The 71,092-nt window shown below is 41.8% G+C and overlaps 2 protein-coding genes across 8 annotated transcripts; one reads left to right on the top strand and one right to left on the bottom strand.

Annotated features, from left to right (window-relative positions):
- The first annotated feature begins 1,145 nt into the window (after positions 1-1,145).
- On the top strand, positions 1,146-53,454 carry POGZ (pogo transposable element derived with ZNF domain). 7 transcript variants are annotated; one of them, XM_060622731.3, is made up of 21 exons: positions 1,146-1,496; positions 2,353-2,518; positions 21,621-21,745; positions 22,734-22,892; positions 30,679-30,854; positions 31,758-31,866; positions 33,097-33,387; positions 33,468-33,686; positions 35,843-35,949; positions 36,634-36,971; positions 37,343-37,497; positions 43,889-43,989; positions 44,526-44,672; positions 47,550-47,684; positions 47,799-47,971; positions 48,128-48,268; positions 48,964-49,020; positions 49,209-49,321; positions 49,540-49,564; positions 49,697-51,376; positions 52,849-53,454. In XM_060622731.3, the coding sequence occupies exons 2-20, from the start codon at positions 2,379-2,381 to the stop codon at positions 51,366-51,368; spliced, it is 4,383 nt and encodes a 1,460-aa protein (XP_060478714.1). In that variant the 5' UTR covers positions 1,146-1,496; positions 2,353-2,378; the 3' UTR covers positions 51,369-51,376; positions 52,849-53,454. The 7 variants fall into 7 exon arrangements, with proteins under 7 accessions (XP_060478714.1, XP_060478719.1, XP_078307561.1 ...); XM_078451435.1 differs by lacking the exon at positions 2,353-2,518 and adding an exon at positions 5,403-7,164 and having other exon boundaries at positions 1,479-1,496; XM_078451436.1 differs by lacking the exon at positions 2,353-2,518 and adding an exon at positions 5,403-7,164 and having other exon boundaries at positions 1,479-1,496; positions 33,495-33,686.
- Positions 53,455-55,085: 1,631 nt separating this feature from the next.
- Positions 55,086-57,530, bottom strand: PSMB4 (proteasome 20S subunit beta 4). Its single transcript, XM_060622728.2, has 7 exons — positions 57,361-57,530; positions 56,904-57,110; positions 56,481-56,627; positions 56,222-56,303; positions 55,718-55,834; positions 55,422-55,510; positions 55,086-55,211 (listed from the first exon to the last, which is right to left on the bottom strand). The coding sequence occupies exons 1-7, from the start codon at positions 57,498-57,500 to the stop codon at positions 55,199-55,201; spliced, it is 795 nt and encodes a 264-aa protein (XP_060478711.1). The 5' UTR covers positions 57,501-57,530; the 3' UTR covers positions 55,086-55,198.
- Between the last annotated feature and the right edge of the window lie 13,562 nt (positions 57,531-71,092).

Consider the following 71,092-nt stretch of genomic DNA (forward strand, 5'->3'; position numbering starts at 1 on the left):
CAGATCAGGTCTGGAAAGGCTTCAGAAGTACTTTCAGAAGGATTATTGATTTCTTTAATCCAAATAATAAAGTTCTTGCTAAAAATGACAAGTTCAAATTATTCACATGTTCTTGTTATGATGTGGGATGAAGTGGCATGAAAATGGGTGGCATCGCATGCACACACATGCATTGGTGTACAATTTGGAATGCCTACTTCCATTGCCTATTTTCAGTCTGATGGTTTGGAGTATACATATATTTTTAAAAAATGAATAAATATGATTTTGAATCTCCCCAGTCTCTCACATAGTACTTTGATTTACATTTGGTCTGGAGCAAATATGTGTGCATTGCTTAGAGAGCAACAACATCCTCACATACCCAAAGAAAATATTAAAATATTATCTCAGTAAGTGAAAAAGGACGAAATTTCTTAGCTACCTGGAAAAGAAGTTACTTTTTGTTTGGGGAAAAATTACAGGTGGATGGTCTTGAATGGACTAATCAATTTCTTTGGGCCAATCCATCTCAGCCTTGATTGGAGCAAAAAGCACCGATATCGAATCTATGGATTTTTTTAGAATCGAGGATCTCTGCTGAGTCTTTTCACAATGACTTCAAAGCAGTTTCCATACATGAATTACTTGGATAGACAATCATGTGATATTTCTTTACAGACTCCAGAAGGGTTAGGGTAAAATTAGCTTTTAAAAGTTCTTAAGGCTACTGCCATAAGGCTCCTTGGCTGAATGTCTCTTGAGGAAGAGTGTGTGCCATTTTGCTGCCTTTGTTCCAATGACAGTTTTGGTGCCACTGGGCCTCACCATCTGGCCTGAGGTATGAGGGTCCCCTCTAGGTTAGGTACAAGTTTTGAGTGGAAAGTGGGGAGATTCCCAGAATTTCCTTGGAAAGTCCAAGCAAATGAATTGGGAACATTCTCTCTGGAAATCCCATTTTTCTCACCAAAATTTAGATGTTGCTTCTGAAGCTAATTATTCCTTATTTCATTAAAAAATAATAATAATGATCTTATTTATTTATTTATTTGCAGGCCCAGACAAACTTGACTAGAAAAGAAGCCCGGGCAAGGGTTAGGATGAGCTCATGACGTTCCAGGCACTCCAACCAATTGAAAGGCCACGAGAGGGGGAGGGCGGAAGTGACGAGACGTATCCCTCCGCGGGGCGAGAGGGTCGGTGGGGGGAGTCGGCGTCTCTCTCCCCCGCGCCAGCTCCCGTACACGGAGCCGCATTCCTTGGCCCCCCCACCCCCCTCCCTCGGGGCCCCCCCGCCCCCCTCGGGAAAAAAATCCACCCCAAATCACTCGAACCCGAGGGAGGTTTCCTTTCACCCTCGGGGAGACGCGCTCTCCACGGTTCCCTCTCAGCCGTCTCCCCCAAGCCCCCGTCCCCTCCCCTGCTCCCACCCCCTTCTCCCGGCGCCGGGTGCAAGGTCCCTTTAAGGCGACGGCGCCTTCCTCGGGTCAGACTACCGGCGGCGACGACCACGGGAGGTGAGTGAGCGAGCGGGCGAGCCTTCTCTCTCCCCACCCCCTTCTCTCGGGGGTTCCGTTATCTTTTCGCTCGGCGAGGCGCTCCGAGGCGAGACAATGAGAGGGGGATGGGGCGGGTGCGCGAGGGGTAGGGGTGGGGGCGGGGGCCCGGTGGCGCGCGCCCCCGCCCCCCGCGAGTGGCGGCGCGGCCCGCGGCGGCGGGCGTGGGGTGCGGCGCGCGAGCGCGAGAGTGAGTGCGTGCGCTCCGGAACCGCGGGAATCGCGCGGCGGGCCGGGCCGGGCGGCCCCTGCCTGCCTGCCGGCCGCCCCCGCCCCCCGGCGTCCTCCGCGGCGCGCGCGCGCGCACTCGCGCCCCACGGCCCCGCACACATCCGACGTCCACACGCACGCCCGGCGCGAGGCGTCTCGGAGGAGTGGGCGGGCGCGGGCGCGGGCGGCGGCCCGCGGGGAAGGGGGCGGGGGCGCGGGCGGCTGCGAGACGCCGGGGCGCGGCGGGAGGGGCGGGCGAGGGGTCGAGGCGGCACCGAGGTGACGTCCCGGGGGGTTGGGTAGCGCTCGGTTCTCCCGCCGCGTCCCCGCCGGCGAAGGAGTGGGGCGCTCTTTTTGAGCGCGAGCTAGTAAATGAGTGATCGCTGTGCCGCTCCCTTGTGTTATGTAATCTCTGCTCGGTCCAATAGTACATCCTAGGCTTTAGTGCACTGCAGTTAGTTTACAAAGTCTCCTCCCTCGGACCTAAAATATTTTTGCGATGGCGCCGTGATTTATAAAATGGGATGGGGCGGAATAGCTTTATTTCTGGTGTTTATATCCTGCCGCGGTGGGCGCCATGTTTATCCCAGGGACTATTTTTTTCTAGATTCTCATCACCTACTGGAAAGAGTGATGTCGTTGATCCACCTGCTTTCCCTTCTTTCTGCGAGTTACCCAGATTTCCTCCCGTCAGACGCGGGATTTCCCCAAACTGTTAATAACACTGGACGTATTTCTTCTCACTTATTTGGACATTCTCAGCTCAGAAAAAGGTGGGGCTGAGAAGAGTCTTGGAAGTCATTTAGCCCAATCTCGTTTTCGAGATGGAAATTGGGAGACCGTTGTACTATCTCAGAACAACCGCCTTCTTGGTGCAGATTGTAGCCTAGCCTTCTACACTCTTGGACACTATCCACCGCAGTTCAAAACCCCACAGAAACGGAGTTTTACTTCCTAAGGATTCCCATCTAGCTAGAGGGGAAGCGGGGGGGGGGGGGGGGGGGCTGCTTGTTGATAAACCGATGTCCAGACCCGTGGGTTGCTCTTGGCCCTGGGAATTGGACTCTGAATTCCAACTGGTTCGCACACTTGTTAGGGATGCATAAAAAGTACCTTGGAGATTGCTGAAAGTGCTGGGGTTTTTTTTGGGGGGGGGGGCTCATCCCTAAGTCTCTTTGGGCGGGATGGGGGGGGGTGCCATCTTCTCTACATTTTTAACCCACAGTCCTTTAGCTGAGGCTAATTAAGGCAACTACCACATTGAGAATTTTGGTTTAGCATAAAGCCTTTCAGGGGAGCTGAGAGGTCATAACTATTTTCAAAATAGGTGATACTAAGATGTTACTCATTTCTTTTCAGTGACATTTGCACTGATGGTCCAAAAGCAAAGCTGGGTAAAACTGCTGGTGGTACCTTAGCACAAAGCAAGGCAGTTGCATGACATTCCATGTGAGAATATCCTTGATGAAGCAGTAAAAATGATTTATTAATTGGGGCACCTGGTTGGTTCAGTCGTTAAGTGCCGGGGTCTTGATTTCTTCTCAGGTCATGATCCCACCCTTCCTGTGATGGAGCCCTGCATGGGACTCTGCCTGGACAGCAGGGATGTCGCCCTCTCTGTTTGCCCCTGTCCTGCAGGTGCTTTTAAAATAAATTTAAAAATCTCAACCCTTGAGTGGATGTCTTTTTAGTTTTTTAAGAAAAGACACTTGTGGCCTAAGGAGGTATGATCCTTCGCATAAGAAAAAGCACTTGTGAGATTGAGTTATGAGCTGCATTTTTACTTGAAAGAACGACTGACTAGTTATTTTCACACTTTAATGTTTGGTAGATTTTTTTTTTTTTTTTAAGAGACTGAGCATGAGTGGGGCAGAGGGAGAAAGAATCTTAAGCAGGTTCCATGCTCAGCACAGAGCCTGATGTGGGGCCCCATCCCACGACCCTGGGATTATGACCTGAGCGGAAATCAAGAGTCCGACCAACTGAGCCACCCAGGCGCCCCTGGCAGATATTTTCTGAAAATGAAGTGAGCTTGTCACTTCAAGGAAAACCGTTGACTAAGTATTTGTTACCAATGATAAAAATTTGAGCGTGAAAATAAGAATTTGTTCAAAGTTGACATCTCGCGCGTGTACCCTATCTTTCTCTGTCTCAAAATAAACTTTTAAAAAAGTTGACCTCTCAGGTTTGACAGCTTCCCAGTACATTAAAGACTTTTCTTGTAGCATCAGTGTTAATGACTGTGATTTTTAAGTATTTTTTAAATTGTATTTATAATTCTAGTGAAATGTGTCAACATTTGGAACCTGGACATTTCAGTAAATTTGTATTTTCCAAGTGACCCATGTGTGATGTTTCAAAATATCATGGGTAAATGATCCTTTCAAAATGCAAGGTACATCAGTGGATTTTAATGTAAGAAAATACAAAAAGTGGGTTGATAGGGATTCAGATTCCAAGATGTAACTTATTTGAGAAACTACCATTTTTTGAGTTTTAGTATTGTGTCAATATACACAGCTATCTGAAAAGGTTTTCAGAAGACTTCTCTTTTTTTCTGCTGTGTGAGGCTAGATAGTCGTATACTTAACGAAAACAACATACAGCAAACAGACTGAATGCATACGCAGCTATGAGAATCCAACTGCCTTCTATTAAGCTATACCTAAACAATTGGCAAAAATGTAAAACAATATTACTTTTCTAATTATTTTGGGGAAAAAGATAACTTCTAATTGAAAATGTTCTTTATATTAACTTGTGATGGTTTGTTATTGTTAATTGTGTTGATAAGTGTTGATAAGTAATTAACTTTTGTTTTAAGGCCTTACATGGTAAATATCAAAAGATAGAATCCACATAAATAAAAACTTTTTGAGGTCCTCAATAATTTTAAGAATGTAAAGCGGTCCTGAAACCAAAACATTTGAGAATCACTGGGTGTTGTTCTATGCTTCTGCTTCTGAGATCATCCAAATCTGCCTCAATGTAGGAACTTCTGGAGAATTTACAGGTGTGTGTTGGAGTTAGTAATGGAAGAGGCAGTGGCTTGGGGGAGAATTTTAGAGAAAAACTTTGATTTGAGTCTTGGTGTGTTATCTACTAACTTTAACCTTGGGCAAGTTACTGAATCTCTCTAAACCTCCTTTTAAACCTCATCTGTAAAATGTAGTACTTAGGACATATAATTGTGAGAATTCATTGAGGTGATGAGTGTAAACTACAAAATAACGCCTGGTATTGTACTAAAGTATATTCCAGGTAACTTTTCAGTCTTTATTCTACATACAAGTAAAACCTTGGATTGCGAGTAACTTGTTCTGCGAGTGTTCTGCAAGACGAGCAAACATTTCCAATAAATTTTAACTTGATAAACTAGCGATGTCTTGCAATACAAGTAGTATGTGACACTGAATGTCACATGATTACAGCTGAGCCAGTGGTTCTTCTTTCTCTACGGGCTTGTGGGTGATGGTCTCCCATGCCCAGATGCTCGGTCTCAGGCCACAGCATCTGGCAGAAATCAGTGATCTTTCAGAACGTTGGAAGGTGCCCACAGCTGGCACTAGTGTATGTTTTGTCACTTCAAAGCACCTATGGACAGTCCTTTGCTTTTCCATACAAGAGTAAGCTTAGGAATGCTTTGCTTCATTCTAGGTCAGGCTGCCTGCAGATATAGACCCTTTCCTCTGCTGCCTTATTGCCAATTACATTAAATACGGTAACAAGAGTTTATTAATACTGTACTGTAGTCAACATCCGTGCAAGCGTATACAATGGCCCCCAGGCGGAAAAATGTTGAAAAGAAAGGTGGTAAGAAGAAGGAGATGATTACAGTGGAAGTTAAGAAGGAAATCATCAAGAAGTATGAACGAGGTATGCGAGTGGCTGAAATTGCAAGATTTTATAAGAAGTCTACATCGACCATTTGTACAATATTAAAGAAGAAAGAAGAAATAAGGGGGCTAGATGCAGCAAAAGGAGTCACGAGAATATCAAAGCAACGGCCACGTGTCCTGGAAGATGTAGAGAAGTTGCTTCTGGTTTGGATAAACGAGAAGCAACTAGCAGGTGATACTGTGACTGAGAATTTTATCTGTGAGAAGGCAAAGGCCTTGTACACTGACCTTGTAAGTAAACTGCCAGGTACGTCAACAGAAAAAGAAGAAGGCTTCAAGGCAAGCAGGGGATGGTTTGATAACTTTAAGAGGAGAAGTGGCATCCGTAGTGTTGCAAAGCACGGAGAAGCTGCAAGTTTGGACGCTAAGGCAGCTGAGGCATTCGCTACTGAGTTCCAGAAGCTCATGGTTTCCGAGTGTTATCTGCCAGAACAAGTTTTTAACTGCGATGAGACGAGGCTTTTTTGGAAAAAGATGCCAAAGAGGACCTACATTACAGAAGAAGAGAATGCAATGCCTGGTCACAAGCCCATGAAAGACCATCTCACCCTCTTGTTTTGTGCTAATGCAAGCGGGGATTTTAAAGTCAAGCCCCTGCTTGTGTATCATTCTGAGAATCCACGAGCCTTCAAGAAATGCAAGGTTCAGAAGAGCCAGTTAAACGTTATGTGGAGGTCCAACAGCAAGGCCTGGGTCACTCGTATGTTGTTCATTGAGTGGATCAACGAGGTCTTTGGTCCTGCAGTGAAGAAATACCTTTTAGAAAAGAATCTGCCACTCAAAGCCTTGCTGGTCATGGATAATGCTCCTGCTCATCCTCCAGGCTTTGAGGACGACTTACTGGAGGAATTCGAGTTCATTAAGGGCAAGTTCCTTCCTCCCAACACCACTCCAATCCTCCAGCCCATGGATCAGCAGGTCATTTCAAACTTTAAAAAGCTTTACATCAAAGCACTATTTCAGCAATGCTTTGAGGTGACCGAAGGAACAAACCTTACTCTACGAGAATTTTGGAAAAATCATTTCCACATCGTGAACTGCCTTAAGATCATTGATAAAGCCTGGGATGGGGTCACCAAGAGAACCCTCTGTTCTGCTTGGAGAAAACTGTGGCCTGATTGTGTTCTTGGACATGACATAGAGGGGCTTGCTCATGAACAGGAGGCGCCAGTTGTCGATGAAATTGTGTCCTTGGGGAAGACCATGGGCCTAGAGGTGAACGAGGATGACATCCAGGAGCTGGTGGAGGAACATGGTCAGGAGCTGACCACCGATGAACTGATGGATCTGCATCACGAGCAACAGCAAAAGGTTATGGAGGAGATCTCGTCTGCAGAGGAGAAGAAGGCAGAGGAATCCCTCACTTCAGATGAGATTAGGGAGATGTGTAAAATGTGGGAAACAGTGCAAAATTTTGTAGAAAAGCACCACCTGAATAAGGCTGTAGCAGTGCAAGCGATGAATCTGTTTAACGACAATGCAATGTCACATTTCCGCGAAATCCTCAAAAGGAGGCAAAAGTAAGTGTCATTGGATAGGTTCCTTGTTAAAGTTGCACGAAAAGAGAAAGATTGCATTGAGCCAGTACATAGCAGTGATTCCATTAGTGATAGTGAAAGTCGTCCTACACAATAACCCTCCTCTCTCTTGTCTCCCTCACACCAGCCACGAAGGTTTTCAAAGGTAAGTGCAGGTTAATTTATTTACTTTTCTTTATATTTTGTATTTTCTTTATTATTTTATATTGCAATATTGTAATCATTTTTACATGAGTATTTTTGGGTGTGGAATGGATCATCTGAGTTTCTGTTATTTCTTATGGGGAAATTTCGCTTTGATATACGAGTGCTTTGGATTACAAGCATGTTTCCAGAACAAATTATGCTCGCAAGCCAAGGTTTTACTGTATGTCTTTCTGTTGAGGGTGGAGATTTCTTTTTTTTCATTTTATTATCATTTTTTTAAGTTTATTTATTTTTGAGAGGGGGAGGGAGAGCACAGCAGGGGAGGGGCAGAGAGAGAGAGAGGGAGACACAGACTCTGAAGCAGGCTCCAGGCTCTGAGCTGTCAGCACAGAGCCTGACGTGGGGCTCGAACTCACAACCTATGAAATCATGACCTGAGCCAAAGTTGGATGCTTAACCGACTGAGCCATCCAGCTACCCCCGACGCTTTTTTTTTTAAAGTTTATTTATGTATTTTGAGAGGCAGGGAATCAATCCCCAAGCAAGCTCCAGGCTGATGGCCTGGGATCCTGAACCAACAAACCATGAGATTGTGGCCATAGCGGAAATCAAGAGTCGGACTTAACCGGACTTAACCGACTTAACCGACTTAACCGACTGAACCACCCAGGCACCCTGAAGGTGGTGATTTCTGATTTAAATTACAAACCCTAGAGCTGTTTGGTGCCTTTATCATATCAATGTAATAAGACTTTGATAGATTCTTGGCATTCGGGTTTGTGATAATAAAGTCATATCCACAAAAAACATTTTTACGTATAACTCAGGAGGAGAAAAGGGAAATAGACTAACATATTACTAGTATTTAGAAGAGTTAAATGAAATCAAGGGAGTAGAAATGGAATATAGGTCACACAACTGTCAGCCAAGAAAAGCTTCTTGGGAAAGGGACCCCTGAATATTGAACCCTTTAAAAATAGAGAACTTACTGTTTACTTTAGTTGTTGTTTTAGTAAAGAGCACAGAGCTCTTATCTGGGTGCTTCTTGATAGATTTGCTGCCTGGTAAATTGAAAGTATTTTGTGTTTGGGAGTGTTAGATTATTAACACTGTTTAGGAACACATTGTGAATATTATATGTGAAGTTCTACAACTGTTAGATTCTGTAAGGGACGAAATCGGTCATGCAAAAGACAATAAAAGCTTCTTACAGGTTTAACGGTAATTTTATAGCCATATTAAGTAGTCAGCTCTATAGGTTTTCTAGAATTAATCTAGACAAAAATTGAGATAACTTGAGAACAGATGCCAGTTGTTTTGAGGATTATTATTTCTTACCCAAGAGTAAGAAGGTATGTTCTTAAAATTTTTGTTTTTGTAACGTTTGTTTATTTTTGAGAGAGAGCGTGTGTGTGTGTGTGTGTGTGTGTGTGTGTGTGTGTGTGTGTGTGTACGTGTGTACACAAGTAGAGGAGGGGGCAGAGAGAGAGGGAGACACAGAATCTGAGGCAGGCTCCAAGCTCTGAGCTGTCAGCACAGAGCCCAACTGCTGGCTCAAATCACGAAGGAACCGTGAGATAATGACCTGAGCCGAAGTCAGACGCTCAAGTAACTGAGCCAGCCAGTTGTTTTTTTTTTTAATGTTTATTCATTTTGTGTGAGAGAGAGAGAATGAATGGGAAGGAGGAAGGGGCAGAGAGGATCCCAAGCAGCCTCAGCTGGAGCCCAACGTGGGGCTTGATCCCACAAACCAAGCCCCCAGGAACTGTGAGATCATGACCTGAGTGGAAATAAGGAGTCGGATGCTTAACCATTTGAGCCACCCTTGTCACTTTTAAATAACAGGTTGTTTGTAAAGATTCTCTTTGTATCTTTTCAATTATGTAGACTTTTACTGATTAGCTAGGATCTGAGTATAGATTACCATATTTGCCAGTGCTTAAGGTGTAGTTCACTTTTCCCTAGAAAGGTATGTCTGGTATACCCATATTATGGGTGGAAAGATGAATGACAAAGACTTAAAAGACTGTGGGAATTGCTAATAGTCCTGTGTGAGCCACATTATTGAGTAAAGTCTACTAAGTATACAAAAATTAGGTTGTCACTACAATTACTGCTGTAAAATACAGAGACCAAATAGGTTACTAAGATGTCAAATAATGGGTTGGCTTAATGGAAGATGGCAGAGTCTGTCTCCTCTTACAGTACCTCCTTGGTAGCCAACATAATCCACCTTAAATTCATTTTTTCTTATATTGATTATGTACGTTTTAAGAAATGTGTGTATGTGAATCTATGTGAAAATTGCACCTAGAAATAAGAACAAGTTAAACAGAAAATTCAATCAACAAGGCTACCAGTTTGATTTAGTAAATGGCAAAAGGATAGTGGCAGAATAGGTGGTTTTTATGCCCAACTTTTTTTTTTAATTTCAACCTTATTGAAGTATAATTGCCAAAATGTAAGATATTTCAAGTGTACATATGGTGATTTCATGTACATTGTAAAAGGATTCTCTCCATCTAGTTAATGAACACATTCATCACCTCACATTTATTTTTTCTGCATGTGAGAACATTTAAGTTCTATTCAGCAAATTTCAGTGATATGGTACAGTGTTATCAAGTATAGTCATGTTTTACATTAGACTGTCAGACCTTATTCATCTGATTTCCCGCAACTTTTTATTAAGAAAATTTCATGCACGGGGGCGCCTGGGTGGCTCAGTTGGTTGGGCATCTGACTTCGGTCCAGGTCATGATCTCATGGTTCGTGGGTTTGAGCCCCGCGTCGGGCTCTGTGCTGACAGCTCAGAGCCTGGAGCCTGCTTAAAATTCTGTGTCTCCCTCTTTCTCTGCCCCTTCCCTACTCACGCTCTGTCTCTCAAAAGTAAATAAACGTTTTTTTTTTTTTGAAGAAAACGTCATGCACGTGAAAGCAAAAGAGTACAAGGTGTATGACAGTGAACCTCTTACCTAGACACAGTGGTGTTTTAACATACTAATGTCTATAAGAAAGCACTAAAATATGCATATGTTTGCTAAGCCACTTGAAAATCATGACATTTCCACTAAATATTTCAGGCACTTGCTAAGAATAAATACATTCTCATATATAACTCTAACATAACTGTTCTTTTAAAGAAAATTCAAAAAATAATTCCCAAGTTGGGAGGGACCTCGGAGGGACAGAGAGAGAAAGAGACAGAATCCCAAGCAGGCTCTGCAGTTCTGTCAGCTCAGATCCTAATGCAGGGCTCAAACTCACCAACCCTGAGATGATGACCTGAACCAAAATCAAGAGTCCAACGCTTAACTGCCTGAGCCACTCAGGCACCCCTATCGTTTTTGTTAAGAGTATATTTCTCTTAATGAGTGCTGAGTAAAGTATAGGATTGTTGAATCACTTTGTTGCAGACCTGAAACTAACATTGTATGTTAACTATACTGGAAATGAAATTTTAAAAATTTTTAAAAACTAAAAGTAATTACCAAATATTATGTAGTCTATATATTCAAATGTTTCATTTGTTCCCAAAATGTCATTTATAGCTTTTATATGAATCAAAATCCAATAAAGGTTCAAGTGTTGCATTTTCTTATGGCTCTTTAGTTTCTTTCTTATTTTTTTTTATTTTAGAGAGAGAGTGTGTGTGTGTGTGTGTGCAGGTGGGGGTGGAGAGAGGAGCAGAGAGAAAGAGGGAGAGAGAGAATCTCAAGCAGGCTCCACATTTAGCATGGAGTTTGACACCAGTCTGATCCCATGACTTTGGGATCCTGACCTGAGCCAAAATCAGGAGTTGGACACTCAACCAACTGAGCCACCCAGGTGCCTCAACCCCTAGTTTCTTCTAATTTAGTTTGGGGTGTGTGTCACATTTTTAAAGAGAACATGTTGCTACTTTTATAGAATGTTCTCTATTCTGCATTTGTCTGATTATTTCTTTATAGAATGTCCCACCTGGATTTACCTCATTATTTTCTTGTGCGGCTGCTTAACTTACTCCTCTATTGCTGTGTTTCCTACAAACTGCAAGTTAAATTTAAATACTTGATTTGTTGGGGTTTTTTTGGTTTTTTAATGTTTATTTTTCATTTTCGAGTGAGTGAGCACAAATAGGGGAGAGGCAGAGAGAGAAAGGGAGACACAGAATCCAAAGCAGGCTCCAGGCTCTGAGCTGTCAGGAGAGAGCCCGATATGGGCTTGAACCTAGAAACCAACCATGAGATCATGACCTGAGCTGAAGTCAGATGCTCAACCAACTGAGCCACCCACGCACCCCTTGATTTGATTAAGGTTAACCATAATTGTCAGTGGCTTGTTTGTTGTTTACACCAGTTGATGAGAGGCAGAGTCTGAATTATCTGCTAACATTTTTCTGTTTAAACTTAAGTACTGTCGTAACTTTTGGTGTTTGAGATAATAGAGCTACCTTTGTAACTTACAGTTCAAATATAACAACAAGACTTTGAGAAAGAATGCAGAAGTAAGTTTGCTTCATGTCCTTTTGGTTCACTGCCCTCTGAGAACATGAGTTGGAAGTTGGGACAGGCAAGAAGGGTAGATATATTTAGCAGAAGCAAACCATAGTGGAATTGTAAAGGGGTCAAAACCAGAAATTTAGAAATGGAGATTAGGGGCACCTGGGTGGCTCAGTCAGTTAAGCATCCAACTCTTGATTTCGGCTCAAGTCATGATCTCATGGTTCGTGAGATGATTATAAGGTTTGTTTCACGTTATAATCATCTATCTGTGAAACTTGATTTTATCTTCATATTCATTTGACAACTTCTGTGCCATTCTTTTCTTGCCCAAGTACCTAATTTCTCCTCAAAACAGTCAATCCTCTAAAATTATGGTTACTATTAATTTTATTGGTTACTATCAGTATGTTATTGTCAGTATTGACTAGTGAATAATTTTTGTGGATATAATTTCCCAAAGTCCTTTAACCTAATTTCCATTTCTTTTTTTTTTTTTTTTAATGTTTATTTATTTATTTTGAGAGAGAAAGAGTACAGGTTGGGGAGGGAGCAGAGGGAGAGATAGAGAATCTTAAGCAGGTTCCACGCTTAGTGTGGAGCTGGATGCAGGTTTGATCCTGTGACCCTGAGATCATGACCTGAGCCGAAATCAAGAGTCAGATGCTCCGACTGAGTCACTCAGGCACCCAAGAAATGATAGTTCTTTATGCATAGAATGTGGGATGATAGCTTTAAAAAAATTTTCCCCTTCAGGGCCACCTGGGTGACTCAGTCGGTTAAGTGTCCAACTTCAGCTCAGATCATGATCTCGTGGTTTGTGAGTTTGAGCCCCACATCAGGCTCTCCACTCTCAGCACAGAGCTAGCTTCAGATCCTGTCTCTCAGTCTTTCTGCCCCTCCCCTGTTTGTGCGTGCGCGTGCTCTCTCTCTCTCTTTCAAAAATAAAATTAAACATTGAAAAAAATGTCCATTTCAGAGTACGGATTCCATTTGATCAGAGTTTCTTAATCTTGGCACTATTGATGTGTTAGAGCAGGTAAGTCCCTAGCTGACCTGTGTATTATAGGATGTTTAGTAGCATCCCTGGCCACTGCCCACTAGATGGATGCCCGTAGCAGCCCTCCCCAGCCCTACCTATAGTTATGTCTACCAAAAATTTCTGTAGACATTGCCAAATGTCTTCTGGAGGGCAAGTAGTCCCCATTTTTGAGTATCATTGAGTTGGATAAAATACACTGGCATGTGTGAAGAAGATTCCTTAATGATGTCCTTTATGATTTGGTTTCCCTTTAACAGCTGTCAAACCCAAGTTTCTTCCACAGGTAGGCCCCACTGTGTGCCTGGTATATGCTGGAGAACAGTGGGACATGATGAAATTTTTTATCTCTCTTGGGAATTTTATTGAAGGGAGAAATAAGGTCTTTGTTTATAAGTCAAGTTGTAGGCCTTTTGCTTTATCTAAACCTCCCACCCCCTTCCACCTTGGAAAAGAAACTTACTAGCTATTTGAGCTTATATGCTGTGGATAAAGTTTTTGTTAGGAATAGTTAAGAAATTTGTTTGATATCTTTGAGGTGATCTGTCGTTGTTTTGGCATTCAAGAAAAGACTGTCTTTAGGGGCACCTTGGTGGCTCAGTTAAGTGTCTGACTCTTGATTTTTGGCTCAGGTCATGATCTCATGGGTTCATGAGATTGAGCCCGTGCCTGGCTCTATGCTGACTGCACAGAGCCTGCTTGGGATTCTCTGTCTCTTTCTCTATCCCTTCCCCACTTTGGATACCTGCTCTCTCTCAAAATAAATAAACATTAAAAAAAAGACTGTCTTTCAAAAAATAGTTGCTTGCAAAAGGACTTGATTAAACTAAATGTATCCTTTTTGATTGTCCTTAAAAATTTTTAAGTACCGTTGACACTTGAAAGGTGTGGGGGTTATGGATATTAACAGCCCGATAACCTCCCCAGTCAAAAATCTACGTATAACTTTTGACTTCCCAAGAACTTAACTGCTAATAGCAAGAACTGTGAGAGATCACTTTTTACTGTGATAACACAATTTACTGGAGAGATCAGCTGCTCAAGTGATGTTTTAAGGGGACATTGGGATACCACAATGCTCGAGCTCACTGCAGTTAGTAATAGGTGGCTACAAAATTATTACAGTAGTACAATATATACTACAGTTAATTTAATGCAGTTATTTAATACTGCATGTTTGTTTACATTTCTGTATTGCAAATGCCACCATGTACAGTCTGTAGGTGTGTAAGTTTTGATGAATTTTGATTTTTTTAATTTGTGTATATTTTATGGTAGTAAATGATAAATGAGTATCTAAATATATTTTATGAATTCAAGACATAGCTACCTTTTTCTTATTTTGTTTTTTGACATTTCTAGGCTACACAGTTCATCTGTGAGGTTTTTCAAAATCTCCAAACTTTTCCAATACGTTTATTGAAAAAAAAAAAATCTATACATAGGCTTGCCCAGCTCAAACCCATATTGTTCAAGGGTCAATTGTATATGTAAATTCTGCCCTTCAGGAAAATGTCCAGCCTTCTTGTTAGGGGAAGGGAAGGGGTTGGGGATAGGGGAAGAGTGGAAGTAATGAGATTAGTGAGAATTTTTTGCTCAGTAAATATGTTACAAGACTGAGAAATCTCAAAGAATTTCAGGAGAAAATAGAATTTTTTTAGTTTCTAAAACATGTTCTTTGTGGATGTGGAACTTTCTGCCAAATGCCATGGGAGTGAGATTGAAGATAGCTGACTAATAATCGGGGGTTGATATGAAGATTATTTTATTTTACCTTTTAAAATGTTTATTCATTCTGAGAGAGAGAGAGAGAGAGAGAGAGAACACATAGGGGAGGGCAGAGAGAGAGGGAGAGAGAGAATCCCAGTCAGGCTCCACACTTACTGCGGATCCTGGGGCTTGATCCCACTAACTGTGAGACCATGACCTTAGCCAAAATTAAGAGTCAAATGTTCAACCAGTTGAGGCACCAAGATGCCCCTGGAGATAATTTTATATTAAAAAAATTTTTTTTGTAGTTTATTTTTTGAGGGGGAGAGAGCAAGCAAACAGGAGAGGGACAGAGAGCCGGGGGCGGGGGGGATCCCAAGCAGCCTCCACCTGTCCACGCAGAGCCAGATGTGGGGATTGAACTCATGAACTGTGATCTCATGACCTGAGCCAAAATCTGGAGTCACACTTAACTGACTAAACCACCCAGGTGCCCCTAATTTTATATTAAAAGTGAGCAGAGGGACGTCTCACTGGCTCAGTTGGAATAGCATGCAGCTCTTGATCTTGGGGTTGTGAGTTTGAGCCCCACATCAGGCTATCTGCTGTCAGCACAGATCCTGCTTTGGATCCTCTGCCCCCCTTCTCTCTGCCCCTCCCCCACTCGTTCTCTCTCTCTAAATAAATAAACTTTTAAAAATCTTTTAAAAAATAAAATGAGCAGAAAGGTCCCGAGCACCTAGACTGTGGTCTTGGAACATCATTTCCCACCAAAAGGAATCAGAGCTCCTTAAAGAAATGGCGTATTCTAGGTCTGGGGAAGGAAATATGTGAAACGATCCTGGAGCTATTAGATTGCCAGGATTTTAGTAGACACTTTACTAAGGTGTCAGAAGGACTCGGAAGCTAGCTGAAGTTTGGCCAAAATAGGACACTTTTGAGTATCAATAAAGATAACTGCAGTAGACCAAAACACGTAAATTATATTTAAAATATAATACCATAATGATAGTTTAAGAGCAAGCTTATTGTTCACTTTGGTGAAATACTATTGCATCATTATTTTGAAAACTGGTAAATAAAGGGAAAAAAAGCAAGATAGAAGGAATCAAGACTTTACTATGTGAACTGCACCATGGGTAACCAAATAATATAAATGTTTTGGCTTTTTTGGGTTTTTTGTTTTTTAAAGTTTATTTTGAGAGCACAAGCACAAGTTGGGGAGGGACAGAGAGAGAGGGGGCAGAGGATCCAAAGTGGGCTCTGCACAGTCAACTGGAACTCACAAAACCCTGAAATCATGACCTGAGCTAAAATCAAGAGTCGAATGCTCAACCAACTCAGCCACCCAGGTGCCCCTACTTTTTGTTTTTTTAAATAGAAGTGTTCTAGTTAATAAATGAAGGAAGGACAGATTTAGAATGATTAGATCCAGCATCGAGCATGCCCCCAGATGGAAGAGAACTCTACCCTTAAGAGTAGTCTTGGGGGGGAGGGAGAGTTCATCCTGTATATAATCATGCCACTAGATCCAACTGTCAATTTCAGGATATCCAGGGGGACAGAGGCATATAGTAAACGCTATGGATATGTGATCAACAATATCCAGGTTGTAGAAACTACAAGAGATGAACTGGTTCTTCAACAAATAAATGGCAAGGGAGGGGAAAAAAAATGATTTATAAATTAAAAGACTTAAACTTATCAAGTAATCATAATATATGGACCTTATTTGGATCCTAATTCAGACAAACTTTAAAAAAGTATGGTATTTGAGAGAAATTGAAATTTGAATGTTGACTGAATGATATTAAGGGACTACCAATTTTTAGGCATGTAATGGTACTATTTTTTTTCTTTTGTTATATCTTTCAGGTCCTTATCTTGTAGAGGTCCATGCCAAAATATTTATGAATAATGTAGAGATTAGCTTCAATATAAGATGAAGGAGGGAGGCATAGGTAAAACAATTTTGGGTTGATAATTTTTGAAGGTGGGTGATAGATACATCTCTACTTTTGTATTTAATTGAATTTATATCACATTTAAAAAAATAGAAGAAAAGAATCACAACAGTCTTGATTCAGAGACTCACAGTTATAATATGATGAAAGTTTGCCCCTTCACTTGGTTTTGGTATGATTCTCAAATTTTCTGTCCATCTCACATTTTCCTCTTGATGTGGCACTGTGTTCCCTATGTGCTGGCCTTTTCTGAAATTCACATTTTTGCCTCGCAGTTTTTCAGAAGAAATTAAAATGCCCCTAAATTGGGTAAGGATTGAATCTCAACATGTTTGTTTGTTAATGTGAGAAGTATCCAAGTCAGAAATACACTTAAAGCAAAGTAATAGAGAAGAGACAGAAAAAAAAATCCAGGTGTTTTTGTTTTTGTTTTCCTTATGAGAAGTTAAAGTAAAGATTTGGTGTGGAAAGAGGTTAAACGTGAGTAGAATGATAGTTTGGGAAGATGTATACATTGCATTACTGGGCATTTAGTAATTCCTGTCTTCTTTAATCAAAAATAGTTGAAAGGTAACTATGTGCTACCTGCCATGGGTTACTGAGCACCACAGAGTTACCGTTTTTTCTCATGAGCATCTTGATAGAGATATTAAGTATGGCATTTCTTCATATTAATGAAGATTTCTTTTTGATAACTGGAAAACTACAAGAAGGGTGCTAAATTTGCATGTTTCAAGTTTGTGAAGTATTTAGGTTGATATCTCTATTGTGGTAGGGCCTGTCTTTTCCACAGTTTTTTGACCCTGAACTATAGATGGTAAAATGAAGGATCACGCTCAGAGACAACAGTCTAGGTCAGAATTGAGGACTGTTTGAAAAACTTGGTTTGACTGTCTTTCAGAGATGTTTGGATGGATGTGAAATATGCTCAGTCAGCAGATTGGTTATTTTTTTTCTGGGTTGACAAGCCTTATTGGTTAATTTGTCTTGTTTGCTGTAAAGAACTTGAAAAATATTTTGAGTTGAATTTTCTGCTCATTTTGAATCTTAATTTACATTGGTTGTCTTAGCAGAACATATACATGGGGAGTTCTTCTGTCTTGATAAAAAGTAGTTAGGCCACAAACATCTTTCTTAGCCATTTTTTTTTCAAATCTACCTTTCCCACTCTTTCTGTTTATTAGAGTATCTTTTTCATGGGAGGACTAGCATTGTTTGACTTTGATCAGATGGAAGAAACTTTCTTTTTTATTTTAGAGAGAGGGCACACCCATGGAGGAGGGGCAGAGGCGGGGAGAGAGAATCTCAAGTGGACTCTCTGCTCAGCGCAGAGTCCCACACGGGGCTCAATCCCACGACCCTGCATGACCTGACCTGAAATCAAGACTCAGATGCTCAACTGACTGAGGCACCCTGGCTCCCTGGAAGAAACTTTGAATATTATTCTTAAGGTTCATTGCTGGATTGCCTGGGTGGCTCAGGTGGTTATGGTTATAAAGCATCTGACTTTGCCTCAGATCATGATCTCACAGTTTGTGATTTCGAGTCCCCCCCCCCCCCCCACCGCATCGGGCTCTGTACTGACAGTTCAGAGCCTGGAGCCTGCTTCAGATTCTGGGTCTCCCTCTCCCTGCCCCTCCCCTGCTTGTGCACTTGCGCGCGCGCGCTCGCTCGCGCTCTCTCTCTCTCTCTCTCAAAAATAAGTAAACATTAAAAAATATTTTTAAAAAATTTATTGCTTCATAAAATGAAACATGCACTCAGTCCCTTAAAATATTAGAAGTAGTTTTAGGTAAAGACCAGCCTTTTGGATATGCTATTAAAATATCCATCCATAGGCATGACACTGAAAACCACAATTTGCATTCAGCTACCTCTACTTACTCTGAAGGAAAGTTTTCTTCTGATGCTCAGCATATGTATGGGGAGTTTGCTTGCAGCTGGTCAGAGTTGAAAGAAAGTGCTTGAGAACCATCCCCAGAACTTATCATCCACAGTTTATATTCATTCTGCCAGATGTTTGATATCCATGCATTAATTAATTGTTGGTTATGGGCTCTAAGAAAGTTACATAGTAGAGAACTGTTATAAGATTAAATAGTTAAAAAAGTTGCTTAGAATGATGTCTTTTTCCGTAAAACTAGTCTGGACACTACAGAAGTGTGTGTTGTGTAGTCTTTGCTCAAGGACTGCCTGTGGTATGGATTTGGCTCTTTTTTTTAAGTTTATTTTTGAGAGAGAGAACACAGCAGGGGAAGGGCAGAGAGAGGGAGACAAAGAATCTGAAGCAGGCTCCAGGCTCTGAGCTGTCAGCACAAAGCCTGATGTGGGGCTTGAACCCACAAGCTGTTAGATCATGACCTTAGCCAAAGTTGAAGTTGGAAGCTTAACCAACTGAGCCACCCAGGCACCCCACCCTTCTTTTTAATTCTGTTTCTGGCTAGCGTTGTCTTTTGTATATTTATGTTAAATATGAAACTAAGAAAATTTAAGTTGATACCTTATATGTTTTTCTTTCCTTGCTCACATTTTCTCCCCACTGTGGTCCTGGCCTGGGAAGACAAAAATAATTAGAATTTAGAGACCAGTTAGAATCGAGTTAGGCACTTTAGCCATTGAAACTGTGGGCACTTGGTTGTAGCTAACTCAGTGGGGTGTTGGCTGGATTTTTTTTTTTTTAATTTTAGTTAACATACAATGCAATATTGGTTTCAGGAGTAGAATTCAGTGATTCATCACTTACATAAAACACTCAGTGCTCATCATAAGTGCCCTCCTTAGTACCCATCACGCTGCCTGGATATTTTAAATTTTCAAGGGAACAACGCCATCTGTTGGGCACCTTAAAAATGAATCCTGTCACGTTCTATGGACCCAACTATTTAGACTAGTTTTAGGTTGGTTTTTGGCATAGAGATGTGGTAAAAAAAAAGTTTCTGAAATACTAAGGGCACTGTGAGAGCCTTTGCATTAAAAGCTTTATTTGAGCATTGAGCAGTAATGCTATTATAATTCCAAGACAAAGAAGTTGACCTTTAGTCTACTGATGTTGGGGGGCAGAATAGCAGTAGCTCTTTTTTATTTTTATTTTTTACTTATTTTTGAGAGGAGGAGGCAGAGAGAGAGGGAGAGAGACAATCCCAAGCAGGCTCCGTGCTGACAGCCCAGAGCCCTACGCAGGTGAAATCAAGAGTCTGGTGGATGCTGGGACACCTGGGTGGCTCAGTCAGTTAAGTATCCTACTCTTGGTTTCAGCTCAGGTCGTGATCTTGTGGTTTGTGAGTTTGAGCCCCACATTTGGCTCTGTGCTGACAGTATGGAGCCTGCTTGGGATTTTCTCTCTCTTCCTCTCTCTTTGCCCCTCCTGCACTCTGTCTCAAAATAAATAAACTTAAAAAAAAAAAAAGTGGATGCTTAACTGAGGCATCCAGGTGCGCCTAGCAATAGCTCTTTGTTTACACTGCAGAGGTGCAGACTTTGTGTTTATAAGAAACACGTAGGGGTGCCTGGGTAGCTCAGTCAGTTGAGTGTCCATCCTGCTCTTGATTTTGGCTTAGGTCATGATCTTGTGGTTCATGGGATCAGGTCGCACATTGAACTCCGTGCTGACAGTGCAGAGCCTGCTTAGGATTCTCTCCCTCTCTCTCCCTCTCCCCCTCTCTAAAAATAAATAAATAAACTTGAAAAAGAAAAAGCATGTAACTTAGGTGTTTTCAAATTAAAGGCTCACTCCCAAGTCATGGTGGAGTATAAGAATACAATTTGGAAGGGAAAAGAACTACCACCCACTTTCTGAATTCTGGGCAGTCTAGAATTTGACCCTGCAGCATCACCTTTTTGAAAGAGCAGCTAACAGCCTAAGTTTGTAAACTGGGAATGTAGTGTGACAAGTGAGGTTCTTATCCTGGGTGTAAAATTTAAGAGATTGCAAAAAAGGCTCAGGAATAAAAGAGTATTTTAACATAGTAAAAGAGTACTATTAATACGAAAAAGTTCATATGAGCAAAATATACCTTTTTTACTTTTTTTTTTTTTTTTTTTTTTTTTTTTTTTGAGAGAGAGCACATGAGCAGGGAGGAAAGGGGCAGAGGGAGAGAGAGCGCATCTTAAGCAGGCTCTATGCCCTGCCTGGAGCCTGACATGTGACTCAATCCCGCAATCCTGGGATCATGACCTGAGCCAAAATCAAGAGTCAGACACTCAACTGACTGAGCCACCCAGGTGCCCCTATTATTATTGTTTTTAAAGATTTTCTTCTTCAGTAATATTTGTACCCACAGTGGGGCTCAAGTCACAACTCAGATCAAAAGTCATGTGCTCCACTGACTAAGCCAGCCAGGTACCCCCAAAACATACATTTTAATCGAAGACCCTGCACTTGGATGATTTGCCTCACCCTGATCATAGCCCTGGGTATTACAGATTAAATTTTTATACTCCTCTTATTGAATAATTGCTCTGAGCTCTTTCATAATTTGTTTTCAAGAATAAAACTTATAATGAGGCACCTGAGAGGCTCAGTCAGTTAAGCGTCCTACTCTCAATTTCAGCTCAGGTCATGAGATTTGATCCCCAGTCAGGCTCTGCACTGACAGCTCAGAGCCTGGTTGGGATTCTCTATCTCCCTCTCTCTGCCCCTCTCCCACTTGTGTGTGCTCTGTCTCTCTCTCAAAATAAATATTTTTAAGAGAGCAAAAGTTATAATTCTAGATCCTTCGAAATGTGGCAGTAGGGGGAGGTTAGGGGAAAGGGTAGAGGGAGCATAAGGGTGGATTGAAGAATCTGATTCCATATTTTGTATAAAACCACTTCTCATTTTGAGGTCAATATCTTCTTAGGTCCAATATCTTTTTTTTTTTTTTTTAATGTTTATTTTTGAGAGAGAGACACAGAGTGAGCAGGGGAGGAGCAGAGAGAAAGGAAGACACAGAATCAGAAGCAGGCTGTAGACTCCCAGCTATCAGCACAAGAGCCCGATGGGGCTCAAACTCAAAAACCGCGAGATCCTGACCCGAGCCAAAGTCAGACGCTTAACCGACTGAGCCACCCAGGCGCCCCATTGAGGTCAGTGTCTTATTTGGTCCTTTTTTCTTGTAGCATGGCGGACACCGACCTCTTTATGGAATGTGAGGAGGAGGAGCTGGAGCCATGGCAGAAAATCAGCGATGTCATTGAGGATTCTGTCGTTGAAGATTATAATTCAGTGGATAAAACTACTACAGGTAACAAAAACTCTTTTGATCTTGGATTGTTATTTAAACTGACTCGGATGGCATTTTTATTAAGAAAGTGTGAGGTGGAGAAAGACTTTTAAGAACCCAAGGATGGATGCCTCGTTGTGGCGCTGGTGCTTTTTTTTTTTTCTATGCTTTAGTCTGTAAAAATGCCTCAGTTTCTTCATATGTGAAGCTAGAAACACTATGCTCAATTTATTTAAAACATTGAGAGTTGACTTAACCAATGCTTAGCAATCATTTGGCAGTCCTCTTACCAAATGTACGAACAAGAACGCAAAGTAGTGTGTGTGGCAGTGTTCATTTATGTACCCAGTCAAACACAGGATCCCGTAGTCTTTTTTCTCTTCTTTGTTTGTTTTACTTGACCTTGGTTTCCTTTGTGAGCTGAACAGAGTTTGCTTTGTGTCTGCCTTCATGAACAGTTTACAAACATAGGCTTGTTAGCTGCTCTTTCAAAAACGTGATGTTGCAGGGTCAAATTCTAGATTGCCCTAAATTCAGAGAGTGGGTGATGGTTCTTTCCCCCTGCTAAATTGTATCTGTTGCTCTCTTTATTTTTATCTTTCCTACCTTGAGACCTGAAGATGGCATTGGTTTAGGCTGAAACAGGGCACAGTTCAGGATCTTGTGTATGGCTTATTATGTATGCATGGTTATAAATACCAATAGTGGTGATAATAAACCTTTGAGTCCTAGAGATTTGCTTGTGCTTTATAAGCAAAACCTTAAAATACTGGTTCAGTGAGCTCGCGATCTAAATTAACCAGGAAATATGAGGTGAAGAAGGCATTGTGTCTAATTGGTGGAGCGAGGGACAAGTAGGAGGAGAAATCAGATGAACAGTTGGATTTGCAAAGAAAGCAGGAAACTTTTTGGCTGTAGAGACCCACAACAAGATAAAAGGGATTAGAACAATATCCTTTAGTGTCATCTGTCCCTGTCTCCAAGTGACTATGCCTCCCCTTCCCCACAGTTTCTGTGAGCCAGCAGCCAGTCTCGGCTCCAGTGCCCATCGCTGCCCATGCTTCTGTTGCTGGGCACCTCTCTACATCCACCACCGTTAGTAGCAGCGGGGCACAGAACAGCGACAGTACAAAGAAGACTCTTGTCACACTAATTGCCAACAACAATGGTAAGTGGGATTATTGGGAAATTCTTCCTGGGCCAGAGGGGTGAGAGAGAGAAATAAAGAGGTCTTAGGAACAGATGTACCTGTTTAGTTTTAGGTACTGAGATGGTTCTACTAGTTGGAGTGAATTTAGTAATGATTCTGTGATATGGAAGTGATTCAGTAGTGTTGCTGTTCCTTCTGAGTTAGTGCTGAATGGATGCTGGTCTTTCAAGTCTGAGGGCAGCTGATCTTGCTGCTGGTAATTTGTGGGAGAGAAAATGTAAACCTAAAATTCCTGACTATTAAAAAGATTGGGCGGGGGGTGCTGTTTGATTGTTTTTGTTATTTTTTTAAGTAGAATAAGCCCCACTAGTTTGGTAAGAATTCTCCCAGGGCAGCTTTGTTCTGAATTTTCTTTGGCAGATTCATATGGTCATTGGTTCCTGGGTATGGAAAATAGGATAGGGTTGTTTTCTACTTGAAGGAAGTGGTGAAAGAGTGGTGCTTCTAGTGTATTTATTGACTAGAGAAGCTGCGTAGTATTGGTTTCTATTCATTTCTGATGACTGTTTTTACACTCTGAAGGCAAGTTATGTCTTAAGATTCCTAAACTAGAATAAGCACCTTTATAGAATCATTGTGTTGCTGCAGAGGGCTTACTTTTAATTGTTTTATTTCCTTTAAAAACAAAATAGCTTTATTAATACAAGAATAATACGTGTATTGTAGAAAAAGTAAACTGAAAAAAATAAAAGGAAGGAAAAAATTTTTTAACTGTGATCTCACTACCTGGAGATAACTATTTGTAATTCTTATTTTGTACATATATGTACTTTTATATACTCCCATGTGGTATATGTTGTGATTTACTTTTTATAAAAACGGATCATACAGCCTCTACATTACTCTTTGCCTCCTTTTTCCCCTTAATATGCAATGAATATCTTCCCATTTTAATCAGTGTATGTCTGTAACATTGTTGATGAGTAAAGGTACAGTTCACCCTTGAACAACATGGGGGGTAGGGGTGCCAACTGTCTGCATAGTTGAAAATTTACATATAACTTTTGATTCCCCCCAAATTTAAATACTGATAGCCTTCTGTTGATAAGTTGATTATCACAGATTTTGTATGTAATATGTATTATACTGTATTCTTACAATAGAGTAAGCTAGAGAAAAGAAAATGTTATACAGAAAATCATAAAAAAGGGAGATAACATAGTACTATACTATATTTATTAAAAAAAAATCCAGGGGTGCCTGGGTGGCTCAGTTGGTTGGGTGTCCAACTCTTGATTTCTGCTCTGGTCATGATCTCATGGTTTGATCCATGGGATCAAACCCCATGTCGGGCTCTGGCTGACAGCATGGAGCCTGCTTGGGATTCTCTCTCCCTCTTTCTCTGCCCTCTTCCCCCCTCCCCCATGCACACATACTTTCTCAAAAATAAATAAACTTAGAGGCACCTGGGTGGCTCAGTCGGTTAAGCATCCGACTTCAGCTCAGGTCGTGATCTCACAGTCCGTGAGTTCAAGCCCTGCATAGGGCTCTGTGCTGAGAGCTCAGAGCCTGGAGCCTGTTTCAGATTCTGTGTCTCCCTCTCTCTGCCCCTTCCCCGCTCATGCCCTGTCTCTCAAAAATGAATAAACGTTAAAAAAAATTAAAAATAAATAAAAATAAATAAACTTAAAATCCATATACAAGTGGACCTTCACAATTCAAACCTGTGTTGTTCAAGAGTCAACTGTATTTCCTGTTGTTTGGTTACTTATTATTAACGATAGTTGTAAAGGGCTATACTGCTACTTTAAAGAGCTATTGTGAGCATCTCTGTCTCTGTGTCTTTTCTCACCTCCTTACTTCTGAGAACATATTTATAAATGTCAAATTATTGGATCGAAAGTCAGCATAGTTTTTAAGGCTTTTGATATTTTTCCTGGAATGGCCATCTAGAAATGTTGTATCAGTTTATATTTCCATTAGAAGTACATATGGTGGTCTTATTTTTGGCTATAACCATTTACTCCTCTACTGTTAGATATTTATTACAGTCCTTAGTTTTTGTGATTACAAGCAGTGCTTGGTGAGCATTCTCAGGCATTGTATCTGTGTGCACTGTGTAAGCATATCTGCAGTAGAAAGTGAAATTGTTTGGATCAGGCATTTAAAACTTGATAGATGGTCTCAAATTGTCCTAATAGATTGCCCTGAATAATTGCCCACCAATAGCTCTTTCCTCATATTGCTGCCAACTTTAGGTACTATTGAACTTAAATCTAATTTCTGTAGGCATTTTTTTCAGTTGTTGGGTACTGAAAATACGATTTTTATTATATGAAACATCCTTAGAATTTTTTTGAACTTATAGATAGGGGCCCTTACATACATATAAAGATGAGGAACCACTATCCAGAGGATTCTGTCATTTTACAGATGTGGAAACCAAAGGTCTAGAGAGTCTAAACAATGTGCTTAAAGTCAAATAGTTGGTAAGTGACTAAACTGGATTTGAATTGTCTAGATTTCAGTTTGTGTCCTTTCCTCTGTTATATGGCTTTCCTGTATTTCTCTTAAAATAATCTGTCAAAGTGCTGTTAGCAACCAGCATAACTAAATTTTTCTTTGATCGTACGATACTCCAAGGCTTATGAGGACACACTGACATGACCTAGTCTCCTTGACTCCTTGAATGGACTTTTGATTTCCGAGCCCACCTAGGGCTGTGTACAAAGTTAAAAAAAAAAGTCTATCTATATACAGATACCTCTAGTATTTAAATTAAAATGTTAACCCATGGGGGGTGTGGATAGCTCAGTCAGTTGAACATCTGACTCTTGATTTCAGCTCAGCTCATGATCCCAGGGTCATGGAATCAATTCCCGCATCAGGGTCTGCACTGAGCATAGAGCCTGCTGGGGATTTTCTCTCCTCTGCCCCTCTACCCCATTCTTTCTCTCTCTCTTTCTCAAAAAAAAAAATAAATAAATAAAACATTAACCCATGTTAGTGGGAAAAAAATTGGGTACAGACTGGTAACCAGTTACATATGTCGTGTATATTCTTCCAAAAAATTTTCATGCATAGATAAGCATGCATTAATAAATCCAATTTGCCTAGCCACCCCCCTTTTTGCATAATACAGGCAATTCTGTAACTTTTTAAATCTGATACTCTTTTTTTTCTTTTTTGAGAGGGGGCATAAGTGAGAGAGAGGCAGAGACAGAGGGAGAGAGAGAGAGAGAGAGGGGGAGAGAGAGAATCCCACGAGAGGTAGAGAGAGAGGGAGAAGAGAGAGAGAAGTGGGGCTCACCCTAAGTGAGGCTCGAGCTCACGAACTGTGAGATCATGACCTGAGCTGAGGTCAGATGCTTAACTGACTGAGCCTCCCAGGCACCCTTATCTGATATTCTTGAAATGCTAGTCTAGGTTTAAGGATGAGACTTCAGAATAGAGTGGATTTGGGGCACCTAAGTGGCTCAGTAGGTTAAAGCACCAGACTCTTGATTTCGTCTCAGATCGTGATCTTAGAGTTCGTGGGATCAAGCTGACAGCACAGAGCCTGCTTAGGATTCTTTCACTCTGCCCTTCCCCCACTCTCTCTCAAAAAAATAAAATAAAAATAAATAAATAAACAAACAAATATTTAAAACTGGTTGGGCTCCTGGTTATCAATAGCCACCTCCACCAATAATTATATTATTAAAAAAATTCTTTTGGGGGCACTGATTTAGCTTTTATAATTTATCTATTTCTCTTGTTTTCTTTGCCCTCTCTATACAAAAAGCATTTTCTTGACTCTTGATTTTGAGGAACTTTTTTTTTTTTTTTTTAATGTGGGAGGGAGGCCAGGAGTTGAGACGGAGGAGGAGTACATTGATGGTTTTTGTAATGGTCTAGTCCTGTGCTGGGTGATGGATTCAAGAGTGTTTATCATTGTACTTTAGAACTTTTAGGGGTGTCTGGGTGGCTCAGTCGGTTAAGCATCCTGCTTAGGCTCAGGTCATGATCCTCACATCCGTGAGTTTGAGCCCCGCATCCAGATCTGTGCTGACAGTTCAGAGCCTGGAGCCTGCTTCAGAGTCTGTGTCTTCCTCTCTCTCTGCCCCACCCCTGCTTGTGCTGTCTCTCAAAAATGAATAAATGTTAAAATAATTTTTAAAAAGCCTTTTAAATGTGTGTAGTATTTTATGAGTCAAGTGTTAAAATATAATTAAGGTAAAGATTATTTTGAAAGAATAAATAGTGGAAAGGATATGGACACAGTTTTGTTCTGTACTCCAAAATACCTGTTCCATGGAGAATGATAATTGCTTAAGAATAAAATGTAATCAATCCTTTCCTATATAATGGGTATAGAATAGTTTTTCAGCAGATTATACCGGGACAACTGGGTACTTTTCCCACATGGAAGTGGATGGAGTGGCCCTTCCACTCCTTACCGTTTATAAGCGTTAACTAAATGGTCAGTGTAAGGTTAAGACTGTAAAACTTTTAGAAGCAAACATAGGTGTAAATCTTTATGACCTTGATTTAGGTAGTGGATTCTTAGGATCCAAAAGCATATGTAACCATAGAAAAAAATGATTGGACTTTATAAAAATTAAAACCTTTTATGCTTCAAAGGGCATAATCAAGAAGTGAAAACACCCATAGAATGGGAGAAAAATTGGGGCGCCTGGGTGGCTCAGTCGGTTAAGCGGCTGACTTCGGCTCAGGTCATGATCTCACGGTCTGTGAGTTCGAGCCCCGCATCGGGCTCTGTGCTGACAGCTCAGAGCCTGGAGCCTGTTTCAGATTCTGTGTCTCCCTCTCTCTCTGCCCCTCCCCTGTTCATGCTCTGTCTCTCTCTGTCTCAAAAATAAATAAACGTTAAAAAAAAAAAAATTAAAAAAAAAAAGAATGGGAGAAAAATTGTGCAAATAATATATATGATAAGGGACATGATAACTAGAATATATAAAGAACTACAATTCAATAATAAAAAGACAATCCAATTTCTTAAATGAGCAGAGGATCTAGATAGACATTTCTCTAAAGAGAATATATAAATGGCCAGTAAGCACATGAAAAATGCTCTACATCATTAGTCACTGAGGAAATGCATATCAGAACCACAGTGAGATTACCACTTTACACCCACTAGGATGGCTATAATCAAAAAGGTGGACAAATAACAAGTGTTGGTGAGAATGTGGAGACATTGGGACTCCTATATTGCTGATGAGAATGTAAAAATGGTATGGCCACTTTGGGAAATAGTTTGTCAATTTCTCAAAAAGTTAAGTGTACTTACATGACTCAGCAGTTCTCCTAGCTGTATATTCGAAACATGGAAACATGTTCACACAAATGTCCTGAACAAATGTTCATAGTATTATTCATATAGCCCCCAAATGGAACAGCGTGAGCTGTTGAATGGGTAAACAAAAGGTGGTATATCTGTACAGTGGGATATTATTTGTCCATAAAAAGGAATGAAATACTGATGTATACTAAAACATGAATAACCCTTGAAAATGTAGTGCTGAATGAAAGGAGTCAGACAGAAAAGGCAACATACTGTATGACTCCATTTATACGATCTGTGGTTTCCAGGGCTGGGGAGAGGAGATAGGGAAAAACTGCTAATGGGCACAAGATTTTTTTCTTAGGATGATGAACATGTTCTGGAATTAAATAGAAGTGATAGTTGCACAAACCTTGTATTCGAATATACTAAAAACCTCTGAATTGTATACTTTACATGGGTATGTATGATATGTTTATGTTATCTCAGTAAAGCTTTTTTTTTTTTTTTTTTTTTTTTTTTTTTTTTTTTTTTTTTTTTAGGAAAGTATCAGGAATAAAACTTCGGAACATTTTTACAATCCTTTTTGTTCTTCAGAATCTACCACTCAGCGTTTAGAAATGATTTCTGTAGTTCTGACTGATCGTATTTGTTTGCATTGGAAAGACATAGTATGTAGTGAAATAAACCACTGCTTAATTCTGAGCTGTGAATGATGTGAATTTAATGTTAATAGATGTCTTATTCTATAACTAATAATGACTTTCAACTCTTGTTTAGCCCATTTTGACTCAATTTAGCTCTCATCCCTGGGTTTTAAGACTATGTAAGTAAACAAAAAAATAACGGAAACATGAAGACCTTCAGATTTGTAAAAACAGTATATTGTGAGAGAAGCTGCTGAATCTCTAACCTGTATTTAATCAGTTTATGGCTATGGTTCCAAGTTTATTTGAGAGCACCCTGTGAGGCAGGGTGCTGGTTGGTTGATACTTCTATAGGCATTTCAAGTTTAAGGATTCTGATTGCCTGCTTCTTTTATCCTCTGGAAATAGAACTTTGTAAGACCCATGAATTGGCAGAATTTCTTTAAAGAAAAACTTAAGAATGTAGAATCATTTAAAATATTTTGTTAGAATTCATTAGAGTTATTAGATTATAGAAAGTGGGTGGCAAGTACAGATAAAACAAAATTGATACTAGTTAATAATTGTTACAGCTGAGTGATGGGTACATGGGGTACATTCATTATGATATTCTATTTTTGTGTATTTGAACTTCTCCATAATAAAACATTTAAATTAAAATAGCAAATTGCCAATATAATTAGCATTGATAGAACTTGGAATTTCTGTTTGTCAACCTCTCATAATGACTATTCAGCTGGCCTCATAACTATGAGGTCTAGTCCACTGATGGGCACTCAATTTCTGGAAAAAAGTGGGACAAGCCATTGTTGGCCCATTAATAGCCACCTGTATACCCACTCCAGTAGTCTAGCTTTGTAGCTAACTGCACTGACTCCATCTGTCAAGTAGGACATACAATTCAGAGGAACCCATCCCACTGTGGTTATTTGAGGCAAAAAGTTGAGGCACAGTGTCTTATTTGAATCTTTGAGTTAGGTATATCGACTCTGAAATTTTCTGTCTGGTTTTGGGGTATTCTTTGTAAATCAGTAAAATTTAGTATTAATGATTTTTTTAGCCCAATGTAGTAAAAAAAAACAAAAACAAAAACAAAACTTTAAAACATTTACAAAATTACTTTTTTCACAAATGAAAACAACCTAAAATGTTTCAGTAGCCAGTTTATTAGTATTTATTATGAATGAATCATCTGCTTCATAAAGTCATACCATTTTTACTGGGTGTTGGTTAGTTTTTAACCAAGTCTTTATCAGTTCTGATGTCAAAAAAGAGACGGATAGCCTGTCAATCTCTCTGTTCCCATATCTGTAAAAGCCACTGATTGCTTAGAGAACCTGTTGCATTTCTGAGATTTGAAATCACTAGGAAGAGGCATCATTCTATAGATGTTGTGTACTTGCTGAATTAATGTTTGTTGATGAATACTTCTCTGATAAAAATATTAAAGTGGATTCGCTAACAGCAAATTACATTCTGACAAAATAAGTTTCACTTAGTTAAAATATGTAAAAAAAATGTTACTTTGTTTTGCTAGTTTGGTATGGAGAGATTATGTTAAATCGTATATTAAATCATCAGAGTCCAAATGATAGCCATGTAGAAAAAGTCGTACTAAATTAAGACATCCCTAGTTAAGATATACGGGGGAGATATTAGTGAACCTCCCCTATCTACCTGTTTTTCTGTTTAGATGTAGATTTGGGTGAAGCTTAAATTTTTGGTGAGGTTGGTGATGTTAAACCTGAGGTGAGTTGTGACAGTTTTGGATATTTTAATATCTGAGACCGCATTTCTTATCTGAGACCCCAATGTTTCTTGTAAAATGTGGCTTTGTTTTCTCTTACATTTTTTTTTCTTTTACCCTTAGCTGGCAATTCTTTGGTCCAACAAGGTGGACAGCCGCTCATCCTAACCCAGAATCCAACCCCAGGTCTGGGCACAATGGTTACTCAACCAGTATTGAGGCCTGTCCAGGTCATGCAGAATGCCAATCATGTGACTAGTTCTCCTGTGGCCTCACAACCAATATTCATCACTACGCAGGTGAGTAGGACTCTGAATTCTGGGGCTGGATAGGGAAGGAAAGAAAGACTGTGTGAACCTTTGGAGTTTTAAGTCCTGTCTTTTGTCCTGGCTTTCTCATTTGCTGTTTTATAATTTGATACTAACTTTTATGGAAAGCCCAATATAACATACAGCTGGGTAATATCTTCTTCCTATCCTTCAGAGGGCTGTTAAGTGGTTTGATTGAGATCTGGGCAGAAATTAGTTGGAAAGCTTAGATTAGGAAGTGTTAATACTTGGCCCTCAAAGCTTCTTGCCCTTTGCTTGGGTTGATTTTCTTATAATGGGTGAGTTAATTGACTTGGAAATCTGTGTGTGAAATTGGTGAAGTGCAGGGAGAACTTTGGAAGAGAAGGAGGCAGATTATTTGATACATAATGTCAGTTGAAGTTGAAAGCCTGATGCTGGATGTGGAACCTAAAGGCAAGTGCTGCTCTTGGCCTGTGGCTTCCTGAGTTACAAACTCTCCTCTTACAGATTTGCCAGAGGTTTGTGGACTTTGGAAACAATTTCTTAACAATTGGTTTGTGTTGAATCACTCCAGTGAATACTCTTAGAGTGTCACTTTTTTCCCCTTCTATGTCTTTATCTGTTTAGGGGCCAGTTTGTGGATGAGGTATTTTTTAAGCTGATTTTTTAAGACAGGAAGTAGATTTTCATTTTTGCTCATATGGACTAAAGCTTATTCTTCAGTTTTGATATTTTGTCACTCAAAACTTTTGCCAAAATTCCTAAATTTCTCCATCTTGGTCATTTAAAAGCTCTACCTCTAGAAAAAGAACCACTGGGTAGGAGTGGGAATTTTTTGGATGTAGTCTTACTGTAGTATCTGCTAGTGTTAGCTAATCTCCATGTTAAAGATCATTTTGCTTTTTAATGCAGGGATTTCCTGTAAGAAATGTCCGGCCTGTACAAAATGCAATGAATCAGGTTGGGATTGTGCTGAACGTACAGCAAGGCCAAACGGTTAGACCAATAACACTAGTCCCAGGTAAGGAAAAATGTCTACCCATTTGAAATAAACTGGCATCCAGAAGATTTGTTTTTACTGTCTCAAAGTATTCTTGGTCATTTAAAAAGCATACTTAAGGAAAATCTAAAAATATAAGATCACACTGATTTAAGCCCAATTTTTAAAAATGATATCTAACCTTTGGCCAGGATGGTGGTTTTATTTTTCTTTTTAACTTTTTACCACCCTTTAAAGACGGGTTTATACAGTCATTTTTCTGCTTCTGGTGTTTTTGTCAGCTGTAAAGTTTGTTATCCTGAAGGAATATTATTAATGCAAACTCTCAAATTTCCGATTTCTTGTAAGTTTACTCACTTACATGGTGGGATTATAAACTTTCTTTCCCTTTAATTTTATAGCATAGATTTTGGGTATAAAACAAATGACCTAACCTTTGATGATAAATATTGCCAATGACTAGTTAGTATTTTTTTTTAAGAAACTGAATTGAAAATAATTTTCTGAAATCTTGTCATTTTCCCCACAGTTCTTTATTAAGTGTCTGTAAGTTTACTACAATTCAGACCAAAAGAGATCTTAATTTCGTTGTTGTGAAGGTACCTCCATAAGCTGGTCTCTCTAAGTTGTCGTTGTTGTTCTCAGAGCCCACAGAGTGTTTTTGGCCTTCAGTCTCATGACCTTATCTTACCTAGTTCTGATATTTCTTATACACCTGTCCATGGAATTGTCTGCAGCTGAGCCAGGACATTCGCCTCTGGGACATCCCAATAGAATGGCATAGTTAGTCTTTTTGAATGCATAGAAAAGAATGGAGGACTCCTTTAGTGTCCTGAAAAAGAAAGATAGCTTTTTTCAGGACCACATTTGCCCTTTGGCCTATATATACCCATACTGCCTCCTAGTCTGTACTCATCCTTGTTCTTTCGGTATTGAGGTCAAGCTACTCCTAATTGTATTCTTGGGATGGAAAAGGCAGTGTGGTAAGGTGTTTGGGGAGGAAATGATAGGAATCTTCCTTCTTCAGTTTAATAGGGCTGGTTACTTAGGCTAAGTTCTTTTATCTGCTTGCATACCTATTTTCTTAGACATTAAAAATGTCTAATGTGCTACTCTTGGTATCCTCTGATGGCCACCAAACAGTTTGGAGAAATTATTTTTTCCTATTCCAGTATTTCCGGTAAACACTGGTAGAACGTATTAAAGGTGAGCTCATTGACCAAGATGTGGTACTTTGTTTTTCTTTTGAAGCTCCAGGTACCCAGTTTGTTAAGCCGACAGTTGGAGTCCCACAAGTGTTCTCTCAGATGACCCCAGTGAGGCCAGGCTCCACGATGCCTGTGCGGCCCACCACCAACACCTTCACCACCGTCATCCCGGCCACTCTGACCATTCGGAGCACCGTCCCACAGTCGCAGTCCCAGCAAACCAAGTCCACCCCCAGCACCTCTACCACTCCCACCGCCACACAGCCAACCTCACTGGGGCAGCTGGCTTCTCAGCCTCCAGGCCAATCCAGCCAGACACCCAATCCCAAGCTAGGTGAGCCTTGGGAAGTGGAGATGGCCGTACTGGGCAGGGCTATGGGTGGAGAACAGATGATTATCACTTGGCCAACATAGCTCCCTCCTTCCCCTCTCCACCTGCAGTGAGCATTGCCAGCTTTGTCACTGTGAAGCGACCCGGGGTTACAGGTGAAAATAGCAATGAAGTAGCCAAACTGGTGAATACCCTTAACACCATCCCTTCCCTGGGCCAGAGTCCTGGGCCAGTGGTGGTATCCAACAACAGCTCTGCCCATGGCTCCCAGAGAACTAGCGGACCTGAGTCTTCAATGAAAGGTACAGTAACCTGACCAGTCATTCAGAAACATTAATAAAGCATTCGATATATCAGAACTCTATGCCTTGAAATAGAGATGTAAAATAGAATATAGTTGCCACAGTCTGTTCTCACAAGAAACTATAGTGTAGGAAAGAGGATGGCCACTGTGAAAAGTATAACTAAATCAGCTACAAGGAAACCATTCTGTGTCTCTTGTGCTGTGGAGATGAGTGAAATGGACTGGTTGATCAGAGATGGGTGGTGTAATCAAAGGAAAGCTTCATGGAGGAGGTGGATTTCTGCACAAGGTTTAAAAGTTAGGAATTGGTAGGGAGGTTTCCAGGTGGAGACAAGATTATGAGCGTGAGAGTTTTCAGTGGTCTAGAGCAGGGGTCAGCAAACTTTTTCTCTAAAGAACCAGATAAGTATTTTAGGTTTTATGCACTAAATAGGGTCTCTGCTACAACTACACATTGTTGTGCAAAAGCACCCGCAGACATATGCATATAAGCATGACCGAACTCCACTAAAACTGTGAACTTTGAATTTTATGTAATTTCCACGTGTCAGAATATCTTCTTTCGCTTTCGTTTTAGCCATTTAAAAATGTAAAAAACATTTAACAAATGGTATTGGAAAAACTGGGCATTCATATCCAATGAAGTTGGACCCATACACCATATATAAAAGTTTAACTCAATGAACCAAAGACCTAAGCATGAGCTAAAACTATAAAAGAAGAAAACATAGGGGGAAAGGTTCATAATACTGGATTTAGCAACGATTTATTGCACATGACACCAAAAGCACGGGTAACAAAAGAATATAATAATAATAATAGATAAATGGAACAACCTCAAATTTAAAACTTTTAAAAGGGCATCAAAGAACACTATGAACAGAGTGAAAAAGCAGCCTACTGAATAAGAGAAAATATTAGAAAATCATGTATCTGATAAAGGGTTAGGTTAACATCCAGAATATATAAAGCACATCGCTTCTCACCCTTTTGGCTAAGATGAAGTGCAGAATCTATAAAGCACAACTCAACAACAACAACAACAAAAAAAAACCAAACAACTCAATGAAAAACTGGGCAAAGGAGTTAAACAGACATTTCTCCAAACAAGATATACAGATAGCCACTAAGCACACAAAAAGATCCTCACCATCACTAATGATGAGAGAAATACAAATCAAAGCCATGTTGAGATCCCACTTCACACCCATCATGATGGCTCTTACCCAAAAAACAAAATAACAAATGTTGGTGAGGATGTATAGAAGTTGGAACCCTTGTGCATTGCTGTTGGAAATGTAAATTGGTGTGATGGTTTCTCAGAAAGTGAAACATAAAATTACCATCTGACCCAGCAATTCCACTTCTGGGGTAGGACCCAAAAGAACTGAAAGCAGGGACTCATATTTGTAACCCGTGTTCAAAGCAGCATTACCTACAATAGCCAAAAGACTATTGGACTTCCAAGCAGTCCAAGTGAGCATCAGCTGATGAATAAACAAAATACGATATATGCATACAGTAGTGTATTGTTCAAGGAAGGAAATTCTGACACATGCTACAACATTCATGAACTTTGAAGACATTCTGCTAAGTATTAAACTAAGCTGGTAACAAGAGGAAAAATACTGTATGATTCCACTTAAATGAGGTACCCAGAGAAGTCAAATTCACAGAGACAGGAAGTATAATGGTGGTTGCCAGGCACTAAGAGGAGGGAGGAATGGGGAATTAGTTAATGGGTATAGACTTCAGTTTTACAAGAGGAAAAGAGTCCTGGTGGAGATTGCTTGTACAGCAATGCGAGCGTACTTAGCTGTTCACTGGAGAATGGTTAAGAGGTAAATTTTATGTATGTTTTACGACAATTAAAGAAAAAATTGTATAACAAAAAAATTAAAAAAGAAGTAAAAGCCATTCCTAGCTCATGAACCAAACAGAAGTTGGCATCTGACTGGATTTTATCTGTGAGCTGTGATTTGCTGGCCATGAGGTAGAAGAATGATGAAAAGAATGTTCCTCATAGTGATCTCTCATGCTTGCTGATAAACATTAATGTGCTCTTCAGGAAGTGTTTAACCTTTCTTCAAAGGGCCAATAATCTTTTTCAAATATCATCATACTAAGCTTATCAATGCTTTTCACTTCTTCCAGTGACCTCTTCCATCCCAGTGTTCGACCTCCAGGATGGTGGACGGAAAATATGTCCACGATGTAATGCTCAATTCCGTGTTACCGAAGCTTTGAGAGGTCACATGTGTGTAAGTGATATCTACCACCTGTGATGGGGATCCAGCTTCAATGGCTACCACTGTATACTTCCTATAGGCTTGGGAACTTGTGAAACGGGGGCTCTGAGATGACTAGGAAGCTTTATATGCTCTCCTTTGGCCTATTTTGGAAGAGTTTTATACTTTGGAATGTGGAAGGATACATTTAAAGAACCTCTAGTAGATTAGAACCTTAATATGTGACCTTAATTCCTTGGTCATGATTGATTTTGAAATTGCACAGGTGGACAGGTTTTTAGATATCAGGACTCAAGCCAAGTTGGCCTTGGTTTATCTTCTATTTATTGTGTCACTGGCTGAATCAGGAGTCAGTCATTAACCAGTTCCCATTTCTAGCCTTTTCATTTTTTGGTAATAGTCCAGACGCAAAGGTTGAAATTTCTTAGCAGGGAGTTTAGAGGCAGGTTATGCTAGTGGGTGGTTAAAGGATGTAAAGCAGGAGGGAGAAGTATAAGGTACGGGGTTTGGAGTGGCATATGGCTGTAAATATATATCCACTAGAAAAAGTGGGAGTCCTGGAAACACTGTGGAACACCGAAGGGTGAAACCTGGATGAGAATACCTAGAATCACACCATTCCCAGGAGATGTTCATGAGGTTGGGGAGTTAACACATCCCAGGCCCCAGGATAACCACAATGATCTTCCTTTATAGTACTGTTGCCCAGAAATGGTGGAATACCAGAAGAAAGGAAAGTCTCTGGATTCAGAACCCAGTGTCCCATCAGCAGCAAAGCCCCCGTCCCCTGAGAAAACTGCTCCTGTTGCTTCCACACCCTCTTCCACACCTATTCCTGCTCTGTCCCCACCTACCAAAGTACCAGAGCCAAATGAGAATGTGGGTGATGCTGTCCAGACCAAACTCATCATGCTAGTAGATGACTTCTACTATGGACGGGATGGTGGCAAAGTGGCCCAACTCACAAACTTCCCTAAGGTCGCCACGTCTTTCCGATGTCCACATTGTACCAAAAGGCTAAAAAACAACATTCGGTAAGTATAGCCTCAGAGGTTACCCTGGACAAAAGAAGACTGAAATTTTCTTAGATGTTTAAGTTTTTCTCTTTGGGCAACAGTCCTATTATCCATTCTGGCTAAGGATTATCATTAAGTCAATAAATGGTACTTTAGAAGGAGGAGGTATTGTGGTAATAATAGATAACTTTGGGTGGAGTGAAGGAAGCCAGTACATCCTTCCACAGAACTCTTACTTTTAGGAACCCTTTTCTGGGCTCAGAAAAGGACTGTCCCAAACTGGGGAAGTTGTATGTATGGGGGCGGGAGGGGACACATGTAATGTGTGTTCTGGGATTCCAAGGCTCATTTTTTTGTTTTCTGTACTTTCCCCGTGTGCTGTGCTACAGATTCATGAACCATATGAAACACCACGTAGAACTTGATCAGCAGAATGGTGAGGTAGATGGTCATACCATCTGCCAACACTGTTATCGCCAGTTTTCCACGCCCTTCCAGCTCCAGTGCCACTTGGAAAATGTTCATAGTCCTTATGAATCGACTAGTAAGTTTGGAAACTCTTAAACTCTAGGGGTAGACTTTGCTCTTCATTCATTGAATGGCACTGGGGGGACCCCATTATTTATATATGAGTATCAGTACAGAGGAAGCTCTTGGCACATTTCTAGTCAATTCCTTATTTCACTCATCATCTATTCTTACAACTTAGACTTCTCTTCAAGCCTGAATTGAGTTCAGTGCTAGATCGTGAAGTATTAGGGGCTTTGGTTCAGGACCACTGTAATGTGTTGTAATGTATATAATATAACATGATGGATCCCTTACCTAGATCTTTTTTTTTTTTTTTTTTTTTTTAATGTTTTTACTTTATTTTGAGAGAGACAGAGTGTGAGTCGGGGAGGGGCAGAGAGAGAGGGAGACATAGAATCCAAAGCAGACTCCAGGCTCTGAGCTGTCAGCAGAGAGCCCAATGCTGGGCTTGAACCCATGGACAGTGAGATCATGACCCAAGCCGAAGCCGGATGCCCAACCGACTGAGTCACCCAGGCGCCCCAAGATCTTTTTTATAGGAGGAGCAGTCATCTATATTTGGACCTCGACTTTAGTTAGTGCCCTGATAGCTTTTACATAGGACAAAAGGTAACATTATAAAGTGCTTTACCATTAAGATAGTGCTTTCAATGAAATGTGAGATAAGATGTGGAGTGTTACCTCCACTTGACATCTTGCAGGTGAGGAAATATAGGCTGAACACAGGCTTACAAAAATTAAGCCATTTACTTCAGAGCATACATCTCTAGTAAGGTGCCATTGTGAGGAGTTGAGTCCAGACTCCTAGAATATCTCCTATGTCCTTCAGGGGATTTTTGGTTGTGTTGCAGAGACAAAAATTACGAAAATATAGGAAAATGAGAACAAGACCGTATATTTATTATAAACATGTGCATTGTATGATGCCAGTGATGGGTGAAATAGTTGAGAGAAGAAAAAAGATCTTTGAGGCTAGATTTCCCAGAAAGTCATGCTTATTAAGCTTTTAGGGTCTTAAAAAACAACTTTCAGGGTCTTTAAATACAAGAAGGATTTAGAGGAATGAAAAGTAGTAAGAAAAGTGATGGGAAACTGTGTGAGAAAATGCATAAACAGAAATATGCCATGTTATCTGGATGCTTTTGCTACAGATTAAAATCCTTGACTTAAAAATGGATTAAATGTTAAGGATATCCATTATATTATTTATTTATTTGTTTGTTTGTTTATTTATTTATAATTTTTTTTTTTTTAACGTTTATTTATTTTTGAGACAGAGCATGAACAGGGAGGGTCAGAGAGAGGGAGACACAGAATCTGAAACAGGATCCAGGCTCTGAGCTGTCAGCACAGAGCCTCATGCAGGGCTCGAACTCACAACCTATGAAATCATGACCTGAGCTGAAGTCGGCTGCTTAACCGACTGAGCCACCCAGGCACCCCCCATTATATCATTTAATTGAGAGGACTTGAGGTAAAGTAAGCTGCAAGGCCAGAACTTGATTGTTCTACTTCTCAGCAGTTTCTTGTCTCTGGCTTGTAGTAGAGTGGCTGTGTTCATCTTGGGCCTTACCTTCAGGCACAAAATAGCACAGACGAAGAAAGACCTGATCTTCCTGTGTCTTTCCTGAATCTGTTTCTTACTAAGCAGAATTGTTTTCTCATTACATCTCCTTGGCCTTGGTCATACTGGCAAGGGTAAAGGGATTGCCATTTGTGGCTTAGGCCAATGCTGGTCAGTGGAAACATAACGTGCCACATATGCAATTTTCATTTTTTTAGTAGCCATTTTTAAAAAGTAAAAAGTGAGGGACTCCTTGGGTGGCTCAGTCGGTTAAGCGCCCAACTTCAGCTCAGGTCATGATCTCACAGCTGGTGGGTTCAAGCCCCGCATAAGGCTCTGTGCTGACAGCTCAGAGCCTGCTTCAGATTCTGTGTCTCCCTCTCTCTCTCTCTGCCCCTTCCCCACTCACACTCTGTCTCTCTGTCTCTTAAAAAGTAAATATTAAAAAAAAATTTTTAAGTGAAATTATTTTTAATTTTTTAAAAAACCTCTTTTCTTTTTGGGGGCATCTGGGTGGCTCAGTTGGTTGAGTGTCTAACTTCAGGTTATGATCTCATGGTTCATGAGTTCAGGTCCCACATTGGACTCTCTGCTGTCAGCACAGAACCTGCTTTGGATTCTCTGTCCCCCTTTCTCTGCCTCTTCTCACTCGTACTCTCTCTCAAAAATAAAACATTTAAGAATGTTTACTTTTTTTTCCTTTTAACTGTTTATTGTTGGGTTTGGTTTGGTTTTCTTTTACAGGGTTTTTTTTTTTTATTTTTAATATTTTTATTTATTTTGAGACAGAGAGCATGAGTGGGGGAGGGGAGAAAGAGAGGGAGCGTGAGAACTCCAAGCAGACTGTGCACCGTCAATGCAGAGCCCAGCACGGGGCTCCATCTCACGAACGGTGAGATCATGACCTGAGCCGAAATCAAGAGCTGGACACTCAACTGACTGAGCTACCCAGGCACCCCTGTTTTGTTTTTAAGTAAGCTCTATCTACAACGTGAGGCTTGAACTCACCTGCGATCAAGAGTCTCATGCTTTACCTACTGAGCCAACCAGGCACTGCTGAAATTTTAACTCAGTATACTCAAAATACAATCATTTCAGCCTGCAATCAAGATTTAAAAATTAATGAGGTGGAACTTCGGACTAATAATTTGGGAACAGAATGGATATTGGAATCAACTACTATGCAGTTAGTGGCAAAGTAGCCAACTTGGTCTAGATTAGGACCCCAGAGTCTTGGAAAGTCTGAATAACTCATCTACAACAACCACTGCATACACCTCATTTTTATACAGAATCTGCTGGTGGGTTTTTGTTAATTCCATGTAAGTTTGGACTGTACATAGGAAGATAAGTTTTTCCTTGTGGGGGAAACCCCAGACCATCAGAACCTCATCAGTCTTTGTCTACTTAACCACTCTTGTTATGTCTGACTTTTAATTTTTGAGTAATTTATGACTTAAAATTTATACTGATGAAAAACCTGAGAAATCATTGACCCAAAGAGGTAAATATTTTCTCTATATTTTAGTATGTATCCGTTTTATTCTTGGATTCTTTTTTAACTCCTCTGTTCTGCACCAGTGGCAGATCCTGCATAAAAGTAGCTTATTATTATTTTTTTAATGTTTATTTATTTTTGAGAGAGAGACAGAGCGTGAACAGGGGAGGAGAATCCGAAACAGGCTCCAGGCTCTAAGTTGTCAGCACAGCACCCGATGCAGGGCTCAAACTCAGGAACAGTGAGATCATGACCTGAGCCGAAGTTGGACACTTAACCGACTGACTGAGCCACCCAGGCACCCCAAAAGTAGCTTATTTTTTAACGTTCATATTTTGGGACCCATTGTTCTTTTTAATTTTGAAAAAATGTTTCCATTTGTTTTCTGAAGGTGTTTTCTGAAGTGTTTTTATTTTTTTAAAGGTTTATTTATTTAATTAGAGAGTGGGAGGAGCAAAGAGAGGGAAAGAGAGAGAAAATCCCAAGTAGGCTCCTCACTGTCAGCAGAGCCTGATGTGGGGCTTGAACTCACAATCTGTGAGATCATGACCGACCCAAAACCAAGAGTTGAACACTTAACTGACTGTGCCACCCAGGCAACCTTTCTGAAGTATTTTTAAATTATAGACATAATGGCATTTCGCTCTCAAAAGCTTTAGGATGTATCTTTAAAAAATACCTATTTCTATATACAGCTATAGTGTCTTTGAGAGAGAGTATATGTGGGGGAAAGGCAGAGAGAGAGAGAGAGAGAGAGAGAGAGAGAGACAGAGAATCCTAAGTAGGCTCTGCACTATCAGCACAAAGCCCCATGTGGGGCTCAAACTCACAAACTTCAAGATCATGACCTGAGCCAAAGTTGGATGCTCAACCGACTGAGCCACCCAGGCGCACCATATATCCTTAGTATCATCTAATACCTAGTCCATTTTCAAATTTCCTGAATTGTCCCCAAAACATCAATGAATCGTTACACTTACTTACAGTAACAGTATAATCTTAATAGCATTATATTTTGTTTAAACACTTGTTTAAGGGCAGTAGACTGAGGAAGAGGTAGAGTTGAGGGAAGGATGCTTCAGGCAACTTAACCATGGTCAGATGTCAGGGGAGGATCCGGTGTGGAAAAAGACACAACAAAGAGGGAACTGATTGCTTGATAAGGTCTTAGAATATATGGAATGGTGAGGTTGGCTGAGCCTTAGAAAGGTATAAGGTCTCTATCCTTTATTTCAAAATTTGGAGAACAGGAAGCAGAAGCTATAGTAGCTCACTCCTATCTTCTCAAAGTAAGAGACTATGTTGGGTGTTAAAGACATGAGTGTAATGGTACTGGAAGGGACCGTGTTAGGATGGCTGCTTTGCAAAATCAGTTAATTCTCTCTCAGATTTTTTTCTATACCACCTCCAATGTAGAACTAGAACAGATGTGGATGGTTAATAGAGACCTCTTAAATTCACTGATGGCATAGGTTTTTATCTCACTGGTATTCTTGGTATGAGATTAAATCTTAGCATTGTGTTTATGTGTTAGAAACTGCTTAATAAATGTTATTATTGATGATGTGTGACAGCTATACCAAGAGAGCTGATGTATAGGTTGTGGGAAGAGCCTTCAAGGTTGAATGAGATTGCCTAGGGAAAACACAGAATAAGAAAGGCTAGGACAGAAGGTTGGAAAGCAACAGTAGTTAAAGGTGTTCTAGAAAAAAAAAAACTCATGGACAAGCGATTTGAATTAAGAGGTGAAGGACAAAAACACAGGAGAAAACATTGTCGTGCCACTAGTTACTGTTCCACAAACCTGTCACGCACCTTCCATACCTGTGTGCTGTTTTCCATTCTACTCTTGGACCCTCTGCTGGCAGTTCTTACAGCATTCAGCTTATGTAGCTCACAGCTTCTCTCCATCCTTTTAGACAGAATTTTTTACTTATTTTGTCCTTGTAGCACCTAACGAGTCTTTAGGCAGTGCTTCTAAATGGGTTGTCGTACCCCTTTGAGATAAACACAAACTTGTGAATGCTCTTTCAGAAAAATAAACATTGTACTCTTGCAAAAATTTCAGGCGATACTGAAGTTCCCTGAGGCCTCCTCCATGGACCCCAGATTAATAACACCTGGTTTTGTTTTGTTTTGTTTTGTTTTAATTTTTATTCATTTGAGAGAGAGTGTGTGCAAGCTAGGGAGAAGAGCGGGGGTTGGGGGGGGAGGGGAGAGAGAGGGAGGGAGGGAGGGAGGGAGGGAGGGAGGGAGAGAATCTTAAGCAGGTTGCATATTCAGCACAGAGCCCGATGCAGGGCTCCATCCCACAACCCTGGGTTCATGACCTGAACCAGAATCAAGAGTTGGATGCTCAACCGCCCTGCTGCCCCCTTGTTAGTTTACTTTAAAGAATTATTTCAGTTTCACTATTTGGGGCGAGCAGGTGCTGGACATTGTCCAGTAAATGATTAAAGCTTCAAATTTACTATTTCCATATTTGCAAAAACTTGAAAATAATTCCAGTGACAGTAAGAAAAACAAATAATTTTGTCTGTTTAATTCAAAATACATAGCAATTCTGAATTTTTTTGATATTTTTGATAAAAATTCACAATTGCACAATTATAAGCTTGACAGAATGACTATAATTTCAAAGTTTAATGATCTCAACAACTCGTAACAAGGCAAGAACTTCTGTTCATGATTGTCGGTCTTTTAAGGATCAATTCTTATACTCATTCAGTAGATGTCTGGTGAATGTGGAGATAGTCATTGTCTATTCTTGAGCAGAGAAATGAAGTAGTGTAGTATTCTAGGAGAATTCACTTGGCAATGGTATGTAAAGCATAGACACTGTTTATTGGAGAGAGATACGAGATATTTGGAAGCCAGCTGATTAGTAGTAGAAAATCCTGTGGGTTTCTACCAAGTTTTTGTCTGTGAGAATAGCAAAATGACCATTCCTTGATGCATTGTGAAATAATGGTGGCAGAACATGGGTGTTTAGACTCAGAGACAGTGCCTAAGTGCAGGAGGAGGTAGGGAAGTGAGAAGGGAAACAACAGAAATCAGGAAGAGGAGGCTGAATTAAGTTAGAATTGGTGGCAGAATAGCCAATTAAAAATGTTTTGTAGATAGTTCAAACAGGACTTTGGTAAAAAGTCTGAACTAGAGACATAAAATTTTGTCATCAGCAACACAGACATTAAGACAACCATTTTAAAGAAAGAAGAAACTCAGTGATTTTACTGATTATTGAAAATGAAGATAGAGAAGTCAGAGAAAATAAAGATTATGAGTCAGCGGGACTTTGGTCTTATTTTCAGGTGGATTTATTGATTATTTTTCTTCTTACAGCCAAGTGCAAGATCTGTGAGTGGGCGTTTGAGAGTGAGCCACTATTTCTCCAGCATATGAAGGATACTCATAAGCCTGGAGAGATGCCTTATGTCTGCCAGGTATTGCCTCTTTCTCTAGGGAGCCTTAGCCACCTTGCTCTCAGGCTAAATACAGAGAATTCACTAATGAACATTGCTGAGTACCTCCTGTACACACTCAGTTTTAGGGACACTGGGGAGATCCAGAAGAAATAAAATAAACATAGGTCCTGTTTCAGGATTTTCTGTGCCAGAGAAAAACATCAAAGGAACATGTGCAGGCACCCAGCCAGGGAACCCATCAGAGAACATACACACATGCTGTGGAAGTGTGTCTCCTGAGCTGCCCTCTGGAGATGGACCAAGAAAACTTTACTCCTTGTAGCCACAATATGACTTGTTCTCAGACTTTCTTGTCCTTCTCCGTTTTTATCTTCATTCACAGATGAATTTATCACAAACAGCCCTGCATTGCAGACTAAGAATAATAATTTGATTTCTATACATTTAGGAGAACTTAGTTTTTCTCTTATTTTGACATTTTCGTTGCTACTTCTTTTTTAAGGCCTCAGTTGTTCACTTCGCTCTTAGCTTATTTTCCCTCTTATGTGACATAGGTGTGTCAATATCGCTCCTCACTCTACTCTGAGGTAGATGTCCATTTTCGGATGATCCATGAGGATACTCGGCATCTGCTCTGCCCTTATTGCCTGAAGGTCTTCAAAAATGGCAATGCATTCCAACAGCATTACATGAGGCACCAGGTACCAGGCACCAAGCGATTCCCATATTCTCATTTTTTAAATTTTATGGATGCTGAGGCCAGGGCTGAGCTAGGCAGATAATCTTGGTAGAGAAGGTACTACACATGTGTTTGTAAAACTTCGTATCAGATTTCGATTATATGCCGTGCACTGGGCTAGGTGCCAGAAATTTTGTGCTAACAAGACAGTTAAACAGTATAATAGAGCATGGAGAGTGTTGTGTTAGGGGAAGTATAGGCTATAGAACAGCATATACCTATTCTGCAAGCCTGCTGAGGCTTCCTGGAAGAAGAGTATTTGAGACCTGTAGGATGATGAAGGTGAGCCACGTGAAGTGGGATGAACAATGTCCTCCAAGCACAGAGTGAGAGGACGGAGGTTCAAAGAATTAAAGGAAGTTCAGTGTGGTTGAAGTGTAGGGTATAAGGGGGGGTGGGTCAGAAGCTAGGACAAGGGTGGTGGAGAATCCTGTAAGCATGAAAAGCAGTTTCAACTTTTTTCTTTTTTTCATTTTTATTTATTTTTGAGAGAGACAGAGCATGAACGGGGGAGGAACAGAGAGAGAGGGAGATACAGAATCCAAAGCAGGCTCCAGGCTCTGAGCTGTCAGCACAGAGCCTGATGTGGGTCTTAAACTCACGAACTGTGAGATCGTGACCTGAGCTGAAGTCAGATGCTTCACTGACTGAGCCACCCAGGCACCCAAGGTGTTTAAACTTTATAAGTCATTGGGGAGGCATTAAAAGGATTTTTTCTAAGTCCTTGAGTGATATATTCAAATTTACTTTTAGTCCTGATTACACCAGCTGCATTAGGAGAATGAATTGTTGGAGGAGATTGAAACCAGAGTTAGGGGGACAGGCCAAAGGCTCTTTCAGTTTAGGTGAGTGATGGTAGTGGCTACTGGCTTTGAGGGGAAGAAGAGGATAGAGTGGAGAGATACTGAGAAGGTAAGTGATATTTACAATGTAGATATGGATGAAGTGAAGGTAGTGAGGAACGAGTTAGGAATAGTGCCTAAAATTCTGTGTTGGGGAAAATGGACGAACGGTGAGACTATTAAGATCGAAACACTGCAGAAAGTAAGGTTGGCAGTGGGAGGGGGATAACATGTTTGGATATTCTGAGTTAGCCGTATCTGTGGACAGCAGCTGGAGTTGTCTATTAAACGGAGTTGGATATACAGGTCTGAAGCCTGGGAGAAAAGCCTAGGCCGTGGAAAAACTACTTAGGAATTATTATTATATAAATCAAGTGATTTTTTTTTTTTTTTTTTTTTTTTTTTTTTTTTTTTTGAGACAGAGCAAGTGCACATGTGTGCACAAGTGGGGAAGGGCAGAGAGGAAGAGAGAGAGAATCTTACGCAGGCTCAGTGCACAGCCCAACTTGGGGTTCAGTCTCATGAGCTATGAGATCATGACCCAAGCCAAAATCAAGAGTCGGAGGCTTAACCGACTGAGACACCCAAGCACCCTATAAATCAAGTGATTTTACATGTAGAAGTTGCCATGCTCCCTCACCTCCAATTGAGAATAAGATGAATGCTTAGAACCCCCGAAGACTCTGTCTACAAAGCCAAGACCATAGTCCTAGAAGGAAAACCAGAAGAGACTGATGTTGAGGAAGCTGAGGGGAGGAAAGTGTTTTGAAGAAAAGGATGTGATCAAAATGTTGCAGTTTCTATGTCAGCATAGAAACTTAAGAGGCCAACCTTTAATTTTGCAACATAGTCAGGAGCCGGGTGGTCAGTTAGCAAAGTGGAATTTAGACTTGGGCAGGACGAATGAAGGAGAGGTCAGGAAATGGAGACAACTTATTTTTAAAAGTTTCAGGACTGAGGGTGGCAGAACCAGGGGAAGAGATAGGTTAGCAAGGAAGAATTTGTTGTTGCTTTTGTTGTGTTTTGTTTTTAAGCTGGAATTTTAAACTGTTGCCAGAAAGGAACCACTAGAGGAGGAGAGTGAAAGTGCATAGAGAAGACACAAAATGGAGAACCAGGGGGTGCACCTGCCTGGGTGTGCACACATGTGCTCCCATTGTCACGTGTGCGCTCCCTCCTGGGCTCACACACTCGTTTGCACAGGGGTGACTGCTGGTAATCCCCCCACGCAGGTGTTTCCAAAGAGCAGCATGGATATTGTCCCTTGTACTCAGGAAATGGAGTCTTGCTACCCTGGGAAGAAGACTATAGGGCTGGGTCCTATTGCTGAAGGACCTAAGAGTAGGCAGTCTGGATCCTCAAACTTGTCTCACAGGGAGGCATATCTGTATACAGTGATGTGTGCAAGGAAAGACAGCAGGGTATGGAAAAAATACTATCATTTGTGTTAAGAAAACGAAAGGGCAAACAGGGAGGTGGTGATTACAGATGTATGTGTGTGTTACGTGGTTATGTGCATAGACTGTCCATGAAAGAATACCCAGGAAACTGGTAACACATGGTTTCTGTGCAAAGGGACGGAAGGCAAACTTAAAACATGAAGCAGTACAGAATAAAAAGTATGATTTTTTTTTTAATCATATATTGCTGTTTAAAAAAAACAAGAATATCTGGAGGTAGGTAGCACTGTCCACATTGTAAAGACAAAGCAGGGGCAAAGAAAGCTTTAGCCACTAATCCACATTATTAAACCAGGTCAGGAAGGGATGGTTCAAGCATCTAGACATCCTGCCTGAGTCTGCCTTTGTTTGGGACCCTGGGAGGTGATGATTCTCAGTGGTAGGTTTTGGTGTCGTGTTGTGTATTGCTTTTTTCCTCTTTTAGTTAATCACAGAAAGCAGGGGAAAGAATGATTGTTAGCATTGATCTACCTTCTTATAAGGGAAGAAAGTTTTGGGGGAACCTTTAAGGGATGCTCTTTCTTTTTCTCCCTTCAGAAGAGGAATGTTTATCACTGCAACAAATGCCGGCTGCAGTTTCTCTTTGCAAAGGACAAAATTGAACACAAGCTTCAGCACCATAAAACCTTCCGTAAACCCAAGCAGCTAGAAGGTTTGAAACCAGGCACCAAGGTAAAGAGCTTGTCAGTGTTTCTTTTATAGATCCAGGAGGGGAGGAATAGAGATTGTCACTATTCTGAGATTCGGCATGGGTGGCGTCTAATTGTTCCTTCCCTTGGCTCACAGGTGACAATCCGGGCTTCCCGAGGACAGCCACGAACTGTTCCTGTTTCCTCCAATGATGCACCTCCCAGCACCTTGCAGGAGGCAGCACCACTGACCTCCTCCACAGACCCTCTGCCTGTCTTCCTTTATCCCCCTGTCCGGCGCAACATCCAGAAGAGAGCTGTTAGGAAAATGTCAGTGCCTTCTTCTGGAGGCTGGGGGCCGGGTGGGCACGACTATTCCTATAGCCAGTGTAATCTGGTAGTGTCTTAGCAGCGTCTGTTGTCTGCAGCCCCCACAATCTGAAGACTCCTGGGGCGATAACAAGAATTTTCCTTGTTTCTTGACAGGAGTGTCATGGGCCGACAGACATGTCTAGAGTGCAGCTTTGAGATCCCAGATTTCCCTAATCATTTCCCCACTTACGTTCACTGCTCTCTGTGTCGCTATAGCACCTGCTGCTCTCGAGCCTATGCCAACCACATGATCAAGTAAGTCACGGTTAAACTAGTGATCCTGTGTGGGAGTTCAGATTCTCCAGAACTCCTTTCACTCCCTCCTTCCAACTCTTAGAGCTGTTTGTCTATCTCTCCTAGCAGAGTAAGAGTCAAACCCATGGGGTTTTTTTGTTGTTGTTGTTTTTTAATTTTTTTTTTAATGTTTATTTCTGAGAGAGAAAGAGGACGAGCTGGGGAGGGGCAAAGGGAGAGAGAATCTGAAGCGGGCTCCAGGCTCTGAGCTGTCAGCACAAAGCCGGAAGCAGGGCTTGAATTCACAAACCACAAGATCATGACCTGGGCTGAAGTCTGATGCTCAACCCACTGAGCTGCCCAGGCGCCCCGGGTCACACCCATGTTCATATGGCTTTGATAGTGCTCTAATTTTGTAGGACGTTGCTACTGAGTGTGCCCAGGGACCAGCAGCAATAGATGGGAGCTTGTTAGAAATTCAGCCTCTGTCTCTCACCTCCAGGCCACTTACTCAATCAGAGTGTGTGTTTTAATAGCTCTCCTGGTGATTTTTATGCACACTAATAGGGAATATTAGTATGACAGGGAAACTGGCTTAGGTTGAAGTGAGGACAGACTGAAGGGGCATCTCTTTTGTTGGGGGGCATTGTCAGAGACTGCTGACCTCTGGTGAGCAGAACCCCTAACTCATGCCACTTTTTCTTTGTCTTTCTCAGCAATCATGTTCCACGCAAGAGCCCCAAGTATTTGGCTTTGTTTAAAAATTCTGTGAGGTAAGGGAAAACTTACTGATGGACTCTTAATTTTTCAAGTTCTTACATTAATCCATTTATTGTGGGGGCTTGGGCATGTGAATTAATTTGAGAGAGAAGAGAAAGGACACTCGCTTTATTAAGCCTCAAAACTTACTCCCAGTGTCACTATTATATTTGTTTTGTATGCTCTTGATTCTCTTCCTTAGTGGAATCAAGCTGGCTTGCACTTCATGTACCTTTGTTACCTCTGTGGGAGATGCCATGGCCAAGCATTTGGTATTCAACCCCTCTCACAGATCCAGCAGCGTCCTGCCACGGGGTAAGTAGTAGAGGTGCGGGTGAGTGGGACAAGAAAAAAAAGCTAAGGGTACGGGTCCTGCTGTGTGAGTCAGGAGCATCTCTACCTGGCCTGACTCATCCACTATTTAGATAGACATCACCAAATTGGAAGCATTCCAACCTGAAGTTTATATAAGACTGGAGGGTTTGTTTCTTCGTTGAGTTTAACTTTTTTTTTTATTGTCCCGTTTCCCATAGGACTCACTTGGATATCTCACTCAAGGTAACAGAAACTCCCTTCATGGTTTAGTTTCTGCTTTCCAGTGTGATTCATCTTTTTTATTATCACTGCCAGTCGTATTTCATTTTCCTGGTTGAACTGAGCTTTCTTTTCCTCTCTTTGTTAACCCTTTAGACATGGCCACACTCGTGACCGAGTACATGACCGGAGCTTGAAGAATATATATCCTCCTCCTGCCTTCCCCTCTAATAAAACTGCCACTGTGAAATCTGTGGGGGCCACCCCAGCTGAGCCTGAAGAGCTGCCGCCTCCTTTGGCCCAAGCACTCCCGTCCCCAGCCTCAACCGCAACCCCACCGCCAACCCCAACTCAGCCCCAGCTTTTAGCCCTCCCACCCTTGGCCACAGAGGGGGCCGAATGTCTGAATGTGGATGACCAGGATGAAGGGAGCCCAGTCATCCAGGAGCCCGAGCAGGCCACAGGGGGTGGTAGTGGCAGTGGAGTTGGCAAGAAGGAGCAGCTGTCTGTGAAGAAGCTTCGAGTGGTCCTGTTTGCCCTGTGCTGCAATACAGAACAGGCTGCTGAACACTTCCGAAATCCACAGCGACGGATCCGACGTTGGCTTCGGCGCTTCCAGGCCTCCCAGGGGGAGAATCTGGAGGGCAAATATCTGAGCTTAGAAGCAGAAGAGAAGCTGGCTGAGTGGGTGCTAACCCAGCGAGAGCAGCAGCTACCTGTGAATGAGGAGACCTTGTTCCAGAAAGCTACCAAAATAGGACGTTCTTTGGAGGGAGGGTTTAAGATCTCTTATGAGTGGGCTGTGCGCTTCATGCTCCGGCACCACCTGACCCCCCATGCCCGGCGAGCTGTGGCCCACACCCTACCTAAGGATGTGGCAGAGAATGCAGGACTCTTCATTGAATTCGTGCAACGACAGATTCACAACCAGGACTTACCCTTGTCCATGATTGTGGCTATTGATGAGATCTCCTTGTTCCTAGATACAGAGGTGCTAAGCAGTGATGACCGAAAGGAGAATGCCCTGCAGACAGTGGGCACGGGGGAACCTTGGTGTGACATGGTGCTGGCCATTCTGGCCGATGGCACTGTCCTCCCCACCCTGGTTTTCTACCGAGGACAAATGGATCAGCCTGCTAACGTGCCGGACTCGATACTGCTGGAGGTGAAGGAGAGTGGCTATAGCGATGACGAGATCATGGAGCTGTGGTCAACCCGAGTGTGGCAGAAGCACACAGCGTGCCAGCGCAGCAAAGGCATGCTTGTGATGGACTGTCATCGCACTCATTTGTCAGAAGAGGTGCTGGCTATGCTAAGTGCCTCTAGCACCTTGCCTGCAGTGGTCCCGGCGGGCTGTAGCTCCAAAATCCAGCCGTTAGATGTGTGCATCAAACGAACCATCAAGAACTTTCTGCACAAAAAGTGGAAGGAGCAGGCTCGGGAAATGGCAGATACTGCATGTGATTCCGACGTCCTGCTTCAACTGGTGCTGGTCTGGCTGGCTGAGGTGTTGGGCGTCATTGGGAACTGTCCAGAGCTGGTGCAGCGGTCCTTCCTCGTGGCCAGTGTCCTACCTGGCCCTGATGGCAACATTAACTCACCCACTAGAAACGCTGACATGCAGGAGGAGCTCATCGCCTCCCTAGAGGAGCAGCTGAAGCTGAGTGGGGAACAGTCTGAGGAGCCCTCAGCTTCCACTCCCCGACCCAGATCATCTCCTGAAGAGACAGTTGAGCCTGAGAGCCTTCACCAGCTCTTTGAGGGTGAAAGCGAGACCGAGTCCTTTTATGGATTTGAAGAAGCTGACCTAGATCTGATGGAGATTTGAGTGCTGGGGTCAGGAGTGGGTGTGGAGTTGGGAGGGGGGGAGGGAGGGGAAGCGTGAGGGGGTGGGTAGAGGGATTTAGGGAAAGGGGATATGCCAGGTGGGGTATTTGGTTTATATTTTTTAATTTTATGCCCCCACTCCCCCCGCAATGTTGACTTCTGCTTCCCTGTGGATTTGTGGATTATTAGGAATACCAGTGGTGATCCCGTCTGAGCCAAGGAGCTGGCCCATTGGTCGTTCACTTCTGCTAAAAACCGGTTTTCGTGACTTTTTTTTTTTAAACTTAAATCACTGTGTTTGGTATTTTTCTGACAAAATCAAGAAAAAGAAAAAAATATTCTTTGTGGGCGAATGTTAAATTTTTGTTCCCCTTTACCTCAATTGTATCATAGTACATCTGGGTTTTTTTGTTTGTTTTACTGTGTGGCAATGTCTTTGGGCATGATGCTTTCCAACCATTGTCAATGTGAGAACATTTCTGAAGATGGGAAAGACAAAAATATGTAGCTCACAAACTGGTTTATTATATATATGGATAAAAAAAAACTTTTTTCATTGTGGTCTTAACACTTTTATATAAAAATGAAAATGGAAAAAAAATCCCACTGAACTCTCTCTTCCTTCTCCTTTCTTTCCTTCCCTCTCCAGAGATGTTGGTTTCTACAGCAACTCTGAGATATAAACTTGTGGCTTTAAAAATGCATGAAACCACCTCTCATCCAGAATGATGAATTAGATTCATCACCACCTTCCCTCCAACAAAAACATGACAGAACCAATATTCTTTGCATTGGGATCCTTGGCCCCTCTTCCCATGCTCACCCCATCACTCCGGACAAAGGATCATCATACACGTGTCATTAGCAAGCAAGAGGTACCGAGGTGATCACACAGTGTTAGGGTGGAGGCCATTCCCAGTGTATGGGTCTTCAACATGTTAAGTGGACAGCATGCCTGTTCAAGAGATCACATGTCCTAAAGCCAGGAGCTAACTGTGCAAGAAGTTACATGTTGAACTTCGTAAAACAAGACAAACCACTTGTTGAAATCCTGTTTTAACCCTGTGGCTTTCCTCATTTCTCTTAATGCTTAGAGAAGAAGGGGACCTGAAGAGGAAACACAGGGGTGTGTGCACAAAGAAAAAGACATGAATCTTTATTTTTCACTGCCAGCTTCAAGGAAAGAAAATTTTTCTACAGTTTGCATGAGGGATTTTTTTTAATTGTATGTATTCATGGTTATAAACTGAAACGTACTGTGTAACATACAGAGAAAAGGAACAAAAACCCAAGCCCAGCTCTCCCACAGCTACACCTTCTATCCATCCCAAGTCTTTCAGCAACATGTCCCTCCTGGGAGCCAAGGAGACAGCCTGCATGGGCTTGTCAGTGGTTCATCTTTAAAGTGTACATAAGTGGAACATTTAATAAAATGAGGGGAAATGGATTTATAAACAATGTGGTTTGTTTTTTTTTCCTAGGTAACCCTATTGTAGTAGGCTTTCACAGACTGGGACATGCTCAAGATGTGATGGGCCTGGTGGTACAGGTGTGACATTTGTTACCACCTCTTTCTCCTCACCTCCATTTTTTGGTTTTTTAACCCCAGCACACTATAATATAGTGAACTGGAGTGATCCCACCCATGAACAGCTTGGCCAGCTTCATGAACCCATGGCATCTGGAAAGTGAACTGAAGATCCGTCTGCTCTTGGCCTGCTCTTCCCCAGCTTTCTGCCTGATGCCATTTTGACAGAACATGGACCTTGAAGTCATCCTTTTGCCTTTGAGAAAGTTCAAGAACTATGGTCAATTCTATCTACAGTGACCGAATCCTCTTTGGTAGTCTCCGCAGCAGCCCCAGCCTCAGCAGAGCTGGGTCCCTGGCCTCTGCATTATTTGACTTTCCTGATGGGTAATTTTTTTAAGACCATAAGACCAACAGTGGATCAGCTGGGTTTTGGCCAGGAAGTTATCTTTGTGGATTCCGCCCGCATGGCTTAGTAGTAGAAGGAAGTTTTTTTTTTTGTTTTGTTTTGTTTTTTTTTATAATTCAGTTTAATCAATAAACAAGTATTTATTGACTACTTTCTGTGTTGAGACTGAATATGTGGAAGACAAATAGAAAACTCATGATTTCCTTTTACTTTCATTTATTAGTTTGTTGCGACATGGATAAAATGGAGATACTTTGATTTCTCCCTCTACTCTTACCTTACTGAAGTTCTGGAATAGTTGGGAGTTTAAAAAAAAAAATACTTTGAGCTTGCTGCCTATACTAGTTCTCAAAGCAGTTTAGAGAGGATGTGCATCAGAATCACCTAGGGTGTTCATTTTTAAAATTCAGGTTTAGGGGCGCTTGGGTGGGTCAGTCCATTAAGCGTCCAACTTTGACCCACGTCGTAGGTTCGTGGGTTTAAGTCCCACATCGGGCTCTATGCTGTCGGCTCAGAGCCTAGAGCCTGTTTCAGAATCTTACTCCCTCTCTCTCTGCCCCTCCCCCATTCATGCTTGTCAGTCTCTTGCTCAAAAAATAAACGTTAAAATTCTGGTTTAACACCATTTTGGGAGTCAAATTTGGCTTAATTCCCCAAACGATTTGAGTCACAGCTAAACTTAGAGGACTTTTTTTTTTTAAGTTTACTTGTTTGAGAGAGAGTGAGTGAACAAGCAGGAGAGGAGCAAAGAGGAGAATCCCAAGCAGGCTCCACAGTCAGTGCAGAGCCTGACTTGGGGCTTGAACTCATGAACCCTGAGACCACAGTCTGAACTGAAATCAAGAGTCAGATGCTCAACTGACTGAGCCACCCAGGTGCCCCTCAACTTTTATTTTTTTTTTTTTTTTATTTTTGGGACAGAGAGAGACAGAGCATGAACGGGGGAGGGGCAGAGAGAGAGGGAGACACAGAATCGGAAACAGGCTCCAGGCTCTGAGCCATCAGCCCAGAGCCTGACGCGGGGCTCGAACTCACGGACCGCGAGATCGTGACCTGGCTGAAGTCGGACGCTTAACCGACTGCGCCACCCAGGCGCCCCGCCCCTAAACTTTTAAATGATCACCTAATACTTTATTTTTGAGAGGGGGCAAGGGTCAGAGAGAGAGAGGGAAAGAGAGAAGCAGTGCTCACCTGAAGGGGGGCTTAAACCCTAAGATCATGACCTGAGCTGAAGTGGGATGCTTAAACGACTAAGCCACCCAGGTGCCCCTGAACACATAAGACCTTTAAGAGGTTTTCTGATCGTAGATCTGGACAATAAACATTTAGGTTAAATGCTGAATTTACTCAGTATTTCCTCTACTAAGGGTGAGGAGGTGGCCCTAGGTGAGGGATTGAAGCTGTCAGGTCCTGCTGGGGGCAGCTTTACCAGACACTATTTCTATCTTTGAAACAGTGTTTTAACTAAAATCACATTTGCAACCAACATTAAGCCAGAAATTCTTTAAGAATCTAGCACATGGGTGGGTATAAATGTTGAAGAAAAATGTTAAGCCCTTTGTTATCCCACAAAAATTAAGCCTGGCTTCTACACAGCTGTTTTCAGCATAGGCCCAAATGAAGACCGTGGCAGATTTCCTGTGTTGTCCTGCAGAGAATCCTGTATCTGCTATGAGAACCAAGAGCCAAAGGGTTCTCTGACCAGGAATGCAGATGGCATGTGGCAGTAATTAGCAGCTTCACTCTTAGTGTGACCTGGTCAGACAATAAAACCACTCAGCCAGCATTTCAAAGGATTTATTTATTTTACAATAGAAAAGTATACCTTTGAACCAGCCAAGTTCAAAGTGAGAAGAAGGGCACAACTTTCAGTTCTGGATAATGCATCTGTATGTCATTCAAAGCCACTAAAAAGGAAGAGAACATAATAAAATTGTGAAGCCACAGGGGGAGGAATTAATTCCTAAAAGCAACTCTGTCCTCCAACCCAAACCCCTCTCCCTGCCAAAGAGGTTTTTTGGAGGAGACCTCCAGAAAAACCCAGCTTAGTGCAAGCCAAGGAGACTCCCATCTGTTCTACCACTTATGTTTTCTTCTGTAATTTTAATTTCAATCACCTGATCATGTGAGCAATCTCCCAGTTGGTCTCTGCAGACAGTGGCCCCTCTATTTCAACACCTTTTTCGGTGACGGTGGCAATTTGAAACTGAAAGAAAGCAGAGCTCTCAATAAAAATGCCCACCCCACCTGAAGTTCCTGGGACCTGCTCAAAGGTCAAGTAGAGAGTCTTACCCTAATCTGAAAATAGGAGATTCGGCAATCCATTCTTCAAAAGCAAAGACCCAGGTATCCCAACTATCGAGAACATGCCAGTTAGAGTCCCATCATCTTTATTATTCACATCCCTCCTTACCCGGTTATAGGAACGGGCATCTCGATAGTACAGCACACGCATGCAGCGTTCCACCAGCTCTCGGGCCTCAGTCTGGCTCAGCACTGGCTGCTTCTCCAGAACTTCTCGCAGCAGAGGCTAGGGAAATGGGGAAAACATGGGAGATACCAGAGGCTGAATACCAGCCTGTCTCAATTCCATGGTGTGAAAAGCAGCACAAATGGGTTTAAAAGGTGACATTCCACCTCCTGCCTCCCCAGAATGAATTCTGCGTGCTTGTGCTAAGACCTACTTGAAGGGCAAGTTCTAGGGCATTTCCTCTTTGCACATGTCTACTGAATCTCTGAGCCACCACTCTGTCATTGGAACATAAGTACAACACATACAGCCTCCAGACTACAAAGAAACCACGTGTCCAGCAGTAGGGATCCTAGCCTAGTCCACGTTGGAATTTCACAGGAAGAACAAGCAGACAACCACAAGCCCCCATCGCCTTTTGTCTTCCAACCCCTCTCCCCTACATACCTGAGCCAAGTATGCACCATAACCAGTGGCCAGCGAAGGGGCTTCATACGCTACACCAAGCATGTCCACGTAACCGAGGAAGCTAACAGGACACAACAGGTCAAAGAACTCATTTCATTTTAGGCTTTCTTAGGTACTTTAGCTGAAGGATGGGACAACAGGGTCTGAGAAGTGGCATTCCCTCAGCGGGAGAGAAGATGCTACATAGACATTAGTAGTTGGGTGGGTGGGGAAATAAGTTATTTGTAGTCAAATCAACCTCTCTCCATCAGCATAGCCTCCGATGACCATGGTGTTCCACAGGGGGTTCATCTTGGAGCGGCGGCTGTACATGGCTCTGGTCAGCCAGGAATGAATAGCTCTGGGACTATAGCTGTGTCCATCTCCCAACAGCTCCTCATCAATCCTTCAAAGGAATTGGTTGTGAGGAAAGGGGGAGAATGGAAATCGGCAATTCCATCCACCCCACAAAAGTTACAATCTTCTTCATTCTACACCCCCCTAACGCCAAAAACTATGTATTGTAAACACTCTGATCTTCCACGGAACCCCAGCAACTTTCTGGCCCTCTGCTGCAGCCTCAGACTCCTCCACTCTAGAACTTCTATGGGGATTTCTAAGAACAAAACAGTAAGTTCCTTTCCCCACCTGGGATCTACTCCCTCTTCTCCAGATGACTTACACCATCTGGCCGAGAACTTGCTTCAAATATTGGAAATCAGCATAGTCTCCGGAAGCACCCAGCATGGTGCTGTCGTTGACTCTCATAATGCGAGAGATGTTGCGGAAACGAGCCAAGGAGCCATAGGAGCCCAGCATGTCTGCTGCGATCACCACTCCACCCTCAAACTTAACGCCGAGGACCGAGGTCCCGGTCACCATGGGGTTCCTGCACAGAGAGAGAGGGAGGTCTGGCGAGGGGAGGAACGTTGGAAGAGCCGGAGCCCTCTTCCGCGCAGTGGGTTCCGCTTCTGATTTTCCAGGCCTTCTTTGCTTCTCCGGGACTCTCCGCCCCGCGCTCCTCGCTGTTCGCTTGCCCTGCGGCCCTCACCTCGCCTTCCCGGCTCCCTAAGCACCCGCCCGCCGCACCAGGTCCCACCGTCCCGCCCCCTGCGCAGGCTCGGACGCCAAGAGCTTACTGCGTGCGCGTCATCGGACCCCCGTAGGGAGCGGATGCCGGATCCACCGAGGCACCAGGAGTGGACGGGATGCGGTAAAACTGCCCCGGGGCCGGACCCCCGGCCCAAAGACTGGACCGCGACTCCAAGAACGCTTCCATCTTAGTCACGGTGGCAGAAGAAATGACAGCGCTTGCGCCAACGGAAGCGGAAGTGATCCCTCTGTGGGCACACCTTCTTCCTGCCGGCCACCTCCAGTAGCCATGTTGATGAGGTCAAGGCCCTTCTACCTTCATCGTGGTTGACGGCTGGGACCCAGAGTTGTGGAATCGCGTGACGTCGCAGCGCGGCGCCGCCGCGCAGTAGAGTCTGAACTAGATCAGTTTCTGACGCACAAATTCAAGGTCGGGGAGGTTGGTTGGGAGGTAGGTATGTGGAACCACTTCAAGACACAGATCCTGAGCGAGGAGGCAGAAATTCTCTTGTCCTTGTTCTGTATCTTTATCAAAAAGCCCATATGAAACTAACAGTGAACGCGGGATCTCTTAACATGTGTATTTCTCAAAGCAGCCTTGTATAGCAGGCATTACTCGACCCGTTTTATAAATATGTCTTGTGGTGTAGTGATTTTACGTGGCCACACAGAGAGTGAAGGTAAATCTGTCTTCAAGCCCAGATTTAAAAAAGAATCATACAGATGTGCAAATCCTGTGGTGTATGGTATTTCAGGTGGGTCACTCACTCTGTGAGAACTTGGACAGATATTTGAAAGTTTTCTTATTGTCAAATGCTCTTGCCCACCTCGTATGCAGCAGAAAAATTCCATTGACTGTGGGCATGAAACCAAATTCCAGAAGTTTCCTTTTCAATGTGGTTATGTAGCAGGACCTGGAACAGTATATAAAATGAAACTGGGCGGGGCGCCTGGGTGGCGAAGGGGGTTAAGCCCAGGACTCTTGATTTTGGCTAAGGTCATTATCTCAAGGTTCATGAGATCTGGGTGGAGGGGAGCTGGGCTCTGCACTGGCAGCAGGGAGGCTGCTTGGGATTCTCTCTCTCTGGGCCCCTCCCCTGCTGGTGCGCAGGCTCTCTCTCAAAATAAATAAACATTTTTTAAAAATTACAATCAAACTGGTGAACTGAAATCACTACTTTGTCACTCCTCCCTACACAACTTGAATTAAAAATTTTTTACTTAGTGGGAAACCAAATCAATTTCGTTTTAAAAATTCCATGAGTTAATTTGAACCAAAGCAATGCAGGAAATCTTAACCTAATTAAGTAACAAAAAATTTTATTGGGTCATGAAACCCTGGAAAGGGAAGTTTCAAGATCTTGTGTTAGAGGCACCCAACTGACATTCATTGTATCACCTTTGGTCTTGAAAAATATACTTATTTTTCTCTCTAATAGCCACTTCCTCAAACCCTATATTCCAAGTGACTCTTGGGTCACTCAGTTTTACTTGAACAAATAGCAGGTGCTCAGTGGGATGATGGCTTACTGGAATTCCTCGAAAACTACGCGAATACTTTGTTATTTGTAGCTGCCAGAGCCCTCATTATATGAACTTTAAATCAATCAATCAGTCAATCAATCAGCAATTAACTGGCTATGTCCTTGTTTAGAAGTGGTCTCATGGCTTGCTGGTTTTGGTCTCACTCCTTCTTAGGTCCTCATATTAAGGTTCTTGTGGGGCCAGTACCAGTTTCAGAGATCAAACAGGTAGTCAAAATTCCATCAGGCCTAAATGAAGAAAAGTGAAAGGATCTAGAATCATCCAGCCTGAGAGTAGAATGGCTCTCAAACCACCACCATTTGATGATGCAATATTCAAAAGAAGGTGACCAGCCTGTCTTTTTTTTAAAATTTTTTGTTTAATGTTTATTTATTTTTGAGAGAGACAGACTGCGAGGGGGAGAGGGACAGAGAGAGAGGGAGACACAGAATCCGAAGCAGGCTCCAGGCTCTGAGCTGTCAGCACAGAGACTGACACAGGGCTGGAACTCATGAACGTGCGATCATGACCTGAGCCGAAGTTGGACGCCCAACCGACTGAACCACCCAGGCACTCCCAGCCTGTCTTTTGTTATGAGGTGAAAACAAGACATAAATTAAACAAACAAGGGAAATTAGGAAGTTTCTTTCTTCTCTTTTTATTTTTTTTAATGTGTATTTATTAATTTTGAGACAGAGAGAGAGAGCATGAGCAGGGGAGGGGCAGAGAGAGAGGAAGAGAGAGAATTCCAAGTAGGCTCTGAGATGTCAGCACAGAGCCCAACACGGGGCTCCAATCCACAAGCCACAAGATCATGACCTGAGCTGAAATCAAGAGTCCAACGTGTAACCTACTGAGCCAACCAGGTGCCCCACTTTTCTAAAGCAGGTCTGATATTATCTGGAAAATCTTTTTTAAGTGTGCCTAATTTTCTATGGTTGGCTGTTAACTTTGAGTGTAATTAACACTTAGCTCCCACCAAAGTTTAAGCTCTTAAATCGTCAATCCCTGGACTGGATTTGAAACCTGAAACCTGTCAGGATATGCTTGAATATAGGGGATGTCCTTAAATTCTCAGAACAGAAATAAAACTGGACTAAATTGGAATATAGCAACCACCATCCCCACCACCTCACAAACATTTTCACTACTCTACTTTTTAGGAGAAATGGAATTTGAACCTTCCAACTCCAAAAGAGTTAAGGATCATTTCCTGACCTGCTGGGGGTGGGGGGGGGGGGTATAACAGAAAGATGAGAAAGAAAACCTATCCAGCTTCGCCATAGCTGCACTACTCTATGGGTCTTCCCTGAGGATTTTTGCAATTTTACATCCTCTATAATTCAGTTCTACAGTGTCTCTCTCACAGCATGCATCACACTTGCCGTAATACTGTCTCCTCTGCCAAACTAAAAGTCCCCACAAAGGCAGGAACTGAAATTGCCTTTCAACAGTGTCCTTTGATGCACAGAAGTTTTCAGTTTTGACGTATCCCTATTTATCAATTTACTCCTTTGTTGCCCATACTTTTGACTTCATATACAGGAAATTATTAATGCTTCAATGTCAATGAAGCTCTCCTCTGGTTTCCTTCTAAGAGTTTTATAGCTTTAACTCTTGTATTTAGATGTCTTATCCACTTTTTAGAAAATATTTTATTTTTAAGTAATCGCTATACCCAATGTGGGGCTTGAAGTCACAACCCCAAGATCAAGAGTCATATGCTCCAGGGCACCTGGGTGGCTCAGTTGGTTAAGCGGCCGACTTCGGCTCAGGCCATGATCTCGCGGTCTGTGAGTTCGAGCCCTGCGTCGGGCTCTGTGCTGACAGCTCAGAGCCTGGAGCCTGTTTCAGATTCTGTGTCTCCCTCTCTCTGACCCTCCCCTGTTCATGCTCTGTCTCTCCCTGTCTCAAAAATAAATAAAACGTTAAAAAAGAAAAAAAAAAAGAGTCACATGTTCCACTGACAGCCAGCCTGGCACTCCATGAGTCTCTTATCCATTTTGAGTTAAATTTTATATATGGTATAAAGTAAGGATCCAGCTTAATTCTTTGCGTGTGGAAATCCAGTTTCCCCAACATCATTTATTGGAAAGACTGTCTTTTCCTCAATGGATGGCATTTGTACCTCATGGAATTCATTGATTGTATGTGTGAGGATTTATTACTGGGTTCTGTGTTGTATCCCATTAGTCTGTGTGTCTGTTTTTATGACAGTACCACACTGTTTTGCTTTCTGTAGATTTGTAGCAAGATTTGAAATCACGAAGTGTAAGATCCCCAACTTTATTCTTTTTTTACATGTTTTGGTAAAAGTGTCTTTTTGAAACTTTTTTTGTGGTGGCATTTTTTCCTCTCCTATGGAAATCTGGGTTGATGGTTACTTTCTTTTGGAACTTTAAAGATGTTATTTCATTATCTTCTGACTTCCACTGTTTGTGTTAGGAAGTCACCGGAGTGTCATACTGTTGTTTCTTTGTAGATAATGTGGTTTTCTTTCTTCTGACTTCTTTTGAGATGTTCAACAGTGTCTTTGATGTACAGCAGTGTTAGGAGGATGTACCTAGGCGTTGTTTTATTTGTATCTATCCTCCTTGGGTTTGCTGAGCTTCTTGAATCTGTGGGTTGGTATCTTTCACTGGTTTTTGAGAATTCTCAGCCATTATCTCTTCAGATATTGCTTTTGCCCAGAATTCTCCTTTCTCTCCTTAGACTGCAGATATGCTATCTATTTGAGCATGTCCCTGTGCTTCATACGTTCTTTCTTTTTCTTTTTTTTTATGTTTATTTTTGAGCGAGAGAGAGCCAGGGAGGGGCAGAGAGAGATGGGGACAGAGGATCTGAAGCGGGCTCTGCGCTGACAGCAGCGAGTCCAATGTGGGGCTCCAACTCATAAACCGTGAGATCATGACATGAGCTGAAGTCAGATGCTCAATTGACTAAGCCACTCAGGCACCCTACTTCATACTTTCTTGTTTTCCACTCTTTTTGATATCTGTGTTTCAACTTGAGTATTATCTTTAAATATATTTTTAAACATTTTTTTTAATGTTTACGTATTTTGAGAGAGATAGAGTATGAGTGGGAGAGAGGCATCGAAAGAGAGAGAGAGAGACAGAGAGAGAGAGAGAGAGAGAGAAAATCCCAAGCAGCCTCCGCACTGTCAGCACAGAGCTCAATGTGGGGCTCAGTCCCACAATTCTGGGATTGTGACCTGAGCTGAAATCAAGAGTCAGACTCTTAACCCACTGACCCACCCAGGTGCCTCCAACTTGAGTATTTTCTATTGACCTGTCTTCCAGTTCACTAACCCTATGTTCTACTTTGTCCAATCTGCTGTTAAATCCTTACATTGAATTCTTCAGATTTTTTTTTCAGTTCTAAAATGTCCATTTGACTTTTTTATGGATTCCAATTCTATTTAAATTTTCCATATTTTCATCTATTATGTTCATTGTTTTCACTCTTCCTTAATATGTTAATCTAGGTTATTTTTACATTCTTGTATGCTGACTCTAGTATCTGGATCATCTGTGCATTTTCTTCTTTTTTTTCTTTTCATTTTGGTCATGTTTCTTTTACTCTATGCAAATAGAATATTTTTTTCTTTTTTTCCAGAAATGATTAATAATTCTAGAGGCTCTATATCATGTTCTTTTCCAACAGAGAACATTCTCCCTTTTTTCTTTCAGGCAGATAGGGTGAGGGGCTGATCAACTCAATCTAGTCAGGAATTAAGCGGTGTCAGGGTCAGGTTGCTGTTTCAGTCTGATTTGCTCATATTCTTCAGACATGTTCCTCACATGTTCCTCACAACCTTCTGATTGAAAACTGGGCAGGTCTTCATCTCCTTAGCCCCAAAATACTAAAGAAGATTGAGCTGACTCTCCAGGTTCCTGCTCCATGCAGCTCAGAATCTGGCAGATGTCTTTTTTTTTTTTTTTAATATCTTTATTTGAGAGAGAGAGAGACAGAGCACGAGCAGGGGAGGGGCAGAGAGAGAGGGAGACACAGAATCTGAAGCAAGCTCTAGGCTCTGAGCTGTCAGCACAGAGCTCAACACAAGGCTTGAACTCATAAACCGTAAGATCATGACCTGAGCCAAAGTCAAACACTCAATGCAGTGAGCCACCCAGGCGCCCCGAATCTGGCAGATATCTTGAAGAGGAGACCAGTTGGAAGTTGAGGTTCTTCCTCTGACTCAACAGGTCTTTATTTCCTAACCAATAATTCCAGACTGGGAGATTTAGTCTGCCTTTTAGAAGCTTCTAGTCAGCCTCTCCAGCCTCCTGCACATTCCAAGAGTTCAGCAAATGTTCCATGGATAAACTAGCCACTGTTAGAGGCCCCCTCAGTTTTCAACTTGTCACTCCAATTTTCCAGTTTTGAATGACCACCAAAAGTGTGATTTCTCTTTCCCAAATAGAGGCATTCTGCCTAGATTATGCTTTAACCTCAGCCTGTGCTCAACTTAACTCAGAAAGGTTTTTCCATCTCTGGATTTTATGTCACCTGGTCCTCATTCCTTCCACAGCCTTTTGGTGCTTTTTAAAAAAATATACTTGTGGGGGGCGCCTGGCTGGCTCAGTTGGCTAAGTGTCCAACTCTTGGTTTTGGCTCAGGTCATGATCTCATGATTCGTGAGATCAAGCCCCATGCCAGGCTCCGTGGTGACAGCACAGAGCCTGCTTGGGATTCTCTCTCACCCTCTTTCTCTGCCCCTCCCCTGTTTGTGTGCATGTGCTCTCTCTCTCTCTCTCAAAGAAACAAAAACTTTAATAAATAAATAAACAAACAAACAAACAAATAAATAATGTGTTTTTTGTAATCTATCTAGATTCTTGCTGCAGTAGGATGACTGACCTGCCATGACTTACCTGGTGCATTCATTTGCTGTAACAAATAACAAACCACAGTGGTTTAAAACAACAGAAATGTATCCTCACACAGTTCTAGAAGCCAGAAGTCTGAAGTCAAGGCATCAGCAGGGCCACACCCTCTCTGGAGGGTTCTTTGGCCTGTGGGTACATCACTCTTTGTCCTCATGTCACCTTCTCCTCTGGGTCAAATACCCCTCTGCCTTTCTCTTTTAAGGACACTTATGATTACATTTAGGGCCTGCCCAGATAATTCATTATATTCTCTTCATTTAAGGACCCTTCCTGGGGCCCCTGGGTGGCTTGGTTGGTTAAGTATCCAACTTTGGCTCAGGTTAGGATCTCATGGCTTGTGAGTTCCAGCCCTATGTCAGGCTCTGTGCTAACAGCTCAGAGCCTGGAGCCTTCTTCGGATTCTGTGTCTCCCTCTCTCTCTGCCCCTCCCCTGCTCACACTCTGTCTCTCTCTCAAAAAAATAAATAAACATTAAAAAAAAATTAAAGATCCTTCCTTTAGGGACACCTGGGTGGCTCAATTGGTAGAGCATCCAACTCGTGATCTCTGGGTCGTGACTCCAAGCCCCACACTGGGCATGGAGCCTACTTAAAAAAATTATAAAGAAAAGAAAAAAGAAAAGTAAAGATCCTTCCTTAAATGACAACTGCAAACACCCTTTTTCTAAATAAGGTAACATTTACAGGTTGCAGGGTTAGGGAAGTAGATCTATCTTTTTTTTTTCCCCATAAATAAATAAGTAAATAAATAAATAAATAAATAAATAAATGAGGAGGAGGAGAAGGGGAAGGAGGAGGCATTATCAACCAACCGCATCTGGATACAGAAATGCATCTGTTTTTTTACCTTTATAGTTGAAAAATAAAACACAGAAGATCACGCAAAACAAATATATGACTTGATGAATTATTGTAAGGCAACTACCCTTGAAACTACCATCTAGATCAAGAAATGGAACCACTCCAACTATCCCACCCAGTCCCAATCACAATTCTCGCTTTGCCCCTAAAAAGTAGCCACTATTCCTGACTTTTGTAATCATCACTCCCTTGTATTTCTTTTTTGTAATAAGTTTTATTTTTTTCTAAGTTTATTTTGTGAAAGAGAGAGAGAGTGCAGGGGAGGGGAAGAGAGAGAAGGAGAGAGAGAGAATCCCAAGTAGACTCTATGCTGACCTGGGGCTCAGTCTCATGAGATCATAACCTGACAGGAAATCAGTGCACCCTCCCTTGTATTTCTTTATAGTTTTATCAAGGAGGCATGCTTCCCTGGACACTATCCTCCAGTCTTTCCCACTTCTTTGATTTGGCATGTATTCTAAGTTTGGTTTTGTTTTGTTTTTCAATCTTTAGCCCTTTTTAATGACATGTTATTCTTCTCAGTATCATTATATACAAATCAATATAGAGTCTTTTCATTTCCTCTTGCCTTTTAGGGATAGTTAGGACTAAGAAAAACCACTTATTTTTATTATTTCCATTCTCAAATCTGTAGAATTATTATTTTTTTTATTACCCTTTGATTCTTGGTTGGAACGTGTCCAGTTGGATAAAATAGTGAAGATATGCTAAAAGTGCTCCAGTTATAACTACTTAAAATTTTAAATATGTTGGGGCACCTGGGTGGCTCAGTGGGTTGAGTGTCCGACTTTGGCTCCGGTCATGATCTCATGGTTCATGGGTTCGAGCTCCGTATCAGGCCCTGTGCTGACAGCTCGGAACCTGGAGCCTGCTTCCGATTCTGTGTCTCCCTCTCTCTGCCGCTCTCCTACTTCTGCTCTCTTTCTCTCAAAAATAAATAAACGTTAAAAAAATTTTTTTAAGTTTTAAATTATGTCATAATTTTTTCGCTCTGTCTCTCAAAAATAAATAAACGTTAAAAAAATTTTTTTAAGTTTTAAATTATGTCATAATTTTTTCGCTCTGTCTCTCAAAAATAAATAAACGTTAAAAAAATTTTTTTAAGTTTTAAATTATGTCATAATTTTTTCGCTCTGTCTCTCTCAAAAATAGACATTAAAAAAATTTTTTTAAGTTTTAAATTATGTCATCTTTTCAAATGAAAAAATGAATTTAGAATGAGAAGTTGGTAAATGTCAAACTTAAAAGCTATGGAATTCCAAACAATTAAAATGGCTTAAAGATAATTCCTTACACTGACAATAGAAAATAAAGCTCTTCAAGCAGAAAACTTTGGTTGTTAGAGGAACTGTTCACACTTCACACGATGATTAGAATTAGGTTGCGGAAAGTTTTGTTAGTTACAGGTGGCTGATTTTCCCTGAGGGTGCAGCTCAGGCCTCCTGGCCCTCCCAACACCCTGCCCCTCCCATCTCATCTCAGATTGTCCTTTAGGATGCCTGGCTGGCTCAGTGAAGCATGCAACCCTTGATCCTGGTGTCAGGAGTTCAAGCCCCACGTTGGGTGTAGAGCCTACTTTAAAAAGAAATAAGAATAAAAATAAAAGGTCATGTCATAAAAAAAAAAAAATGCTGTCTAACCTTTCCCTTAATCTATCTCACCTTGAGCTCATGGGAACTGCTTTCATTCCACCTCTTGTGGAGGTCATGAAACAATCTTCTATTTTGAAGATTACTGAATGTACAAATTTCCTCTTCCATCCCTTTCTTTTCCTAACCGTTTATCCATTGAAGACTCCAGATGTCTGACTCCAGATGTCCAGACCTTCTGCCTACAGCCTGGGTTTTGCTGATTGTATACTAATAGTGTAACTCACTGTGTTCCTCTTTCCTCTGCTTTTCTGCATGTGGGCAGCTCAACCCAGAGGTCTGATCAGACCCAGGTTGGATGCCTTTGGCAAGACTGTAGGTGGTGGTGTATTCTTTCATTGGAGGCCCATTGTGTCTGATTGTCTCTCTTTTTTGTGATGTTAACAATTGCTTTTGTTCAGTAAATTCACTGGTGTTGCAAAAAAATGATGTTTTGAATCTGCTATTTCATTTTCGTTCCTTAGCTTGACTATTTCCGTAGAGAGACACTTACCCTCATCTATTTTTTGGTTACTCAGCGCTAAACACATGTAAGGAAGGCGGGATAAGACGCACCTGGCTCATTTGGTAGAACATGTGACTCTCAATCTCAGGGTGGTGAGTTCAAGCCCCACATTGGCTGTGGAGCCTACCTTAAAAAAAAAAGTTAAAAAAAAAAGAAAAGCAAGATAACTTGATTCTTTAATGACTTTTTAAGATGATTTTGCCCCATCATTATTTAAATGCGACAATTTTTGTATTGTTTTAAGTTTATTTATTTTTGAGAGAGAGAAAGAATCCCAAGCAGGCTCTGTGCTGTCAGCACTGAGCCCAAAGTGGGGCTCAAACAGGGCTCAAACCCACAAACTGTGAGATCATGACCTGAGCCAAAATCAAGAGCCGGACACTCAACCAACTGAGCCACCCCAGTGCCCCGACATTTTTTGTATTTTTAGAAATTCATGGATATAAACATTATTCATTTCAGTGCTCAAATTATTCCAGATTTGGCCAGTAACAGTGCTTTCAAGCCTTTTAACATTTCCCCATCATTTTTGAGCCCATCCTTTCTGGCACAACAGGATATTCTAGGCTCATCTCATAATTTCTCTCCGCACAAGCCCTGGAGTCAGCCATTTTTCCGAGGAGCCTTGACTTCTTTTAGTGGAAACTAGTATTTAGGAACCAAGATTTGGTCCTTAGGTGAGCTTTTTACTATGGAGATGTTGATGTTCACAAGACTTCTCAGTGGAGTGAGCTACACATGTACGTTTACATCAATATTTATTTCTATACTTATCTATAGGTATTAAAAACTATTAAGTTTACACCAATATCTCCAATTCCAATCCAACACCACTGGGAATATTCTAATTTTCTCTCTTTTCATTTCTATAATTCCCTTTTTCTGAAAGTGAGAAACATGGCTACCATTAGCTTCACTGTATGATTTTTTTTTTTTTTTTAATTTTAGGGAGAAAGAGCAAGAGCGCAAGTGGAGGAGAGGGGCAGAGAGACACAGAGAGAGAATGGTAGCCCAATGTAGGGCTCAACCCCCTGACCCTGGGGTCATGACCTGAGCCGAAATCAAGAGATGCTCAACCAACTGAGCCACCCTGGAGCCCCTCACTATATGATTTTTTTTTTAATGTTTATTTATTTTAGAGACAGAGAGAGCACAGTGGGGGAGGAGCAGAGAGAGCTGGAGACACAATCTGAAGCAGGCTGCAGGCTCTGAGCTGTCAGCACACAGCCCAACGCAGGGCTTGAACCCACGAACCATGAGATCATGACCTGAGCTGAATTCGGACACTCAACTGACTGAGCCACCCAGGCGCCCCACTATATGATTTTTTTAATCAGCTCTCTTATGTGTGACCCATCTCGTGTCACTGCCACCATCTCTATCCCTGCACGAACATCCTCCTCCTGGCGCCCAGACTTCAGTTCTCCTTGCTGTGCTCTTGCTTTGCTATCCCAGCCCTGTGCCAGTGAGCTCCTCAGTCTGCTCTGATGCCAGCAGCCTACCTGGCCCACCCCTCACGAAGATGTTCCCTTTAGCCTACTGTGGCTCCAGTGGTCCATCTCAGGTCACTGTCACTGCTACCTCCCTGCCTAGATGTCTCCTTCACATCTCCTACTGGGCCACAGTGCATCCATCTCTGCCTCACACAAGAGGCCTGTCTTGCTTGGGGCCACCTCATGGCTTTTGGGCCAGAATTGTTTACAAAAGGAAGGGGTAGGGGAAGAGGAAGGGGGGAAAATATATATATATATAAAACAAAGTGTCTCAAGATTTTACACTGATACTTCCACTTCAAATAAAATAACCACAAGCCTTTTACTTGACCTAGTCTGTATTACATCTGTATTTCTTTTCTTCCACAATGAGAAGAGACTCTGTTTTCTCGAGGACATAGGGGGTTATAGAATTAACATATCCCAGGATTACTCATTTATTTTATCCCACAGTTTACAACAGTCTCAGGATAACAGTACTAATAGTACCACCAATATATTAATATCATTTCTACAACATTATTTCTAAAAAGTTAAAACATTTTTTTGTATTTGTTCTTTAAAATATTTCTTCCCTTGATTTACAGCTTTTTTTTAAAAAATTTTTTTTAACGTTTATTTACTTTTGAGACAGAGAGAGGCAGAGAGAGACAGAGCATGAATGGGGGAGGGTCAGAGAGAGAGAGAGGGAGACACAGAATCTGAAACAGGCTCCAGGCTCCAAGCTGTTGGCACAGAGCCCGACGCGGGGCTCGAACTCACGAACCGCGAGATCATGACCTGAGCCGAAGTCAGACGCTCAACCGACCGAGCCACCCAGGTGCCCCTGCTTTTTTTTTTTTTTTAATGTTTATTTTTGAGCACAAGAGAGAGCGAGCAAGAGTGAGTGGGCGAAAGGGCAGAGAGAGAGGGAGACACAGAATGTGAAGCAGGCTCCAGGCTCTGAGCTGTCAGCACAGAGCCCAACACAGGGCTCGAACTCATGAACCACGAGATGGTGACCTGAGCTGAAGTCGGACACTTAACCAAGCCACCCAGGGGCCCTGATCTTTTTGTATTTATCTTCTTCCCCTGCTTTGATTTTCTTCTTTAGGTCTACTATTATTTGCTCCTGATCTTTACCTGTCTTTAGTATTTGTCACTGGCTCTTGAATCCTTAATATCTTTTCATTTATTTTCAACCTAATTTTTTTTTTACATTCTGCTTCTCTTGGGGCTTTATCTTTTGTATTTATTCAGTCTTATATTCCTTTTAGTTTATAGTCTTCATTTCTGAAAAGACTTTTTCTTTTATTTCCAATGATTTCCTGAGGTGAGTCACCCACACTTGCATTTTTTTCAAAATCTGACTTATGTTTTTCTTTTATTTCTTGTATCATTTTCTACTGAGGAAATCTTTCAGCTCGTTTGGAAATAGTGAATTAGATTATTCTGCTTGTGGGAACATCTGTCTGGCATGCTTCCATTGCCTGTAGGGATGTTATTCTCCCTATTCTCATTCTTGTTAGAATAACTTTGTGTGGGATTTGCCCATGAGTCTTTTCTTTCATTTTTTTTGGAAACAATTGTTTTCCTGAACTTGTAGTGGTTCAGGATAGCTTTTCTAACTTCACAGAGCCCCCTCTGCTGTCGTGTTTTGTGTAATGCTTCAGAAAACCTAGCGTGCTCTGTACGGTTTCCTAGCTTGGTTCTCCTTCTCCCCTTTTGTGGGGAGAGAGGCAGAGGGAAAGAGAATCTTAAGCAGGCTCCATGCTCAGTGCGGAGCCCAACGCGAGGCTCGAACTCACGACCCTGGGACCATGACCTGAGCCCAAATCCAGAGTCAGATGTTCAACTGACTGGCCACCCAGGTGCACCCTCCCTCCTCCCCTTTATCTACACCTTCTCTTCCTTTGGCTGTGTTATCCCTGTTCTGATTAATTTTTTCTCTACTTCCAGCAGTTTCTTCTCAGTGTGTAGCACTATCCTAGAAGGGAGCCTTGCGGGTCAGTTTGGGAGTTCCTGGGACCCAGACTACTCCAGCCACTTCAGACCTGGATCCCCTTGCCTTCTCAGCCATTGGATTGGGCATAGCCCTTTTCTGTTTCAACTGCTGTTTCGAATTAGCCTGCTGTGTTTTCCAATGAATGCCTCTTAGCTGTTTTGGGATCTCCTGTTTTCAGGTGTTTCTCTCCCACACAAATTCCAACAACTCACAGGTCTTTTAGGTAGTGGCGATTTTGAGACAGGGAAACTGAAGATGATGCAGACAGGCCAGCCCGAGGACCCAAAGAAGGGGAACCCCAGGACTAGCCAGGAGGACCCTTGGCTTCACACAGGATGGAAGTCAACCGTGAGCCAGCAGGAAGTGAAGGCAGAGTTGACTGAAAAAAAATAGAGAGAGAGATACAGAGCATCCAGGAGACTCGGAAAGGGAAAGAGCATGAAATATCATTTTTGCTTGGGGCCTGGGGTTTTTATTGGCAATTGTGGTCTTATTCACATGTCCTCTTAGGCATCTGGGAACTGGTCAGAACAAGGATGGGGTCCAGGTGTCCATCGTAAGTCACTCATTTCCTGAAGCCAGGGGTCTCGGAGGATGTACACTCCTCCTGGTAAACTCCATAGATGTTATCTTTGGAAGACTCCAAAGATAACATTAGCTCTTTGTCCCTTACAAGGAGGACATATTTTATCTGCATTACAAGACAGGTGTTGAGTGTGTGTGTGTGGGGGGGGGGTGTGCAGGTCTGAGCAAGAATTGAAGCTGGGCAAGGAGCAAAGGGAAAAAATGGCTTTTTTCATGGGGTCCCTTTGAGACAGTGAAACTGAAGAGACCTCATGAAAAAAAAAACCTCTCAGTGAATGCTGCTCTTC

This window comes from Panthera onca, chromosome C1, assembly GCF_046562875.1.
Source record: "Panthera onca isolate mPanOnc1 chromosome C1, mPanOnc1 haplotype 2, whole genome shotgun sequence".
In the NCBI taxonomy this organism is placed as follows: Eukaryota; Metazoa; Chordata; class Mammalia; order Carnivora; family Felidae; genus Panthera; species Panthera onca.

Coding starts and splice junctions, on each gene's coding strand:
- POGZ (XM_078451435.1), top strand. CDS start 5,522: ATGGCCCCCAGGCGGAAAAATGTTGAAAAGAAAGGTGGTAAGAAGAAG. Junction 21,746..22,733: donor AGTGGATAAAACTACTACAG/GTAACAAAAACT, acceptor CCTTCCCCACAG/TTTCTGTGAGCCAGCAGCCA. Junction 43,990..44,525: donor AGATGCCTTATGTCTGCCAG/GTATTGCCTCTT, acceptor TATGTGACATAG/GTGTGTCAATATCGCTCCTC.
- PSMB4 (XM_060622728.2), bottom strand. CDS start 57,500: ATGGAAGCGTTCTTGGAGTCGCGGTCCAGTCTTTGGGCCGGGGGTCCG. Junction 56,628..56,903: donor CAAGTTCTCGGCCAGATGGT/GTAAGTCATCTG, acceptor ATTCCTTTGAAG/GATTGATGAGGAGCTGTTGG. Junction 56,304..56,480: donor GGCTATGCTGATGGAGAGAG/GTTGATTTGACT, acceptor GTGTCCTGTTAG/CTTCCTCGGTTACGTGGACA.